General features: G+C 42.4%; 2 protein-coding genes across 3 annotated transcripts; both read left to right on the top strand.

Moving 5' to 3' along the window:
- The first annotated feature begins 42,337 nt into the window (after positions 1 to 42,337).
- Positions 42,338 to 45,499, top strand: LOC119325223. The gene is made up of 2 exons (XM_037598972.1): positions 42,338 to 42,446; positions 44,075 to 45,499. Exons 1-2 carry the CDS (start codon positions 42,444 to 42,446, stop codon positions 45,311 to 45,313), a joined length of 1,242 nt encoding a protein of 413 aa, XP_037454869.1. The 5' UTR covers positions 42,338 to 42,443; the 3' UTR covers positions 45,314 to 45,499.
- Positions 45,500 to 52,840: 7,341 nt separating this feature from the next.
- Positions 52,841 to 66,842, top strand: LOC119320242 (vacuolar protein sorting-associated protein 8 homolog). Of its 2 annotated transcripts, none has more exons than XM_037594372.1 (21): positions 52,841 to 54,339; positions 55,995 to 56,288; positions 56,383 to 56,625; positions 56,748 to 56,880; positions 56,975 to 57,114; positions 57,203 to 57,836; positions 58,342 to 58,406; positions 58,486 to 58,587; positions 58,788 to 58,930; positions 59,734 to 59,789; positions 60,147 to 60,793; positions 60,895 to 61,085; positions 61,203 to 61,494; positions 62,518 to 62,805; positions 62,893 to 63,002; positions 63,703 to 64,033; positions 64,576 to 64,980; positions 65,359 to 65,596; positions 65,701 to 65,741; positions 66,266 to 66,392; positions 66,476 to 66,842. In XM_037594372.1, the coding sequence occupies exons 1-19, from the start codon at positions 52,912 to 52,914 to the stop codon at positions 65,724 to 65,726; spliced, it is 5,766 nt and encodes a 1,921-aa protein (XP_037450269.1). In that variant the 5' UTR covers positions 52,841 to 52,911; the 3' UTR covers positions 65,727 to 65,741; positions 66,266 to 66,392; positions 66,476 to 66,842. The 2 variants fall into 2 exon arrangements, with proteins under 2 accessions (XP_037450269.1, XP_037450268.1); XM_037594371.1 differs by having other exon boundaries at positions 66,263 to 66,392.
- Positions 66,843 to 72,089: the final 5,247 nt, after the last annotated feature.

Below are 72,089 nucleotides of genomic sequence, written 5' to 3'. Positions count from 1 at the left end.
ACGGATTCTTTGGCTTTGGCAGAGGGGTGTCAGTGAGTTGCATCACCACCTCAGGAATTGCGAGCTCAGGTTCTTAGGGCTGAGGAATTTCTTGTTCCTCAACAGGTGCAGTCTGAGGATCAGCAGCAGCAGGTTCATCAGCACTAGTGGCTGGAATTTCTTCATGGACAGATGAAGTGGGATGAGTTTCTTCAGATCCCATTTGAACAGTTGGAGCAGGGGACTAAGGTATCTATTGGATTGGGGTGAAGAGTGGAGAATTTGGATGCTAACTGTCCCAAAAGTCATCGTTCATCACTGGCGTTGTGCTTCCAATATCCACATCTTCTTCAAGTTCCTCAACACCGGCCTCTTCAGCTGTGAACTGAGGCATAGGCGAGGAAATGATTAGGGTTGAAGGGATTGCTTCCACTTCAATTTCTTCATCAATCTGCTCTGACGAAGCAGCAGAATGATTTTCTTCATCAGATCCGCTTGGGATCTCATAGTCTTCTCCAAAAGGAACAAGGTCCTTTGATGGCATGGAGGAAATAGGAACAGCATCAATTGGATTTTCGAGTGAGCTGGGCATTGGCTTCATTTTCTTCGCAGCCGAAGAGTTTGACGCAGCTGATGCCTTCCTTTTCTTCACTGCAGCTCGCTCTGCAGCCTTGGTCTTCTTCACATCAGAAGCAGGTGGAAGAATTGGAGTTGGTGTGGGCGCGGGAGGAGCTAAGGAATCTGGTTCATTTTCTTCAGGCGCAACTGATGCAGTTGCTCCGATCTCTTCAGTTTCTTCAGGCGCACCACTAGTGGATGCCCTGGCAATTTCTTCAGCGGCTGGAATTTCTTCACCAGCCCTGGAACGAGCATGTTCTTCAGCAGGCTGAAAGTCAACAGTGGTGCTGGCATGTTCTTCAGCAGGCTGAGCAGAGTCTGCAGCCTGAAGATTTTCTTGTTGCGATGGGGCTGCAACATTTGTGAATTTCTTCATCAGATTGACGAATCTTACTTTAGCTCCTTGCCAATCAGCATAGTAGGCATCAAAGTCTTTGCTGAGGGCTTGAATTTCAGACTGAACCTGGAGAAGTTCCTCAGGTGTCATTCTGACAACATTTTTCTTTAGGAGCTTCTCCTTTCTGTATTGAGCTTTCCTGATCTCTCTTGCCTTTTCAAACTTCCATTTCTCTTCAGTGATGAAATGGGTCAGCATGTGACTTTGACCAGGGGTCAGATGAAAATTAGGCATAGGGGTGTTAGGATCCTTGTGCCAGAGATCAATGTAATCGAGGATTTTTCTCGGATCCAAAAGCAGTGGCACAGATGTTCCTTTGGCTCTAGCGGCCTTCACCTGTCTGTCTCTGATGATTTCCGCAAGTTCATCATCAGAAGCTTCATCATCAGAAGGCACATGGAATGCGACATGTTTCTTCTTTGGACTTGGCCGAGGACCTCGTCCAGCTGTTGCTTTGGTCTTCAACAGTGTGGGGCCTGATGAGGAAATTGGTGCAGCTGAGGAACTTGCTGAAACACCAGAGGCAATCGAGAAACCAGCAGTCCTTTGACATGTAGCCAGATGCACAGGAGCTGAGGACTTTGAAGGGTCCGATCACATTCACTTAGCAGAAAAAGCAACTTGAAGAAATAGCTATAAGTGAATGCGGACATAAACGCATATATATATATATATAGCCAATGTAGAAAAACGAAGGAAACAGTGAAGATTTTGAAAAGTTGAAGAATTTGAAAAACTGAAGAATTTCAAAACTGAGGAAAAACTCAAATTGAAGATTTTCAACTTTTTGTGGTGGCGTGACCCACCGTATAAGAATGATGATTTCAGACACCGCGTACAATTGTCGTAGGGTTCTGAGAATCAAATTCTTCATTAATTTCTTCACACTTAGAGTGTTATTCTTCATTGATTGAAGAAAAACGGTTCTTCATGTGTTGCACATCTAAGTCATCAATTTTGCATAAGTGTTAGGATGTGTGTCCTTTTCAAAGAACATTAGAATATTCTAAGATATTTAGCTCACACCGCAACTTGCTAAATCTCTTCTCATCCAAGGGCTTAGTGAAGATATCAGCTAGCTATTCTTCAGTCTTCACGTGCTCGATGGAGATGTCGCCCTTCAACACATGATCACGAAGAAAATGATGATGAATCTGAATGTGCTTTGTCTTCGAGTGCTGAACTGGGTTGTGAGCAATCTTGATGGCACTCTCATTGTCGCAGAGGAGAGGCACATTCTTCACGTTGACGCCATAGTCCTTGAGTGTTTGCTTCATCCAAAGCAATTGAGCACAGCAAGAGCCAGCAGCAATGTATTCAGCTTCCGCAGTGGACAGTGATACGCAGTTCTGTTTCTTCGAGGACCAACAGACCAAAGATCGTCCGACGAAATGACAAGTGCCAGAAGTTGACTTGCGGTCCACACGATCACCAGCATAGTCAGAGTCAGAATATCCAATGAGATCAAAAGCAGAGCCCTTGGGGTACCATAATCCTAGTGTTGGTGTGTGAGCTAGATATCAAAGAATATGCTTCACAGCCTTATGGTGTGATTCCTTCGGTGCAGCTTGAAATCGGGCACACATGCAAACACTAAGCATTATATCTGGCCTAGATGCACATAAGTACAATAAAGAACCAATCATGGAGCGGTATACCTTGTGATCGAAGTCAATACCATTTTCATCAGTGCATAGATGGCCATTTGTGGGCATAGGAATTTTGACGCCTTTGCAATCTTGCATGCCGAATTTCCTCAGTACATCTTTGAGGTATTTCTCCTGAGATATGAATATGCCATTGCGCTGTTGACAAATTTGAAGACCTAAGAAGAATTTCAACTCTCCCATCATAGACATTTGATATTCTTCACTCATCATATAGGCAAATTCATCACTATAACGTTGGTCAGTACAACCAAAGATAATATCATCAACATATATTTGGCACACAAACAGTTCACCATCATAAGATTTAGTAAAGAGAGTAGGGACGAGTGAACCGGGTGTGAAGCCATTCTTCACGAAGAATTCCTTCAATGTATCATACCACGCCCGAGGGGCTTGCTTGAGGCCATAGAGGGCCTTATTAAGTCTGAAGGCTTTGTCAGGATTCTTTGGATCTTCAAAACCTGGGGGTTGAGCAACATATACTTCTTCCTCAAGCTTACCATTGAGGAATGCACTTTTCACATCAATTTGATATAAGATGATATCATGATGGTTAGCATAAGCAAGTAATATGTGAATAGCCTCAAGTCTAGCAACAGGTGCAAAAGTTTCATCGAAATCAATTCCTTCAACCTGTGTGTAGTCTTGAGCTACCAGTTGTAAGTGCATCTAGTGCCCCTTAGTGATTTTGGTGTATTGAAGACTTATAGGTTAAGGGACTAATGCGTTTGTGAGTATACACAGGTCTATAAGTCTATGAGGAGTTTGATATTTACAGAGAAAGTCGACCCCTAAAAATGAAGTTCTTCAACTGAAGACTTTGATATTCTGAAGACTTTTTGAAGACTTTGAAAATGAAGAAATTGGTGTATCCGTGAAGACTTGATATTCATGCGAGGAATATGAAGCTTGAAGACTTTCGTTTTCATAGTTTTGTTTTTCTCTTTCTTGAGTCATAGGAAACACCGTACTGTTAAAGGGGGTCGAGGAAATACTAAGGAAAAATTTCCATGTGATGCTCAACTCAAAATCCTACACCTACCAATCCCTTAGAGTGAAGCCTTTGGAAATGTCACACAGTTCAGTCACTTTCTTCAGTGACAGAGACGAAGTTCTTCTGGTCGCTGATGAATTTGTTCTGACTGAGGAGTTAGGAAATCGCCAGTGCGGATTGCCTACACAGTGAGGAACATGATAGCCCTGAGGAATTTGAGAGTCAAATTTCCGACCGTTGTTGTGCTGCGTGCCAGCTGTCCCAAAATATATTATCCACCTAACGGTCATATCATTGAGGGGCATTTATGTCTTATCATGTCGGGCTGCTCTCAAGGCTATAAATAGCCGCCCCCTACAACCACTAGCTGGTTGGCTGCTCCGAGAGAACTTGACACTTGTCATTTGAGAGCAACCCATCCTCCGAGGACTTTGAACGAAAATCATCGAGTGAGGAAAATCCCAAAAACCAAAACACCTCCAAACCCAAAGTGATTGAGCATCACTGAAGAAATTGATCCTGCGTGGATCCGACGCTTGTTACCTTTGAAGACTGTGCTTCTTCCAGACGGTTAGGCGTCAAGGTCTAGAGCATCCAAGAGGAATTGTGGATCGCCGAGTGACCAAGTCTGTGAAGGTTTGGAAGTCGCCTGAAGACTTACCACGAGTGATTGGACAAGGACTACGTGGTCTTAGTTCAAGAGAATACGGTGAGGACTGGGTGTCCTGAGTTGCGGCTCAGTGACTGGGTGTCCGGGACTGCGTGTCCTCGAGTTTAAATAATCAGCCGCTCCAACCAGACATACAACTGAGACAGCAGTTGGAACTGGTCTACCAAATCATTGTCTTCACCAACCTAACTGGTTCTATTTCCTCAACCCTTTCATTTCCTCATTACTATGTTGAATGTTTGTTCATATTTGTGTTTGAAGACTTTGACTGAAGACTTTCTCAATTTCCTCAGTTCAATTTCTTCAGTCTGTTTGTCTTCATCTTGTGTTATCCTGTGATTACGCTTTCTGTACTCTGTGCTAGTCTTCATTTCATCATGATGACCATGCTTGTATTCTGTTATGCTTACTTCTGAGTACCTATTCTGCTGCTAATAGTTCTTCGCTAAGGAATTTCCTCACCGGCAAATTCCTCAGTGAAGAATTCATAAAAATCGCCTATTCACCCCCCCCCCCTCTAGTCGACATAACGCACTTTCAATTGGTATCAGAGCAAGGTACTCCCTTGTTCTGTGTGATTTTGGTTTAACCGCCTGGAGTTTTAGTTATGTCGACCGCAGGTATGATCAAGGTCTCGGCTGGGTGTCCTACCTTTGATGGAATGGACTACCCCTACTGGAAAAACAAGATGCGAATGCATCTCGAGGCAATTGACAACAATCTCTGGTATGTTGTGGAAAATGGTGTTCCCTCTGTCACACCCTCAATGAACGCTACCGATGTGAAGAGATTCAAGCAACTCGATTCTCAAGCGAAGAATATCATATGTGGCCATCTGAGTAAAGGACAGTATGGAAGAGTGAGTGCTTTGGAAACTGCTAAGCTTATCTGGGATAGGCTGTCCAAAGTGAATGAAGGAGTCTAAACTCAGCGTGACTCTCGAGTTGATGTTCTTCGCAATCTCTTCAACCGCTTCAAAAGACTCGACAACGAAAATGTTCAACAAACCTTCGATCGCCTCACTGACATCTCAAATGAGCTTCAAGCGCTTGGTGCCACTGACATCACCGACCATGAGGTGGTGAAGAAATTGTTGAGATCACTTGATTCCTCATTTGATGCTCTGGGTCTGATGATACAAGAACGGGCTGACTACAAGTCTCTTGATCCTGCTGATATCCTCGAAAGGCTAAATACTCACGAGTTCCAGCTTGCTGAAAAGAGAGATCTCTATGGTTCATGCTATGGCAAGGCTGTGTCTGAGTCTGAATGTGAGGATTCTGGTAGTAGCCTTGGTGATCCTGAAGAATTGAGCTAGGAGCTAGCACTGTTCGTGAAGAAATTCCAGAAGCTCTCAAGACGTGGTCGCTTTGGAAAATCCTCAAGAAGCAGTGATTCCTCATCAAGTGACTATAAGAGAAGGCTGTGCCACAAATGCAAGAAACCTGGTCATTATATTCAAGATTGTCCTCAGTGGGAAAAGGAGTTGAAGAAGAAGAAATACAAGGATTACAGTTCTGATGATGGGAAGAAAAAGAAGAAATCGTCAAAATCTTCGTCATCAAAATCCTCGAAGTCTTCATCTCACAAGAAGAGCAGCTCCAAGAAGGCTCGGGCATTCATTGGCAAGGAAATGGACTCTGAAGCTGAATCTGAGGAACATGAGGAAGAGGAGGAGTCTGAAGAATCTGAATCTGGTGTGGCTAGTCTGGCTTTTGCTACTGCTTTCGTTAGCAAGTCCATCCTCAACACTGAAGATACTGACCCTGCCGACATGCCTGATGAAGATGATGATGACTAAGCTCCAACCTATTGCTTCATGGCAAAAGGTGCCAAGGTACTCAAATACACCTCCTCTGAATCTAGTGAAAATGAATCTGATGAGGATCTCAAGCCCAGCTACTCTAAACTTGCTAATATTGCTATAAAACAACAAAGGGCTTTTGAAAAGGTTCAAAACATGCTAGACAAAAGTGATGATATGTTGGGTGAAGAAATGGATCGCACTCAATCCCTGACTGAAAATCTTCAGAGACTTCAGTCTAGGTTTGATAACGTTCAAAGTCATCATAACACTCTCTTATCTGATCATGAGAAACTTTCTTATGAATTTCTTCAAAGAAAGCAAGATCTTGAGAAGCTAAGAGTGAGTTATGAAGATCTTCAGAAGGAGCGCGATTCATTACTAGCTCAACAAATCAGCACTTCTCAGGAAGAATTTGTTCCTCCATGCTTAAAGTGCATTGAACATGAATCTGCTAATTCCTCACCTGAATGTTCAAATGCTTCAACTGTTACAAATTCTTCACCTGCCTCTGCTATCACTAATTCCTCATCTGAGGACATTGCTAGTATCACTGACGATGTAGGGCTGAAGGAATTGTACACAACAGGCATGTACAAAAGCCTCAAAGGGCATCAGATTCTTTGTGATGTACTCAAAAAGCAGATCCTCAACAGAAACCCTAGGAAGAGGGTATTGCTTTTGAGAGGAAACTCAATGCTGATGGAACATATTGGAAGCCTGAGCAGTACCCCAAAACCTCATGGGTTGCTGCAAAGGGACCTCCAGTTGATCCATCTAACTTATATGGCTTTACATGTGAATCTTCTCATTCTTCTGATGAGTCATTTGACTCCAACTATAAACTGTTCAAAAATCAGAATGGTGAAGTATTTGCTAGATATGTTGGGACTAACTGCAGGAACGGTTCCCCTATGAAGAAAATCTGGGTTCCCAAAAGTTATGTTGAAAGTCTTCAGGTGAATGTCCTCATGACACCACATGTGAAGAACAGGAACCCCAGATCAAACTCTTCATATGGACCTAATTCTTCATATGGATCCAAGTCCTCATATGGACCAAATTCCTCACGTGGATCAAATTCCTCAAATGGATCAAAGTCCTCATATGATTATCATCGTGCTAACAACTCTATTTCACAGGGTAGAGCTAAGGGCTATGAATATGCACATTATTCTTCAAATCATTATGTTCATAAGTCCTCGAAAAATTTCTCTACTTATTCATATGCTTACTCTAACCCCTCTTATGTGAAACGAAATGGTTTGGCCTCTATGCCACCATTCTCTTATGGTGCTCGCAGAGTGATGAACTCTTTGCCACCCCTTCAGATGTGGGTGGTGAAGAAAAAGAACTAATCTCTTTTGTAGGGTCAGGTCTCCAGACGTGCTTTAACGTCTGAAGAATTTGCTGGGGACCTGACAAATTTGCCTGAAAGGACGCAGGCTAATCATGATGAAATGAACTTTCATTTCACACGTCCTCATACTACTATATATGTTTACTGTTTGATGAAATTCATCTCATGAACTTGATATCATATTCTTCATTGATGAAGCATATGAGATTGTAAGTTACACTAATTCATCTGCAGGATGATCAACCCAAAACCACTGAGTGGGTCCTCGATAGTGGATGTACAAATCACATGACTGGTGACAAGAATCTTTTGATGGATGCTCCCTTATCACCGTCACATCTGAAGCACATCATCTTTGCTGACAAAGGAAAAAGTCAGGTATTGGGTCTTGGTAAGGTTGCGATCTCTAAGGATAAACACATGGACAAAGTCATGCTTGTTGAGTCCTTAGGATACAATCTCATGTCAGTCTCAATGCTTTGTGATCTTGATATGGTTGTTGTCTTTGGCAAGTATCGCTGTGTTGTGATTATGGAAGCTGACAATTCCAAAGTCTTCGAAGGCTTTAGGAGAGGAGACTTGTATATTGTTGATTTCTCTACAGGACCACAACCAGCCGTGTGTCTACTTGCTAAAGCTTCAGAAGGCTGGCTATGGCATCGACGACTTGGTCATGCAGGCATGAGGAATTTGCACACGCTTGCGAAGAAGAAGCATGTCATTGGCATTGAGAATGTCAAATTCCTCAAGGATCACTTATGCGGAGCCTGTGAAGCTCGAAAAATGACCAAGGCCAAGCATCCAGCGAAGACTATCATGACCACTACTCGTCCATTCGAATTGCTTCACATGGACCTCTTCGGACCTAATCATTACTCAGCAGTCACTAATGCTGCATCTCTATATGGTTTTGTCATTGTTGATGATTACTCTCGATATACATGGGTACACATTGTTACTTACAAACATGAAGTGCAGGAAGTCTTCAAATGATTTTCCTTGAGGGCTTCAACCAACTTTGGTGTGAAGATCAAGCACATCAGGAGTGACAATGGAACTGAGTTCAAGCATTCCGGTCTTGATGACTATCTTGATGAACTTGGTATTACTCAAGAGTTATCTGCTCCCTATACTCCACAGCAGAATGGCGTCGTGGAGCGCAAGAACAGAACTCTTGTTGAGATGGCTCGCACTATGCTTGATGAATACAAAATGCCTCATCATTTTTGGATTGATGCAATTGATACTGCGTGCCACATCATCAACAGAGTATATCTTCACAAATTCTTCAAGAAGACGGCCTATGAACTCCTCACTGACAAGAAACCCAATGTGAGTTATTTCAAAGTCTTCGGTGCAAAATGTTGGACTAGAGATCCTCACCACAACTCTAAATTTGCACCGAAAGCACATGAAGGTTTTATGCTTGGTTACGGAAAGGACTCGCACACCTACAAAGTCTTCAACAATGCTCTTCACAAGGTTGTTGAAACTGTAGATGTGCGGTTCGATGAAACTAATGGCTCGCAAAGAGAGCACCTACCTTCTGTGTTAGATGAACCAACACCTGAGGATTCTATCAAGTTCAAGGCAACTGAGGATGTCATTCCTACTGAAGAACTTGCTGAAGAATTCATTCCAGTACGTGAAGAACGTCGAGCTGATGCACCTGAAGATAATGCTGAAGAAAATGGTGCTGAAGAAAATGCTGATCAAATTCCTCAGCGACAGCCAGCTCATCCCCGTGTTGCAAAAGAAGTACAAGTTGACAAGATCATCGATGACATTGAAGCGCCAGGTCCTCTCACACGCTCAAAAGCTTCACATTTATCTAACTTTTGTGGGCACTATGCTTTTGTCTCTATCACAGAGCCCACTAAGGTAGATGAAGCATTTCTGGAGCCGGAGTGGATTCAGGCTATGCAAGAAGAATTACATCAGTTTGAGCTCAACAATGTCTGGGAACTGGTCAAACGTCCAGATCCTTGCAAGCATAATATCATTGGCACAAAGTGGATCTACCGCAACAAGCAAGATGAAAATGGCCTTGTGGTGAGGAATAAGGCATGACTGGTAGCTCAAGGCTACACACAGGTTGAAGGAATTGATTTCGATGAAACTTTTGCACCTGTTGCTAGACTTGAGGCAATTCGCATATTACTTGCTTATGCTAACCATCATGATATCATCTTATATCAAATGGATGTGAAAATTGCATTCCTCAATGGTAAGCTTGAGGAAGAAGTATATGTTGCTCAACCCCCAGGTTTTGAAGATCCAAAGAATCCTGACAAAGTCTTCAGACTTAATAAGGCCCTCTATGGCCTCAAGCAAGCCCCTCGGGCGTGGTATGATACATTGAAGGAATTCTTCGTGAAGAATGGCTTCACACCCGGTTCACTCGACCCTACTCTCTTTACTAAATCTTATGATGTTGAACTGTTTGTGTGCCAAATATATGTTGATGATATTATCTTTGGTTGTACTAACCAACGTTATAGTGATGAATTTGCATATATCATGAGTGAAGAATATCAAATGTCTATGATGGGAGAGTTGAAATTCTTCTTAGGTCTTCAAATTCGTCAACAGCGCAATGGCGTATTCATATCTTAGGAGAAATACCTCAAAGATGTACTGAGGAAATTCGGCATGCAAGATTGCAAAGGCGTCAAAATTCCTATGCCCACAAATGGCCATCTATGCACTGACGAAAATGGTATTGACTTCGATCACAAGGTATACCGCTCCATGATTGGTTCTTTACTGTACTTATGTACATCTAGGCCAGATATAATGCTTAGTGTTTGCATGTGTGCCCGATTTCAAGCTGCACCGAAGGAATCACACCATAAGGCTGTGAAGCATATTCTTCGATATCTAGCTCACACACCAACACTAGGATTATGGTACCCCAAGGGCTCTGTTTTTGATCTCATTGGATATTCTGACTCTGACTATGCTGGTGATCGTGTGGACCGCAAGTCAACTTCTGGCACTTGTCATTTCCTCGGACGATCTTTGGTCTGTTGGTCCTCGAAGAAACAGAACTGCGTATCACTGTCCACTGTGGAAGCTGAATACATTGCTGCTGGCTCTTGTTGTGCTCAACTGCTTTGGATGAAGCAAACACTCAAGGACTATGGCATCAACGTGAAGAATGTGCCTCTCCTCTGCGACAATGAGAGTGCCATCAAGATTGCTCACAACCCAGTTCAGCACTCGAAGACTAAGCACATTCAGATTCGTCATCATTTTCTTCATGATCATGTGTTGAAGGGTGACATCTCCATCGAGCACGTGAAGACTGAAGAACAGCTAGCTGATATCTTCACTAAGCCCTTGGATGAGAAGAGATTTAGCAAGTTGCGGTGTGAGCTAAATATCTTAGAATATTCTAATGTTCTTTGAAAAGGACACACATCCTAACACTTATGCAAAATTGATGACTTAGATGTGCAATACATGAAGAAACGTTTTTCTTCAATCAATGAAGAATAACACTCTAAGTGTGAAGAAATTAATGAAGAATTTGATTCTCAGAACCCTACGAAAATTGTACGCGGTGTCTAAAATCATCATTCTTATACGGTGGGTCACGCCACCACAAAAAGTTGAAAATCTTCAATTTGAGTTTTTCCTCAGTTTTGAAATTCGTTAGTTTTTCAAATTCTTCAACTTTTCAAAATCTTCACTGTTTCCTTCGTTTTTCTTCATTGGCTATATTTATATATAAGTTTATTTCCTCTACAGCATTCACTTATAGCTAATTCTTCAAGTTGCTTCTTCTGCTAAGTGAATGTGATCGGACCCTTCCCCCTCTATGCTATACTCAACCCAATCTATTCACAAATTCTTCATGTGCATTCTATTTGAAACTCGTTCAAAATCTTCACTATGTCCTTGTCAGCTGAAGAAATTGCGAACGAAACTTTAAAACAAATCTTATCCAGATTTTCGGTTTTACCGCTCAAACCGTTCCGCATCCCACGATGCATTATTATATTCACCCACGATCTTACACGATCTCATCTACACAGTGCGTGGGTGACACATGTCGTGTGAAGGAGAAAGGGCAGGGGCATGTTCGTCCCAAAATCTTCGGGCGAACAGTTTTTCACCGTGGCTATAAATACCCTTCTCCCCTTCCTCACTTCATTTACTCCGCTCGGTCACTGTCTCTCGCTCGAGCTCCTCAAACCCTAGCGTCGCCGCTACTCCATCGTCTCCGGTGAGGAAGAGCTTCGCTGCCTCAACCTCGTCGTCGTCGTACTCGCGCCGACCGCGGAAATCTTCACTCCGCCGCCGCCATAGCTGTCTTCCTCTGCCAAGTTAGGGCAAGGAAGATCTAACCTGACGAACTTCCTGTCTGTTCTTCTCAGTTCGTCGTGTTCTTCACTTCGAGTAATTAAAAGTTACTTTTATTACTCACTTTGATTCTCAAACTTTCCTGAAAATCTTCAAAGGTGTTTATTCTTCAAATCTTCATACACATAAACACCTCACACGTTATATGCTCTTGATTAGTTTTTCTAAGCATCATTTTTCTTCAAGATTCCTCAATTGTGTGGATTTTCAATCTGTACAACTCTGGAACCTAAGACAAAGAACGCTTAGTGAAATTCCTCAAGGCTCATCTGGTCAAAATTCCTCAAAACTTGTCATTTCGAAAAACCTTCTGAGAACGCATATGACCTCTTCAAATTCCTCGCACCTACACTCTGTTCACAGGTACTCATGTCCGCTGCTGAATCACTAGGTTCTCATCAACTTAACTCATTTGCAGCGTTCCTCAAAGAAAAACGGCATACTTCTTCAGAGTGTTCAATTGTTCAAAATCCTCATCTGAAGAATATGGCAGATGGTAAGAGACCGCAGAAAGGAGGAAAGAAGCCTGAGGTCATGACTACTTTCGAGATCCCTGATGAAATTTATGCTGACTATTGCACACCTGATGAAGCAAAATTTGGCAAAGAAAATAAAAATCAGCGCAAGGTGCGCATTCAGAAGATTGAATGGAGATGGGCAAAGGAATGGAGGGAATACAGATATGTGACTCCAAAGTACATGAAGAAATTCGCTTTAAATCCTCCATGCCCAAGAGCTCCATTGGCACCTGGCCAAGTCGCTGACCCCACAAGCATCAAACGTGGTGAGGACTTTCCTGAAGAATGGGCTAAGCGCCAAGCAAAATTGGCAAGACAGGCCAAGGAGGCAGTGAAGAAATTCAATGAGGATTCTGCCACTGCTGCTGCTACTGAGGCCTCGGTCAAACCGAGGAAATCCATGCCAAAGAAGCCTGCTCGTAAGCCAAGTGCTTCACCAACAGCGCCCTCACGGCCAAGTTCCTCAGCAATGCCCTCACGACAAATTCCTCACACTGCCACAGCTCCGACAAAGTCCTCAGCTCCTGTGCATCTGACTACATGTCAAAGGACTGCTGGTTTCTCGATTGCCTCTGGTGTCTCAGCAAGTTCCTCAGCTACACCACTTTCATCATCTGGCCCGACTCTGCTGAAGACCAAAGCAACAGCTGGACGAGGTCCTCGGCCAAGTCCAAAGAAGAAACAGGTCGCATTCCATGTGCCATCTGATGATGAAGCTTCTGATGATGAACTCGTAGAAATCATCAGAGACAGACAGGTGAAGGCCGCTACAGCCAAAGGCACATCTGTGCCACTGCTTTTGGATCCGAAGAAGATCCTCGACTACATTGATCTCTGGCATAAGGACCCAGACACCCCTATGCCTGATTTTCATTTGACTCCTGGATAAAGTCACATGCTGACCCATTTCATCACTGAAGAGAAATGGAAGTTTGAAAAGGCAAGAGAGATCAAGAAAGCTCAATACAGGAAGGAGAAGTTCCTGAAGAAAAACATTGTCAAAATGACACCTGAAGAACTTCTCAAGGTCCAGACTGAAATTCAAGACCTCAGCAAAAACTTTGATGCTTATTATGCTGATTGGCAAGGGGCCAAGGTCAGATTCGTCAACCTGACGAAGAAATTCACCAATGTTGCAGCCTCAACGCAAAATGAAATTCCTCAGGCTGAAGCCTTAACTCAGCCGACTGAAGAACATGCCAGCACCGCTGATGAAGTTCAGGCTGCTGATGAAAATGCTAGTTCCAGGGCTGATGATCCCATTCCAGCCGCTGAAGAAATTGCTAGGGCATCCACTAGTGGTGCGCCTGAAGAAACTGAAGTTGTCAGGGCAACTGCATCAGTTGCGCCTGAAGAAAATCAACCAGATTCCTCAACTCCATCTGCACCTACACCAACTACAATTCTTCCATGTGCATTCGATGTGAAGAAGACCAAGGCTGCAGAGCGAGCTACAGTGAAGAAAAGGAAGGCATCAGCTGCATCAAATTCTTCAGCTGTGAAGAAAATGAAGCCAATGACCAGCTCACTCAAAAATCCAATTGATGTTGTTCCGATTTCCTCCATGCCATCAAAGGACCTTGTTCCTTTTGGAGAAGACTATAAGATCCCAAGCGGATCTGATGAAGAAAATCATTCTGCTGCTTCGTCAGAGCAGATTGATGAAGAAATTGAAGTGGACGCAATCCCTTCAACACCAATCATTTCCTCACCTATGCCTCAGTTCACAGCTGAAGAGGCTGGTGTTGAGGAAATTGAAGATGAAGATGTGGATATTGGCTGCACCACACCTGTGATGAACGATGACTTTTGGGAAAGTCAGCATCCAAATTCTCCACTCTTCACCCCACTCCAACAGATACCTCAGTCCCCTGCACCAACAGTTCAAATGGGCTCTGAAGAAACTCATCCCACTCCATTTGTTCATGAAGATATTCCAGCCGCTAGTGCTGAAGAACCTGCTGCTGCTGATCCCCAAGCTGCACAAGAAGAGGAACCAGAAATTCCTCAGCCTGAAGAACCTGAACTCGCGATTCCTGAGGTTGTGCTACAAATCACTGACACTCCTCTGCCCAAGCCGAAGAATCCATTCTCAAGCAAGCAAAAGTTCAAGGCTGAAGCTTTCTTTGCCGAGCACGTATTCTTCACAGACTATAATCCATATGATTCTGCTCGCATAAGAAAGAGGCGTTTCTGGACTGCCAGCCAAGCCAATTTCTATTCCTCAATGCTTTTCGCCAAAGACAAAGTCTTCGATCATGCACATATTCCTCATGTGGATATGGAATCTCTGCCATGCTTCGAGCCAGTCCTCAGTGTTCTTCACGATGCAGGATTACTCAATTTCTGCACTGACATCTGTGACTGGAATGAAGAACTCATTCTTCAATTCTATGCAACTTTGCACATCACCGGAGACGCTGATGACGTGAACTCATGGGTGTTGGACTGGATGTCTGAAAACACTCACTACAAGGCACCAGCAACTGAATTGCTTCGTGTCCTTCCTCTCAGTCCTCCACTTGATGGTGCTCGTTGCATCTACAATGAACCAGAACCGTCAGATCACTATATGCAAGTACTGATGAAGCCTTTGAAGCCAAGGCAGGCCCCACGAACCAAATTCCTCGTCAAGGAATTACTCTATGTGCCTCGGACTGTCTATCGAATTCTAACAAAGACAATGAGTCCTATCAAAGGCCACGACTCAAATGATGAAGAAGTCATTGGCATCATGAAGAATATGCTCTTCAACATCATTCATGGCGTTCCAGTCAACTTCCATGATTTCTTCATGAGGACTCTGGCCAATATTGCTATGTCACCATTCGAGCTGAAGCCCTATGCTCCTTGGATTATGAGATTCATCAGGGCAAGATCTTCACTGAATTACAAAGCTGACACTCTAAACCACGGTAGCTACTTGCCTCCCATTGAAGTCCTCAAACGGACAGTTTCATCAGGATGGTCAATTTCGTCCATTGGATGGTCAATTTCGCAAGGCAGCATCTTACTCTACCAATGATGATTCTGCCACACATGACTCTGCCGCAAATACCTCAGCCAAGCAAAATCCTCAAGCCACAGCTCCCAGGGTGATGATTGATCGTGAGTTACTCCTCAGTCTTCATCAGAAGGTTGATCGCAATCATAACTGGGTAAAGCGTCAGTTTGGTTCAATTCTTCACAACATGACTTCAACACACAAAGTCGTGGAATTGTCACGTCAGATGTCCTTCGTGTCAGGACTTAGTCGCGAGGCCAACGCATCTATGTGGTAGTTTGAGAGGGGTTGAGCGGAATCGAGAGATGCAGGGCGGATCAACACGCAAGACAAGGGTTTAGACAGCTTCGGGCCCCGGGAAACATCATCCGGTAAAAACCCTACATGCTGTTTGAGGCTAGGTCTCATTATCATCACGAGGGAGTCACCGTCAACCGGCTCTCCTCTTTGTATCTAGCCCTAAGATTGTTTCTTCTTCCTTGTAGCTTGTCCCTCTTTGGGGAGCCCTGCCCCTCCTTATATATGTTGAAGGGGCGATTTACATGTGGAGTCCTATTATGATTAGGACTAGTCTATCTCTAATACAAACCGGATACAAGTGTGGGTCTTAACTCCTTGTAAGGCAAATATTCCTTTCCTCTTGAACCGGCCCACAATGGTTGAACCGGCCTTCATGAACCGCCAGACAGGCCGCCGGGTCTTGTTGCTCCTCTGGCCCGCCTGCCGGATTACCAATGAACTGTAAACCGTCTGGTCTGTGCAGGTCGCCGGTGAATCGCCAAGTCCGGCCGGATTATCCTTCCGGCCGGTTTACACTGCGGGGTATATCCCCGACATTAGCCCCCAGTTTAATTTGGATTCATCCATGTTAAACTGATCTGCAACATAAACACAAGAACAAATTCGTCGGGTTGTGCTCCGGTTTAAATACTCTTGTACACCGGCACTTGATCATCCTTAAATCCTTGTCACCTCCTTCTAGAAAATCCGGGTTAATAACCAGCTTCATATTCAAATTGCTGATGTTAGCTTCTTACAGAAAAAATAATGTGAAGAATAATCCACTTGAATCGGCTTCCAAGGCGCCGGTTTTAAGAAATATTGGTCTTGACATACTCATCTGATATTCAGCCGGTTTGAAGATGTAAAATTTGCCGGATTAATATTACCAAAATTGCCGGATTGTAAATATGGATGGCACCAAGTCATAATTGTCACCAACTCCAGGTCATAATTATTGCTCAAAATTGAGCATTTGAAGATTTTTTTCTCCCTTATATCCATGTTACCTGTAGCCCCCAAGTCTTGAATAGAACAAAGTGATGATTTGAGACTTGTTTTCATATAATTACTGCCACTTTGAAGAAATCCATGCTGTTCATCCCAGTCACTTAGTAAAACTGAACATTCCATATTATGTAGCCCCCAAGTGCCGGGTTGTTATGCTTGCAGCAACCTGGGACTTGTAATTTCCTGATGCTCATAAAAACTTCAACCAGTGTAGCCCCCAAGGGCCGGGTCGTTATGCAATAATGAGCATGGACTTTGATAGATACTTCAATGAAAATAACATCATATGATGTAACCCCCATCATGGGGCTTGAATTCACGTCCACAAGGTTAAGAGCCTTTTGCTTTACCAACTGAGCAGTGGACCCTTCAATATAATGAATAAAACGCTTTGTACCTTGAATTGTTTAACAGGAGCAATTGGTAGCCCCCAAGGGCCGGCTCATTATAATGTGATGAGTCGGGTCTTCAATAAGATGAACAAAGAATGACTTTGCATTAGCCCCCAAGTGTCATGGTGCATGCTTGCAGCGACATGAGACTTGCATATTTGATGTAATCTCAACTTCAATAATGTAGCCCCCAAGTGCCGGGTTGTAAGCCTGCAGCAACTCGGGACTATTCCTTCAATTGTAGAATATATCCATTGATAACATAATATCCATTGCGCTAAAGCGACTTTGAAAACCTCAATCATAATATTAATAACCATAAAAAAAATCCAGCCATGTTGGCTATCCAAGATAATATAATCCGGTATGAAACCTTATTCATCCAATATCATAATGAAAATTCAACCAAGTTTGGCTATTTGAATAATATGACCCAATCATTTATAAGCGCATGATTCCAATGGCGCAATCCAAATATATACTGGCGACGTATAGCCCAAAGCCAGGCCGGTTTAATAAACACCGGATAATTTATAATCATGCTTTATTCAACCTGTTTCTGTAACATTGAATCACCTCGTTGGTTTACCAACTTTTTATAGTAGGGGTAATAATCCAAATTTTGAGTACTGATAACTCCTTCCATATTGTGTCGGTTTATGATAAATCGTACCGGGTTGTGACAAACACCGGTTTAACCATATATAATACTGGTGATTCGTAGTCAAACCAGACTGGGTTAATAATCACCGGATCATAATTAGTCATGTACTGACAACTTGTAGTCGAAAGTCAAGCCGGGTTAATGAACACCGGTTTACTCCATAATAAGATGGTAACATAAAATCAAAAAAATCAAACCGGGCAAATAATCTCCGGAAACCGAGAAATAATATTTATTAAAGAAAATTTCAAGCAAAGGCAATGATAAAAACCGTTTGCAAAAATATGCTATACTGAGCTGATCAGATGGTATTACCATGGTCGGACAGGACCAAGCCCCCAATAGGAGTGACAATGATTCAAGTCAGCTAGGTCCCCAAATGATTCGTGGCATATATGCCAGATCAAGAGGCGTGGCAATGGTTCGGGTTCGACCAAGCCCCCAAGTGATTTTGTGGCCTTAGGCCGACCAAGAGGCGTGACTGGTTCAGACTTGACCATGTCCCCAAGTGATCTGGTGGTTGTCGCCTATCAAAAGGTGTCGCGTTGGTTCGGACACGACCAAGGCCCCAAGTGATATAACATGGTGCTTTGAAAAGCTAACCCAATAGGTAAACCGGAGGCCGCTTTAAGACAGAACCTCCGTGTAACCACGCATGATGTAAAAAAGAACAGAGACCCAGCTTTATGAAGTAGAAGCCCCCATGTGATCAATAATATGTTAGGCCAATAAGGCAGGATACCCATGTTTGAACCGCGCATCATGGCAGCAGGTCCTCTTCGGTAATTTTTAACTTTTTTGCAAGAGATAAATTCTTCTTGAACCGGGATCTTGAACCGGATATTGAGAGCTTCCAAGCTTTGTAAGGGACAAATTTACCTTGATCCGGATGTTGAACCGGTTTTGGAAACTTCAAAGCTTTGCGGGAGAAAGATGTCTCTTGAACCGGATTTTAAATCAGAATTTTCATCAGTATGGTAGTGTCCTCCGGAACCGGGTTATCATCTCCTCCCATGACCCGGAGTTCCCGAGTCATGTCACTGTAGCCCCCGAGTTTTAAGACTACTCGAGGAGTTGGCTTGAGACTCTCCATATTTGACCATGATATAAACCAGTATGAGTCATTTAACATCTCAGTGACATAATTTGTCCTGCACTGGGGAACTTGCAAGCCAGAGTAATTGCTCTTTTAAAGAAAGCAATATATAATGTGAAATATACTGGATGGATTTCACCTGATGTGTTGGAGCCAGAATTAATCCGTCGCAGAGTTGATGATCACCGCGGTAAGGTTGAAATCAACGACGGGTGAGTCGGCCACGGGAGCGGCCAGATGAGTCGGCCGTCACATTGTAAGCCGACACAGACGTGTGAATCGGCTGGCGCGTTGATGTAGATTGGACCGCAGGGGCAGCGGCTTGCACCCACCTGTTGAACAGTAAGCGGTCGCCGATGCCGTTGCATGATTATGCTACCGCACACTCCATGAATATGACATTACACCATCTTTATAATGAATCATTGTCCTGCACACAAAGGTGTACATACCAAAGTGATTGTTTTTTGACAAAAAACAATATGCGCTAATAAAATAATCTTAGATGGATATCACCTGATGTGCCAGGCCGGAAATAATCCACGATGAAATTGATGATCGCTAGGTGAGGTTGAAGTTGCTCACGGGTGAACCGGCCGCGGCGTGGTAAACCGGTGCGGACGGGCGTGCCAATCGCGACATTTGTAAACCGGCGTGGACGCTCGAGCCGGCCGCAGGCACGGACGGATGTAAACCGAACAACGAGGGCGGCGACTTGCACGTGTATTCGTCGAGCAGCACGGTACGGAAGAATGCCAGTGATAAAAACAATATTTGTTTAAAAAATAGACTCGGATGGATATCACCTGATCTATTCGGTTGACAGATGATCCGTTGAAAATGACAGAAACAACTTAAATAGACCGGCGACTTAATATGTCTCTGGCGGCTCAACACTGCAGGCTGGTCAACACGGCCCCGACGGCTCTCGCTCCACCGAGTCAGTAGCTCCACACATGTAGCAACATTGCCTTCATGGCTGATTTTTTTGTGTGTGGCTCGCAAAGGCTAGTGCCTGTCCTCATCCGTACTGACATTTTTCTGGAGGTACGTAACTGATGATTCCTTTGGCCTCACATCCTTGTGAAACCTTGGGACCGGTGCTAATTCTTTTGATGGATAGTACATGTACAAGACCTTCCGTCAGATGTACTAATAGTACTTTTCTTATTCTTCCTTTCCTTTTGGCTTTTGACTTCCGCAGATTGCCGCTGCATGTGTGTATATCATCAAACAGCGCTAACTGGCGCATGCCTCGAGCACGTCTTTGTGCGGGGCCTTGGGCGTCTGCTACTATAGTTTGTTTTTTGTCGTAGGCGACAACAATAACAGCAGATTCGCTGCTACCCTTCATTACTTTTTTGTTATTGTTGTCCACCCGCGGCCACTGGTCATCGCTGATATGATTGCTATTATCCAGAAGATCAGACTCTCCTGTCCGCTGCTAAATAAATCGGTTTAGACCGACCGCTCGTGATAAATCGCTTGTCTTTCGATCAATCCGGTATACATCATCCAGTTTGAATACGCAACACGAGCGTGGGACCGAATCCAACTCCAATATGGCTCGGTGTTATTGTTTCTGTTTTATACTCCCGAGTCGCCGAATCCTATTGTCCTCTGCTAGATCCGATCGACGTACGCGAGGGGGATATTGGTGTAAAGCCCTGCGCTGGCGTTGAAAAATTTCCGCTCCGTCTCGGTGCAATCGGCGACTGATGGACCCTTGACACTTCTCCTTATAAAAAAAATTCTTGTCTCGAATTTGGCGGATCTCCATGACGCTCACTGCAGCTGCTTTAGCACGCAACCCTAAAAACTTCCAAATCACAATTTCGTACGCGCTGTTTCGACTTGCTGGTCGATGTAGGTCTTTCTGGAACTAACTTTCTTCATCCGGAAAATTATGAACTTCTCGATCCCTGAAGAAATGCCTTCAAGGACTCAACACCACCATGCACCGGCCCCACGGTGGGTGCCAACTGTCGTGGAATTGTCACGTCAGATGTCCTTCGTGTCAGGACTTAGTCGCGAGGCCAACGCATCTATGTGGTAGCTTGAGAGGGGTTGAGCGGAATCGAGAGATGCAGGGCAGATCAACACGCAAGACAAGGGTTTAGACAGCTTCGGGCCTCGGGAAACATCATCCAGTAAAAACCCTACATGCTGTTTGAGGCTAGGTCTCATTATCATCATGAGGGAGTCACCGTCAACCGGCTCTCCTCTTTGTATCTAGCCCTAAGATTGTTTCTTCTTGCTTGTAGCTTGTCCCTCTTTGGGGAGCCCTGCCCCTCCTTATATATGTTGAAGGGGCGGTTTACATGTGGAGTCCTATTATGATTAGGACTAGTCTATCTCTAATACAAACCGGATACAAGTGTGGGTCTTAACTCCTTGTAAGGCAAATATTCCTTTCCTCTTGAACCGGCCCACAATGGTTGAACCGGCCTTCATGAACCTCCAGACAGGCCGCCGGGTCTTGTTGCTCCTCTGGCCCGCCTGCCGGATTACCAATGAACTGTAAACCGTCTGGTCTGTGCAGGTCGCCAGTGAATCGCCAAGTCCGGCCGGATTATCCTTCAGGCCGGTTTACACCGCGGGGTATATCCCCGACACACAATGCAGTGAAGAAAAACCAATACTACCTCCATGAAACCTTCAACCGTACCTGGACTGTTCTCTCTCATGTCTACAGCGCTGCAGATCTGAAGAAAATGGGTCTCAAGGAAGAATTTGACTGGTCAGCACCTCCACCGAAGAAATTCAAGAAGGTCAAAGTTCCTTCCTTGGTGGCCAGCTCCTATTCTTCATCACGCGAGACTGATGAGTATGAAGATTTGGACGACACTGCGGCAGGCCCTGCTACAACAAACAACCCCGACAATGCTGGCGCTCCTCCATCAACTTGAAATTCTTCAGGGGCGTTAGTCCTCAAATTCAATCCTTTTGGTCATTTGATGACAAAGGGGGAGAAATCTGAGTTAGTCTTCAAGCGGGTTTATATTAAGGGCATTTTTTTAAGTTACAACTCTCTTTCTTCAGAAACTTTTATTTGGATCGAGTTGTAATCTTAAACTCGATGGTGCGCTGATACTTTTGTTGCATTATGCTTTGCATGCTTATTCCTCGTTAATGACATTGCACGCATGCTGAATCTCATCAGGCACCATATTTCATCATGCATTTCAAATTCTTCATATTATATCAAATGCGTGTATGAATTACAAGATATAGGGGGAGATCTCCATGATTCAACTCTTCAAATGTGCATTGCCTCAAAAGCAAATTCCTCACTATGCACATCTTCAGGGGAGTTCTACTATATCTTGTAATCAAATTCCTCAATATCAGTGTATACACTTCATATGTTTATCCCCGTTGAAAACTTAACCTATGTTGTCATCAATCACCATAAAGGGGGAGATTGTAAGTGTATCTAGTGCCCCTTAGTGATTTTGGTGTATTGAAGACTTATAGGTTAAGGGACTAATGCGTTTGTGAGTATACACAGGTCTATAAGTCTATGAGGAGTTTGATATTTACAGAGAAAGTCGACCCCTAAAAATGAAGTTCTTCAACTGAAGACTTTGATATTCTGAAGACTTTCTGAAGACTTTGAAAATGAAGAAATTGGTGTATCCGTGAAGACTTGATATTCATGCGAGGAATATGAAGCTTGAAGACTTTCGTTTTCATAGTTTTGTTTTTCTCTTTCTTGAGTCATAGGAAACACCGTACTGTTAAAGGGGGTCGAGGAAATACTAAGGAAAAATTTCCATGTGATGCTCAACTCAAAATCCTACACCTACCAATCCCTTCGAGTGAAGCCTTTGGAAATGTCATACAGTTCAGTCACTTTCTTCAGTGATAGAGACGAAGTTCTTCTGGTCGCTGATGAATTTGTTCTGACTGAGGAGTTAGGAATTCGCCAGTGCGGATTGCCTACACAGTGAGGAACATGATAGCCCTGAGGAATTTGAGAGTCAAATTTCTGACCGTTGCTGTGCTGTGCGCCAGCTGTCCCAAAATATCTTATCCACCTAACGGTCATATCATTGAGGGGCATTTATGTCTTATCATGTCGGGCTGCTCCCAAGGCTATAAATAGCCGCCCCCTACAACCACTAGCTGGTTGGCTGCTCCGAGAGAACTTGACACTTGTCATTTGAGAGCAACCCATCCTCCGAGGACTTGAACGAAAATCATCGAGTGAGGAAAATCCCAAAAACCCAAACACCTCCAAACCCAAAGTGATTGAGCATCACTGAAGAAATTGATTCTGCGTGGATCCGACGCTTGTTACCTTTGAAGACTGTGCTTCTTCCAGACGGTTAGGCGTCAAGGTCTAGAGCATCCAAGAGGAATTGTGGATCACCGAGTGACCAAGTCTATGAAGGTTTGGAAGTCGCCTGAAGACTTACCACGAGTGATTGGACGAGGCCTGCGTGGTCTTAGTTCAAGGAGAATACGATGAGGACTGGGTGTCCTGAGTTGCGGCTCAGTGACTGGGTGTCCGGGACTGCGTGTCCTCGAGTTCAAATACTCAGCCGCTCCAACCAGACGTACAACTGAGACAGCAGTTGGAACTGGTCTACCAAATCATTGTCTTCACCAACCTAACTGGTTCTATTTCCTCAACCCTTTCATTTCCTCATTAATGTGTTGAATGTTTGTTCATATCTGTGTTTGACGACTTTGACTGAAGACTTTCTCAATTTCCTCAGTTCAATTTCTACAGTCTGTTTGTCTTCATCTTATGTTATCTTGTGATTACGCTTTTTGTACTCTGTGCTAGTCTTCATTTCATCATGATGACCATGCTTGTATTTTGGTATGCTTACTTTTGAGTACTTATTCCGCTGCTAATAGTTCTTCGCTAAGGAATTTCCTCGCCGGCAAATTCCTCAGTGAAGAATTCATAAAAATCGCCTATTCACCCCCCCCCCTCTAGTCGACATAACGCACTTTCAACAGTCGTGCCTTATTCCTCACCACAAGGCCATTTTCATCTTGCTTGTTGCGGTAGATCCACTTTGTGCCAATGATATTATGCTTGCGAGGATCTGGACGTTTGACCAGTTCCCAGACATTGTTGAGCTCGAACTGATGTAATTCTTCTTGCATAGCCTGAATCCACTCCGGCTCCAAAAATGCTTCATCTACCTTAGTGGGCTCTGTGATAGAGACAAAAGCATAGTGCCCACAAAAGTTAGATAAATGTGAAGCTTTTGAGCGTGTGAGAGGACCTGGTGCTCTAATGTCATCGATGATCTTCTCCACTTGCACTTCTTTTGCAACGCGAGGATGAGCTGGTTGTCGCTGAGGAGTTTGGTCAGCATTTTCTTCAGCACCATTTTCCTCAGCACTTTCTTCAGGTGTATCAGCTCGATGTTCTTCATGAACTGGAATGAATTCTTCAGCAAATTCTTCAGTAGGAATGACATCCTCAGTTGACTTGAACTTGATAGAATCCTCAGGTGCTGGTTCATCTAACACAGAAGGTAGGTGCTCTCTTTGCGAGCCATTAGTTTCATCGAACCGCACATCTACAGTGTCAACAATCTTGTGAAGAACAATGTTGAAGACTCTGTAGGTGTGCAAGTCCTTTCCGTAACCAAGCATAAAACCTTCATGTGCTTTTGGTGCAAATTTAGAATTGTGGTGAGGATCTCTAATCCAACATTTAGCACCGAAGACTTTGAACTAACTCACATTGGGTTTCTTGTCAGTGAGGAGTTCATAGGCCGTCTTCTTGAAGAATTTGTGAAGATATACTCTGTTGATGATGTGGCACAGTATCAATTGCATCAATCCAAAAATGATGAGGCATTTTGTATTCATCAAGCATAGTGCGATCCATCTCAACAAGAGTTCCGTTCTTGCGCTCCACGACGCCATTTTGCTGAGGAGTATAGGGAGCAGATAACTCATGAGTAATACCAAGTTCATCAAGATAGTCATCAAGACCAGAATTCTTGAACTCAGTTCCATTGTCAGTTCTGATGTGCTTGATCTTCACACCAAAGTTGGTTGAAGACCTCGAGGAAAAATGTTTGAAGACTTCCTGCACTTCATGTTTGTAAGTAACAATGTGTACCCATGTATATCGAGAGTAATCATCAACAATGACAAAACCATATAGAGATGCATCATTAGTGACTGCTGAGTAATGATTAGGTCCGAAGAGGTCCATGTGAAGCAATTCGAATGGACGAGTAGTGGTCATGATAGTCTTCACTGGATGCTTGGCCTTGGTCATTTTTCCAGCTTCACAGGCTCCGCATAAGTGATCCTTGAGGAATTTGACATTCTCAATGCCAATGACATGCTTCTTCTTCGCAAGCGTGTGCAAATTCCTCATGCCTGTGTGACCAAGTCGTCGATGCCATAGCCAGCCTTCTGAAGCTTTTGCAAGTAGACACACGGCTGGTTGTGGTCCTGTAGAGAAATCAACAATATACAAATCTCCTCTCCTAAAGCCTTCGAAGACTTTGGAATTGTCAGCTTCCATAATCACAACACAGCGATACTTGCCAAAGACAACAACCATATCAAGATCACAAAGCATTGAGACTGACATGAGGTTGTATCCTAAGGACTCAACAAGCATGACTTTGTCCATGTGTTTATCCTTAGAGATCGCAACCTTACCAAGACCCAATACCTGACTTTTGCTTTTGTCAGCAAAGATGATGTGCTTCAGATGTGACGGTGATAAGGGAGCATCCATCAAAAGATTCTTGTCACCAGTCATGTGATTTGTACATCCACTATCGAGGACCCATTCAGTGGCTTTGGGTTGATCATCCTGCAGATGAATTAGTGTAACTTACAATCTCATATGCTTCATCAATGAAGAATATGATATCAAGTTCATCAAATGAATTTTATCAAGCAGTAAACAGATATAGCAGTAGAAGGACGTGTGAAAGTTTATTTCATCACGATTTGCCTGCGTCCTTTCAGGCAATTTTGTCAGGTCCCCAGCAAATTCTTCAGACATTAAGGCACGTCTGGAGACCTGGCCCTGCAGAAGAGATTAGTTATTTTTCTTCACCACCCACATCTGAAGGGGTGGCAAAGAGTTCATCACTCTGCGAGCACCATACGAGAATGGTGGCATAGAAGCCAAACCATTTCGTTTCACATAAGAGGGGTTAGGGTAAGCATATGAATAAGCAGAGAAATTCTTCGAGGACTTATGAACATAATGGTTTGAAGAATAATGCACATATTCATAGCCCTTAGCTCTACCCTGCGAAACAGAGTTGTTAGCACGATGATAATCATATGAGGACTTTGATCCATTTGAGGAATTTGATCCATATGAAGAATTTGATCTGGGGTTCCTGTTCTTCACTGGTGGTGTCATGAGGACATTCACCTGAAGACTTTCAAGGCACTTCTTGGAAACCCAGATTTTCTTCATAGGAGAACCGTTCTTGCAGTTAGTGCCAACATATCTAGCAAATACTTCACCATTCTGATTTTTGAACAGTTTATAGTTGGAGTCAAATGACTCATCAGAAGGATGAGGAGATTCACATGTAAAGCCAGATAAGTTAGATGGATCAACTGGAGGTACCTTTGCAGCAACCCATGAAGTTTTGGGGTACTGCTCAGGCTTCCAATATGTTCCATCAGCATTAAGTTTCCTCTGAAAGGCGATACCCTCTTTCCTAGGGTTTCTGTTGAGGATCTGCTTTTTAAGCACGTCACAAAGAGTCTGATGCCCTTTGAGGCTTTTGTACATGCCTGTCATGTACAATTCCTTCAGCCCTGCATCGTTAGTGATACTAGCAATGTCCTCAGATGAGGAATTAGTGATAGCAGAGGTAGGTGAAGAATTTGTAATAGTTGAAGTATTTGAACATTCAGGTGAAGAATTAGCAGATTCACGTTCAATGCACTTTAAGCATGGAGGAACAAATTCTTCCTGAGAAGCACTGATTTGTTGAGCTAGTAATGAATCGCGCTCCTTCTGGAGATCTTCATAACTCACTCTTAGCTTCTCAAGATCTTGCTTTCTTTGAAGAAATTCATAAGAAAGTTTCTCATGATCAGATAAGAGAGTGTTATGATGACTTTGAAGGTTATCAAACCTACACTAAAGTCTCTGAAGATTTTCAGTCAGGGCTTTAGTGCGATCCATTTCTTCACCCAACATATCATCACTTTTGTCTAGCATGTTTTGAACCTTTTCAAAAGCCCTTTGTTGTTTTACAGCAATCTTAGCAAGTTTAGAGTAGATGGGCTTGAGATCCTCATCAGATTCATTTTCACTAGATTCAGAGGAGGTGTATTTGAGTACCTTTGCACCTTTTGCCATGAAGCAATAGGTGGGAGCGTAGTCATCATTATCTGCATCAGGCTTGTCGGTGGGGTCAGTTTCTTCGGTGTTGAAGATGGACTTGCTAACGAAAGCAGTAGCGAAGGCCAGACTCGCCACACCAGATTCGGATTCTTCAGACGCCTCCTCTTCCTCATGTTCCTCAGATTCAGCTTCAGAGTCCATTTCCTTGCCAATGAATGCCCGAGCCTTCTTGGAGCTGCTCTTCTTGTGAAATGAAGACTTCGAGGATTTTAATGACGAAGATTTTGACGATTTCTTCTTCTTCTTCGCATCATCAGAACTGTAATCCTTGTATTTATTCTTCTTCAATTCCTTTTCCCACTGAGGACAATCTTGAATATAATGACCAGGTTTCTTGCATTTGTGGCACATCCTTCTCTTATAGTCACTTGATGAGGAATCACTACTTCTTGAGGATTTTCCAAAGCGACCACGTCTTGAGAACTTCTGGAATTTCTTCACGAGCAGTGCTAGCTCTTGGCTCAATTCTTCAGGATCACCAAGGCTACTACCAGAATCCTCACATTCAGACTCAGACACAACCTTGGCCTTCAGGGCACGTGGTTTGCCATAGCTCGAACCATAGAGATCTCTCTTTTCAGCAAGCTGGAACTCGCGAGTATTTAGCCTTTCGAGGATATCGGCAGGATCAAGAGACTTGTAGTCAGCCCGTTCTTGTATCATCAGACCCAAAGTATCAAATGAGGAATCAAGCGATCTCAACAATTTCTTCACCACCTCATGGTCAGTGATGTCAGTGGCACCGAGGGCTTGAAGCTCATTTGAGATGTCAGTGAGGCGGTCAAAGGTTTGTTGGACATTTTCATTGTCGAGTCTTTTGAAGCGGTTGAAGAGATTCCGAAGAACATCAACTCGAGAGTCACGCTGAGTTGAGACTCCTTCATTCACTTTGGACAGCCTATCCCAGATAAGTTTAGCAGTTTCCAAAGCAGTCACTCTTCCATACTGTCCTTTACTCAGATGGCCACATATGATATTCTTCGCTTGAGAATCGAGTTGCTTGAATCTCTTCACATCGGTAGCGTTCAGTGAGGGTGAGACAGAGGGAACACCATTTTCCACAACATACCAGAGATCGTTGTCAATTGCCTCGAGATGCATTCGCATCTTGTTTTTCCAATAGGGGTAGTCTGTCCCATCAAAGGTAGGACACCCAGCCGAGACCTTGATCATACCTGCGGTCAACATAACTAAAACTCCATGCGGTTAAACCAAAATCACACAGAACAAGGGAGTACCTTGCTCTGATACCAATTGAAAGTGCGTTATGTTGACTAGAGGGGGGGTGGATAGGCAATTTTTATGAATTCTTCACTGAGGAATTTGCCGGTGAGGAAATTCCTTAGCGAAGAACTATTAGCAGCGGAATAAGTACTCAGAAGTAAGCATAACAGAATACAAGCATGGTCATCATGATGAAATGAAGACTAGCACAGAGTACAGAAAGCGTAATCATAGGATAACACAAGATGAAGACAAACAGACTGAAGAAATTGAACTGAGGAAATTGAGAAAGTCTTCAGTCAAAGTCTTCAAACACAGATATGAACAAACATTCAACACAGTAATGAGGAAATGAAAGGGTTGAGGAAATAGAACCAGTTAGGTTGGTGAAGACAATGATTTGGTAGACCAGTTCCAACTGCTGTCTCAGTTGTACGTCTGGTTGGAGCGGCTGAGTATTTAAACTCGAGGACACACAGTCCCGGACACCCAGTCGTTGAGCACGCAGCTTAGGACACCCAGTCCTCACCGTATTATCCTTGAACTAAGGTCACACAGACCTCGTCCAATCACTCGTGGTAAGTCTTCAGATGACTTCCAAACCTTCACAGACTTGGTCACTCGGCGATCCACAATTCCTCTTGGATGCTCTAGACCTTGATGCCTAACCGTCTGGAAGAAGCACAGTCTTCAAAGGTAACAAGTGTCGGATCCACGCAGGATCAATTTCTTCAGTGATGCTCAATTACTTTGGGTTTGTAGGGGTTTGGTTTTGGGTTTTCCTCACTCGATGATTTTCGCTCAAAGTCCTCGGAGGATGGGTTGCTCTCAAATGACAAGTGTCAAGTTCTCTCGGAGCAGCCAACCAACTAGTGGTTGTAGGGGGCGGCTATTTATAGCCTAGGGAGCAGCCTGACATGATAAGACATAAATGCCCTTGTCTGATATGACCGTTAGGTGGATAAGATATTTTGGGACAGCTGGCGCGTAGCACAACAACGGTCGGAAATTTGACTATCAAATTCCTTAGGGCTATCATGTTCCTCACTGTGTAGGCAATACGCACTGGCGAATTCCTAACTCCTCAGTCAGAACAAATTCCTCAGCGACCAGAAGAACTTCGTCTCTGTCACTGAAGAAATGACTGAACTGTATGAGATTTCCAAAGGCTTCACTCGAAGGGTTTGGTAGGTGTAGGATTTTGAGTTGAGCATCACATGGAAATTTTTCCTTAGTATTTCCTCGACCCCCTTTAACAGTACGGTGTTTCCTATGACTCAAGAAAGAGAAAATGAAACTACAAAAACAAAAGTCTTCACACTTCATGTTCCACAAATGAATACCAAGTCTTCAAGGTCACACCAATTTCTTCACTTTCAAAGTCTTCAGAAAGTCTTCAGAATATCAAAGTCTTCAGTTGAAGAACTTCATTTTTAGGGGTCGATTTTCTCTGTAAATATCAAACTCCTCATAGACTTATAGACCTGTGTACACTCACAAACGCATTAGTCCCTTAACCTATAAGTCTTCAATACACCAAAATCACTAAGGGGCACTAGATGCACTTACAACCAGAAACTAGTTGCAACTCCTGGATAGAGATCAAGTTGATTAATAAGTCGAGAGAGTCAATTAAGGATCCCAATGTGTGGTAGTAGCTGTTCATGGATCACAAACACAGAACTCAGTTCCTGAGGACGGCTGTAATGAGACAACCCACCATGTACTCTGATACGTCTCCAACGTATATATAATTTGATTGTTCCGTGCTATTTTATTATCTGTTTTGAATGATTATGGGCTTTATTATACACTTTTATATTATTTTTGGGACTAACCTACTAACCAGAGGCCCAGTCCATATTGTTGTTTTATTGCCTGTTTCAGTATTTCGAAGAAAAGGAGTATCAAACGGAGTCCAAACGGAATGAAACCTTCGGCAACGTGATTTTTTGGAAGATTATCATCCTGGAGACTTGGAGTCCACGTCAGAAAATACTCGAGGAGCCCAGGAGATAGGGGCACCCCCCTACTAGGCGTGCCCCCCTCTCTCGTGGACCCCTCGAGCACCTCCCGACTGACTTCTTTCGCCTATATAGTCCCACATACCCTAAAAACATCCACGGAGAAGATAGATCGGGAGTTCCGCTGCTGCAAGCCTCTGTAGCCACCAAAACCCGCTCGGGAGCCCTTCCCGGCACCCTGCCGGAGGGGGGATCCTTCACCGGTGGCCATCTTCATCATCCGGTGCTATCCATGACGAGGAGGGAGTAGTTCACCCTCGAGGCTGAGGGTATGTACTAGTAGCTATGTGTTTGATCTCTCTCTCTTGTGTTCTCTCTCGTATTCCCTCTATGGCATGATCTTGATGTATCCCGAGCTTTGCTATTGTAGTTGGATCTTATGATGTTTCTCCCCCTCTACTCTCTTGTGATGAATGGAGTTTTCCCCTTTGAAGTTATCTTATTGGATTGAGTATTTTATGAGAACACTTGATGTATGTCTTGCCGTGCTTATCTGTGGTGACAATGGGATATCATGTGCCTCTTGATGTATCATTTGGTGAACAACTTGCGGGTTCCGCCCATGAACCTATGCATAGGGGTTGGCACACGTTCTTGACTCTCCGGTAGAAACTTTGGGGCACTCTTTGAATTACTTTGTGTTGGTTGAATAGATGAATCTGAGATTGTGTGATGCATATCGTATAATCATGCCCACGGATACTTGAGGTGACAATGGAAAATCTAGGTGACATTAGGGTTTTGGTTGATTTGTGTCTTAAGGTGTTATTCTAGTACGAACTCTTGAATAGATTGATCCGAAAGAATAACTTTGAGGTGGTTTCGTACCCTACATAATCTCTTCGTTCGTTCTCCGCTATTAGTGTCTTTGGAGTGACTCTTTGTTGCATGTTGAGGGATTGTTATATGATCTATCTATGTTATTATTGTTGAGAGAACTTGCACTAGTGAAAGTATGAACTCTAGGCCTTGTTTCCTATCATTGCAATATCGTTTACGCTCACTTTTACCACTTGTTACCTTGCTGTTTTTATAATTTCAGATTACAAAAACCTTTATCTACTATCTATTTTGCACTTGTATCACCATCTCTTCGCCAAACTAGTGCACCTATACAATTTACCATTGTATTGGGTGTGCTGGGGACACAAGAGACTCTTTGTTATTTGGTTGCAGGGTTGTTTGAGAGAGACCATCTTCATCCTACGCCTCCTACAGATTGATAGACCTTAGGTCATCCACTTGAGGGAAATTTGCTACTGTCCTACAAACCTGTGCACTTGCAGGCCCAACAACGTCTACAAGAAGAAGGTTGTGTAGTAGACATCAAGCTCTTTTCTGTCACTGTTGCCGGGGAGGTGAGTTCTTGAAGGTATATCTTTATATCTTGCAATCGAATCTTTTTGTTTCTTGTTTTATCACTAGTTTAGTTTATAAAAGAAAACTAAAAAATGGAATTTAGTTTGTCTCATACGGTTCGTCTTTTTAATATCTTTCATGAGTATGATGGAAGGGAAAATTGTGCTCAAGTGCTAGAAGAAGAATGCATTAGAATGTTTGGTACTAGATCTTTGTATGATGATCATGATTGCAATCTTGTTAGTATGAATTCCTTGAATATCCATGATACTAATGATATGCAAAGCCACAAGCTTGGGGAAGCTATGTTTGATGAATATGATATTTTTTGTCCCCCAAGTTTTGATGAGAATATTTAGAGTGAATTCCACTTTTTACCCCATATTTATACATTTGTGACACTAATTACCCCTTTGAGTGAAAATTCGTCTAGAATACCCCTTTTGAAATCTTTGGACCCTTGTTTTGTGATGTGTGTCCATCAGGTAAGGTGTGAGGTGACGCCCTGTATCCAAAAACATGTGGACGGCCACAAGGAGTGGAACAGATAGACAAGAGAAGCTTGGACAAGATCGCCAATGATGCCCTCCGATCCTTACAGTTTTTTTTACGAATCAATGACGCAACATGCTGATCCTATCGACCATAAACAAACAAAATGTAAAACCGGGGTAAAACCGTGTTAAAAGTCTTCAAAATCTGACATTTCGATAAAAGTTCCGCTAAATAGGGTAATATGTGTCACAAATGTACAACTACAAGGTAAAAAATGGAATTTACTCGAATATTTATTATGATGAAAGCATGCCTCCTATTTATGATGATTATATTGATAAAAGTGGGTTTGGAAGAGTGTCAACTTTAGGAAGTAGTGATCCCACTATTTTGGAGGATGTTGAATCTTATTGTGATGAACATGGAAGTGGATTTGGGAGAGTGTCAACTTTTATTTAGTGATGATTCCACTATTTCGGAAGAGGTTCCAATTGATTATGAGAACAAAGTTGCTATCTGTGATGATTATTGTGATGACTTGTATGCTATTAAGAATAATGAAAACCATGAAACTTGTCATCGTGATTTTAGTTTTCAATTGGATTATGCCTCACATGATAGTTATTTTGTTGAGTTTGCTCCCACTATTATTCATGAGAAGAAATTTGCTTATGTGGAGAGTACAAAATTTTCTATGCTTGTAGATCATGAAAAGAATGATTTAGGTGCTGGTTATATTGTTGAATTCATTCATGATGCTACTGAAAACTATTATGAGAGAGGAACTTATGCTTGTAGGAATTACAATAATGTCAAGTTTCCTCTCTATGTGCTGAAAATATTGAAGTTATGCTTGTTTTACCTTCCTATGCTTGTTGATTATTGTTTCCTTAAGTTGTTTGCTCACAAAATCCCTATGCATAGGAATTGGGTTAGGCTTAAATGTGCTAGTCATATTCTTCATGATGCTCTCTTTATGTTTCAATTCTTATCTTTTATGTAGCTAGAAAGGCATTAAAGAAAAGCGCTTGTTGGGAGAAAACCCAATATTTACCCTTACTGTTTTTGTGTGTCCACATGATTATGCTACTGTATTAATCATGTTTTATAGCTTTTGTTTCAATAAAGTGCCAAGTAGAACCTTTGGAAAGACTTTGGTGAAGTTTATGTGAACTTGCTGTGAAAAACAGAAACTTTAGCGCTCACGAGATTAGCTGCCTTTTTTACTGGAGAGTTCTTTTAGGTTGATTATTTTTGCAGATGATTAATAGAAAAATTCCTCAGGTCCAGAAATTTATTTCATAATTTTTGGGGTTCCAGAAGTATACGTTTGATATAGATTACTACAGACTGTTCTATTTTTGACAGATTTTGTTTTCTGTGTGTTGTTTGCTTATTTGGATGAATCTATGAGTAGTATCGGAGGGTATGAACCATAGAGAAGTTAGAATACAGTAGATATTACACCAATATGAATTTAGAATGAGTTCATTACAGTACCTAAGTGGTGGTTTTATTTTCTTATACTAACGGAGCTTACGAGTTTTGTTTTTTGAGTTTTGTGTGGTTGAAGTTTCAAGTTTCGGGTAAAGATTCGATGGACTATGGAATAAGGATTGGAAAGAGCCTAAGCTTGGGGATGACCAAGGCACCCCAAGGTAATATTCAAGGACAACCAAGAGCCTAAGCTTGGGGATGCCCCAGAAGGCATCCCCACTTTCGTCTTTGTTCATCGGTAACTTTACTTGGAGCTATATTTTTATTCGCCACATGATATGTGTTTTGCTTGGAGCGTCATTTTATTTTATTAGTTTTTGCTTTCTGTTAGTTAGAATGATGTTTTGCATCTTTAGTTTCAATAAAAAAAGTCAAGGATAGCCTTTGCCATGCTTATTTTGCTAGTATACATGTTGCTGTTTGAAAACAGAAAGTTTACCGCTGTTGCAAAAATTCCCTAGAAAAGTCAGAGAATGGTATAACGTTGAATCTTTTTGCATATTAAGCTCTGATAAATTTAGTACAGTGGGAATTTTAGTTAATAATTTTTAGAGTCGGGGAAGTATTGATACTCTTGCATTCTTTACAGACTGTACTGTTTTGACAGATTGTTGTTATGTTTGCATTGTTTGCATATGTTTGCTTGTTTAGTGATTCTATTTGAGGATAGGAGTATTAAATATGCAGAGGCATTTAGTATGCAATGTTGAATAATAATTTTAGTGATTGGTTACAGTAGAAAATGATAAGGTTTTGCATTGGTTTATACTAACCTATCTCACGAGTTCTTGTTGAGTTTGTTATGAATGAAGCTTTTGATAAAAAAGAGAAACCATGATATGAGAGGAATTAAGGAGACACAAAAGTTCAAGCTTGGGGATGCCCAAGGCACCCAAAAATAATATTTCAAGAAGTCTCAAGCATCTAAGCTTGGGGATGCCCCGGTAGGCATCCCACCTTTCTTCTTCAGCAATCATCGGTTAGTATCGGTTGAGCCTAAGTTTTTGCTTCTTCACATGAGTTGTGCCATACTTGCATTGTCATTTTATTTTGCTTTGCTTGCTGTTTGAATAAGATACCAAGATCTGAAATTCTTAAATGGGAGAGAGTCTTCACATAGTTGCACAATTATTTGACTACTCATTGAACTTCACTTATATCTTTCGGAGTAGTTTGTCGTTTGCTCTAGTGCTTCACTTATATCTTTTAGAGCATGGCTGTGGTTATATTTTGAAGAAATTGCTAGTCTCTCATGCTTCACTTATATTATTTTGAGAGTCTTAAACAGCATGGTAATTTGAATGAAAACTTTTATAGGAAGTGAATTGGATGCTATGATCAATATGTTGCTTGATAATTGTTTTGAGATATAAAGGTAGTAATGTTAGGGTCATGCTAGTGGATAAGTATGAAATTGAGAAATACTTTTGTTGAAGTTGGCAAGTCCCTTAGCATATACGTATGGTAAAAGTTGTGTGACAAGTTTGTTGCATGAGGTGCTCTTTTGATTGTCTTCCTTATGAGTGGCAGTCGGGGACGAGCGATGGTCTTTTCCTACCAATCTATCCCTCTTGGGGCATGCGTAGTACTACTTTGCTTCGAGGGCTAAGTAGAATTTTGCAATAAGTATATGAGTTCTTTTTGACTAATGTGAGTCCATGGATATATGCCCACTCATCCTTCCACTTTGCTAGCCTCTCTTATTACCGCGCAACTTTCGCCGGTATTGAACCCATTATTTACCTTCCTCAAAACAGCCACCATACCTACCTATTATGTTATTTCCATAGCCATTCCGAGATATATTACCATGCAACTTTCCATACCCACCGTTTCATCATTGTCATATTGCTCTTTGCATGATCATGTAGTTGACATCATATTTGTGGCAAGGCCACCTTCATAATTTTCATACATGTCGCTCTTGATTCATTGCATATCCCGGTACACCACCGGAGGCATTCATATAGAGTCATATCTTGTTCTAGCTTTGAGTTGTAATTCTTGAGTTGTAAATCCATAAAAGTGTGATGATCTTCATTATTAGAGCATTGTCCCAGTGAGGAAAGAATGACGAAGACTATGATTCCCCCACAAGTCGGGATGAGACTTCGGACTTTACAAAAAGAAAAAAAAGAGGAAAAAAAAGAAAAAAAATAGAGAGGCCAAAAATAAAAAAAGGGAAAGGCCAAAGAAAAAAAAAGAGAAAAAGAAAAAGAAAAAGAGAGAAAAAGAGAGAAAAAGAGAGAAGGGACAATTGCTACTATCTCTTTTTCCACACTTGTGCTTCAAAGTAGCACCATGATCTTCATGATAGAGAGTCTCATATGTTGTCACTTTCATATACCAGTGGGAATTTTTCATTATAGAACTTGGCTTGTATATTCCAATGATGGGCTTCCTCAAAAATGCCCTAGGTCTTCGTGAGCAAGCGAGTTGGATGCACACCCACTTAGTTCTTTTTGTTGAGCTTTCATATATTTATAGCTCTAGTGCATCCGTTGCATGGCAATCCCTACTCACTCACATTGATATCTATTGATGGGCATCTCCATAGCCCGTCGATACGCCTAGTTGATGTGAGATTATCTTCTCCCTTTTTGTCCTTACAACCACCACCATTTACCACCATAGTGCTATGTCCATGGCTTGCGCTCATGTATTGCGTAAGAGTTGAAAAAGCTGAAGCACGTTAAAAGTATAAAACAATTGCTCGGCTCGTCATCGGGGTTGTACATGATGGGAGTATTTTGTGTAATGAAAATGAAGCATGGCCTAACTATATGATTTTGTAGGGATAAGTTTTCTTTGGCTATGCTATTTTGATAGGACATGATTATTTGTTAGTATGCTTTGAAGAATTATTATTTTTATGTTTTGTAAGCTTTTATCTTGAATCATTTGGATCTGAATATTCATGCCACATTAAATAAAATTACATTGAGAATCATGCTAGGTAGCATTCCACATCAAAAATTCTGTTTTTATCATTTACCTACTTGAGGACGAGCAGGAATTAAGCTTGGGGATGCTTGATACGTCTCCAACATATCTATAATTTTTTATTGTTCCATGCTATTTTATTATCTGTTTTGAATGATTATGGGCTTTATAATACACTTTTATATTATTTTTGGGACTAACCTACTAACCGGAGGCCCAACCCATATTTTTGTTTTATTGCCTATTTCAGTATTTCGAAGAAAAGGAATATCAAACGAAGTCCAAACGGAATGAAACCTTCGGCAACGTGATTTTTTGGAAGATTATCATCCTGGAGACATGGAGTCCACGTCAGAAGATACTTGAGGAGCCCAGGAGATAGGGGGCGCCCCCCCCCCTACTGGGCGCGCCCCCTGTCTCGTGGACCCCTCGAGCACCTCCCGACCGACTTCTTTCGCCTATATAGTCCCACATACCCTAAAAACATCCACGGAGAAGATAGATCGGGAGTTCCGCCATTGCAAGCCTCTATAGCCACCAAAAACCTCTCGGGGGCCCTTCCCGGCACCCTGGCGGAGGGGGGATCCTTCACCGATGGACTTCTTCATCATCCCGGTGCTATCCATGACGAGGAGGGAGTAGTTCACCCTCGAGGCTGAGGGTATGTCCCAGTAGCTATGTGTTTGATCTCTCTCTCTCTCTCTCGTGTGTTCTCTCTCGTGTTCCCTCTATGGCACGATCTTGATGTATCCCGAGCTTTGCTATTGTAGTTCGATTTTATGATGTTTCTCCCCCTCTACTCTCTTGTGATGAGTTGAGTTTTCCCCTTTGAAGTTATCTTATCGGATTGAGTCTTTTATGAGAACACTTGATGTATGTCTTGCCGTGCTTATCTGTGGTGACAATGGGATATCATGTGCCTCTTGAAGTATGTTTTGGTGACCAACTTGCGGGTTCCGCCCATGAACCTATGCATAGGGGTTGGCACACGTTCTTGACTCTCCGGTAGAAACTTTGGGGCACTCTTTGAAGTACTTTGTGTTGGTTGAATAGATGAATCTGAGATTGTGTGATGCATATCGTATAATCATTCCCACGGATACTTGAGGTGACAATGGAGTATCTAGGTGACATTAGGGTTTTGGTTGATTTGTGTCTTAAGGTGTTATTCTAGTACGAACTCTTGAATAGATTGATCCGAAAGAATAACTTTGAGGTGGTTTCGTACCCTACCATAATCTCTTCGTTCGTTCTCCGCTATTAGTGTCTTTGGAGTGACTCTTTGTTGCATGTTGAGGGATTGTTATATGATCTATCTATGTTATTATTGTTGAGAGAACTTGCACTAGTGAAAGTATGAACCCTAGGCCTTGTTTCCTATCATTGCAATATCGTTTACGCTCACTTTTACCACTTGTTACCTTGCTGTTTTTATAATTTCAGATTACAAAACCTTTATATACTATCTATTTTGCACTTGTATCACCATCTCTTCGCCGAACTAGTGCACCTATACAATTTACCATTGTATTGGGTGTGTTGGGGACACAAGAGACTCTTTGTTATTTGGTTGCAGGGTTGTTTGAGAGAGACCATCTTCATCCTACGCGTCCTACGAATTGATAAACCTTAGGTCATCCACTTGAGGGAAATTTCCTACTGTCCTACAAACATGTGCACTTGCAGGCCCAACAACGTCTACAAGAAGAAGGTTGTGTAGTAGACATCATACTCCTACATGGCCTCTCACCGCTACCTTTACCAAATCGTGTTCACACACTTAGCTCTCAATCAGTAGAGCATGTTCACAACTTTCCAATTCATCCCCGATGAACCAGACCTAACACAACTCTAAGCAATAGCAGGCATGACAAACAAGCATTAATGAGTAGGCACATCAGGGCTCAAACAACTCCTACTCATGCTAGTGGGTTTCACCTATTTACTGTGGCAATGACATGACATGCAGAGGAAAGGGGTTCAACTACCGCAGCATGTAATAGTTGAAACGTTGTTGTCCTAATGCAGTAAAAGAGAGCAGAGCGAGAGAGTGGGTTTGTGTTGGAATGAAGACGGTGGTTTTGCTTGTCTGGCACTTCTAAAGATAGTATAGTTCTGCATTGGTGTCATTGATCACATCGTCGAAACGCGTCTATCGAGAGGGGGCAAATACCGGCAACTAAGAAAGAAACACAATCAATGCAATGCACAATGTGATGCATGCTCATGACATGGCAATAAGAGTGTGTTGGCCTAGTGCAACTACAACCAGATGGATTTGGGTCATTTTGAACCTAATCCCAAACTCAAATTATGAATTTAAATAGTGCCTTATCATGTTTTGATATAAACAGCAGGTTTAAGTTGCTTTATCATGCATGAAACCAGTGCAGATGGATATATTGGATTTTTCTGATCATTTTCATATATAACTTGTTTCATTTGGAGCTACGGTTGAATTTCTATGAATTTTAGAAGTTTGGGATATTTTTTGAAATTTATAAATCACTTCTGATTTATTTTAAATTCCAGAAAATAACTACTGCATCAGCACCATGTTATGCTGACCTCATCAGGTCAACAGCACCGGTCCAGGTCAAACCTGATGCGTGGGTCCCGCATGTCAGTGATTCAGGGCTGGTTAGTGTCACAGACAGGTGGGCCCAGTCAACGATGACTAGGTCAAAGTCAAAGCCAGCACGTCGGGCCACAGGGTTATCACTAATCTAAACAGAAAATTAGTCTAACCTAATCAAGCGCATGGGCCCACGTGGTAGTGGCTCGAGTGGGTGATTAACAGGGGGTTTAGGCCCTAATGACGCGCCACGTCGGCTGTCGCCGGGGTTTGGCCGGCGGCGACCAAAACAACGGCGGAGGCTCGCCGGACTTGAGCTACAGGTGGCGGCTGGACACGCGGAGACCACCGGGACGTAGCCCGTGCTCTCCCGCATCCAGAGGAGCAGGTGGGTGGCCGCGGGGGCACCGAAGCTCGCCGGAACGGGGCTCGCGGCGGCGGCCGGAGTTCGGACAGGGTTGGGTTCGGCGATACGGTGCACGGGAGGAGGAGCTGGTGAGTGTGCTCGGCTCCTGGGAGCTCGATGAGCACGGCGGCACGCTCAAAAACGGGCGGGGGTGACTGTGGCCACGGCAACGACATGGCACGGCGGCGTGGAGCTCACGGCTCCGGTGACTAGGGCGGCTAGAGGGTGCGTACGGGTACAGGGAGCAGGGGAGAAGAAGGCGGAGCTCACAGCAGGGTCGGAGACGGTCTCAGCGAGCTCGGGAGGGAGAAGACGGCGGCATATCGACGACAGCGATCCTCAATGGCCGAGGAGGGGAACGGCGGAGCTGGCGGCATCCAGGGCTTCTGGCGCCTTCTATCTTGGTGAGGAGGAAGAGGGGGACGAGACGGGGCTTCTTGGCGCGTCGGCGAGGCGAGGGGAGCACGATGGCTGCGGCAATCGGTGTCGGCGGTGATGGTGGCGTGCCGGTGGTGCTACGGGAGAGAGAAGAGGAGAAAGAGGGATCCAGGGAGAGTGATAGAGGGTCGAGGGGCTGCGTGGCGCTCGTCTAGAGCCGTCCAAGAGAAAACAGGCAGGCAGGGAGGGAGGAGGTGACCGCAGTGCGTGCGGGCGCGCGGGGAACACACGCCCTCGTCCTCCTGGCAGAGGAGGAAGACGACAGGGGACGCCCAGGTGTGCTGGGCCAGTTGGCTGGGCCACCAAGTGGGCTGGAAGGCCAGGTAAGTTGGCCCAGGTAGTTCTCTCTCTCTCTCTCTCTCTCTGATTTCCATTTTGTTTATCTTTTCCTATTTTCTTTTGTCTGTTTTGATTTAGTACAAGCACTAAACCATTTTATTTGCTTCTGTAAATTATTGTATGGATTAGAGATATTAATCTAGAGCCCCACAATAATTTCCAAAATTATTGGGCATGTATTTCTTTTATATCAGAAATAAAGCCAATTCAATTACATTATGATTTAACTTACAAAGCCCAATTAAATACTAGTAATGCTCTAAAAATATTGGTTTTAATTTTACGTCTTACCAATTTTCAGGGATTAAAATGAAAATTTTCTTGGACATAATGGAAGAAATTTGTAACTTGATCATTTCAGAGAATGATTTCTGAGGGTTTGAGCTAACCTCATTTCAACTTTCAGAAATTTAAACATGATGCATGGCTACTTATGCAGAGTCAGGCAAGGGCTAAGCTAGGGCTGTGACAAAGAAGGGGCAGGGTTTGCATCCCAACATCACAAGAATTTCATGGAATGCGCCTTCACTTAGTTAAGGCAACACGAGTTCATATTTTTGTAGAAGCCCAAGAAGACAATGTACATTGTCTACAGTGCCATGGGCTTGGAAGACTACAACATTGGTGAAAATATAAGGGTGATGCATTATCGTCATATTAATTATGTCGTTCTCACATTTCATCATTAGTTTGTAAAAATGTTGGTCATGTCTTACTTTGGGATGGAGGAAATCTAATAATAGGTAAAGATAGCCATTGATGGCATATGTTTACTGGTGTTTGTGGAAAGTCGTTGTTGTCAGAAATTCAGAAATGAAATGGTTTTAGATCATATGAAGGTAATGGTTATCTTAGAAGATAGGAAAGAGCTGCTTTTTTCTTCTTGCTTTGATCTTTTGCTTCCCTTCTGCAATATACCTAACAATTATTATATTCATCTGTTTTTGTGTGTGTGTTCTTTCTTCTTCATTAGAATTTGACTTGGTGGGTTATCATAATAAGATTTATGTAAGGTTTGCTCATTGGTGGGATACATTTAGGTGTAATTTGCTTAATAAGTTTCATATGTATGGTTGATAAGGCCATCTCTAGATATTGGAGGCCCAAGAGTGAAATGCAAAATTGGGTCCTAGAATTGCAAGATTGTAATCAAAGAAATTTCCTTATTTTTAGAAATGGTTGCTAAAATTAAACTATTCCAGTATATAACCAAACAAAAGTAATGATTCATATGGAACATGGATATTTTATGCCTAGAAAAGATAAAGAAAAGAAATAATTTTGGTGGTTAAGGCTCATGTGAACTGAAAAATAGCAAGAGCAAGTTAATTGGGATAATAGTTATTGTTTATTACTTTCCAGTGGTACAATATCGAAGCCACAAAACAACATCACACATTGGAGCTATATGCTCAATGAAGGAAGGCAGCCACAAACCAAACATGTGCACGCTAAAAGGGCAAGAGGAAAGGAGAGAAAAATTGGTGTTCGTCGTGCTTTGGACTTTATTTCCATTCATGGTTTTGTCAAGGCCAAAAACACAACGGGTTTCTTTCATCTTGAAAAGAGAGGGGAATTGCCTGACACGTGACAGCCACTTCACTAGCCAATAATCATGTGTTGTGAAACACATCTCGTGACAACTGTGACTGACCCAAATTATTTTGGCATGAATAAAATAATATTATTGCCTTTTCGATATGTCAATAAACTTTACAACAGCTACTAGAAAATGTTAAGAAAATGCCAAAAGTGTGTGCAATACAAGTAACGTCATAATAAATTACCTACAACTATTGGCAATATAGTCCCTCAATTCCAAACGCCCCTGCTCTCCATGGCATCTCCCCTTCCCACCCATGGCCATGGTCCAATCCCCAGCGATACCCAAGCCGGTGACTTCTACACCTCCTCGCCTCTCGACAACCAGGGCACTAAGGAATTTATGGTAAGTTGTAACACCGCCTTACCCCTTCTATCTGATTATTCTTAATTGGGACTTCAGTTAGTTGGGGAAATCGATTCTTTACCTAATGGATCAATCCTTTTGGTAGATCTATATTTTCTATGTAAGAACATGCAAATATGTAAATGTTTCTGCATGTTCTTGGGGGTAGGGGTACTATTTGATCTTCTTCCAGATTGCAATTTTTCCTAGCCAGTTTTTTAGCTCTTTCTAGATTGGTTATTTATCAGTTGCCTGAAAATCACAATTGGGCCAGTCTATTTCATGTTGGATAGGTGGGGGATTTGCCCCATCGAGGCCGATCTAGGACCTCCATAGAGATGATGACGAGGGTTGATTGGTGTGGGTGGGGAGGGGAGGCATTTTGCTTCCACTTGGATTAGGCAAGTGCGGATCTCGAGAAGGGAGGGGTCGGATAGGACCTTGCTGGTTGTGCGACATGGGAGAGAAACCGGGGCGGTGGGAGGATTCGTGCACTCTGTTCGCCTGATCCATAAAACAACTAAATGTAGAGGAAACAATCTAGTTATTCATTTCGAATCTGATGCCTCAAATCTAATGGGCTCAAATGGTTTTTTAACTGAACCATAGGGAGGCCCGTTTTATATATATGAAGAAGGTTGTTTTGAACTTATTTCTCTAATTTATCAAATCTTTGTAATGTAGTTTATCCCCTGGATGCAAATTTGGGACCTTGGGAGTACCCTCTGACCCTCCTTAGTTCAACCAAATGAACTAAGTTTTCATATTCACATTACTTTTGATTTTTTTTAGTTCATTTGATTGGACTGAAGGTATTAAATTTGCGTGATTAGTTTCTTACGTGATCTAAAAACTACAAATGTTTGAAAACACTTGCCTCTGATGTTGACCTCTACATGTTTTTTATTCTTTAAAATCACCTTAGTATTTTCTTTAAAATTATTTTTGGCACTTCTTTCTTCGGCTTTACCTAACCATTGTTTTTTCTAGCTGAGCCAGTTTTCATACTAGAGTTCTAAGGTGTTCTGAAAAATACAAATCTTCGGTAATATGTACATACTTAATTCTGATTCCAACCTGCCATTGCTTGACCATGTACATGAAGAAATGTGACTTTGTCAACATATTTTATTTCACAGAACACTCACTGGCTTTCTCATCTAAAAGAAATAGGATATACTACAGTGAGTAGCTCATTCAAGTTAGGCAATTGCACAAGAAAATTATAAGACCATTATTCCTTACTAGTTATACATACTCATGATGTTGTTGGTGGTGTCAGGGGACATGATCGTATTTTCTCTCTTAGGGCATGCGCCTTCTTTTCAAAAACATGTTAGCTTAATTAGTTCTAGTTACAACAAATAGATGGTACTGACTTTACTGCATGGTTTTGCTGTTGTCACCAAGTTCAAGAAGCATAATATATATTTGATTAATATGAAGTGTGAGGCTAGATAATATTGTCTACTAGTTATTTTTGATATAATGTGTTGTTTTACTAGTTTCCTACTCAAATCTAATGCTTTGTGGTCGCCTTTGGTATAATAGTACTTCTGGGAGCATGTTCATTACAATTTTATATACTCTGCTAAACTATTAATCACATGTCTTGTCTTCTCTTATAGACTTGCATGATGGAGGTTGCACAGTTTGGACCTTGGTCAGATCTTCCACCAGAACTCTTGGGCCTTGTCCTTAAGCGCCTCCCTTCTTTAGCCGACCGTGTTCGCCTGAGAGCAGTTTGTCACCCATGGTGCTCCAATAGTATATTGCACACCCTTCCCCTCCCATTCCCCTGGCTCACCCTCCCTGATGGAACCTTCCTCAGTATCTCAGGGAACGAGGTTCACCGCTTGCCTCTACCACATGGTGCTCGATGGCACGGCTTAATTGACAAGAGATTATTACTCATGAGCAGTGATGGAGTATGTTCATTATTGGACCCTTTCTCAAAGATGACACTGGGTCTTCCTAATATGGTCACCATTTGGCAGAGCGAGATAGATGATCGTACTGAACGGACTCATGTAACAGTTTCCTATAAGTTGGTGGAGCCCTCAGACATGGAATCATCAGAGAAGTTTGTTGTTGCTGCACTAATCCCTAACAAAGGTTATTCCCCCAATCTTTGTATCATCCAACCGCCTGCTACATCTTACACATTCAAGGGTGTACGTAATTGGGACCGACATATCTTACTGGACTTTGGATTCTTCCATGGAAGGTTCTATGTGGTGTCTGAGTTTTACAAGCTTTTCACCATTGATTTTGGCGAGAACCTTTGTGGTGGTCCAAACATCAAATGCGTAATTGACACTATTGGCGATTATCTTCGATCACCTGCATACTTTTGTCAGCGTGGACTATTGCTGTATTTAGTTGAATGTGGTAATAAACTACTGATGGTTCAACGGTTTACACACTGCTCACATTCCTCACAGGGTTTCAGTAATGACTATACTGGTGGATTTACGGTCCTTGAGGCGGACTTGCAAACCAACCCTGCTCAGTGGAGAATGGTAAGTGATCTTGGTGGTCATGCACTCTTTCTTGGCAGGCAAAGCTCCAAGGCTGTGCCCGCAGGAGAATGCAGTGGATCCCAAGAGGATTGCATCTACTTCATCTGTGACTATCCTTGTCCAAAGTCTTCTACAAATCCTCTTCATGATGCTGGTATATACAACATGAGAAACGGGATGATCATGCCATTGCATTCAGGGAGTGCTGCAATACCGCAACGCCAAGCTGGCCAGTGGGGCTCACATGGTTTTTTCCTCCTAAAGTTGTATGATCAAGCCCAACATTGTTTGTTGATCTTTGTGATCAACCAACCTGCCTGGGTTCGTCTTCTATACCTTGCTTAGTACTTATGATGGTGTGCACTTTGAACTTTCAAGTCTTGTGATTGTCTTAATGGGATTGTGTCATCGAATGTTTAAGTCTTTCGTTGTAGAAACTTTGAAGTTTCCTCTTTGTGGCATGTACTTGTTTAAGTCTTACGTGGTGGAAACTTGATGTTTTATGACCAACCAAGGATGGTTTTTTAAGCTTTCTAATCAACCAACATGTATGGGTCCTGCCTATGTTTTATCGTACTGATATGTTGTTGTATGATTCTTAATTAGTATGTGTTTTGGGGGGTTTAATTAGTATTAATTGAATGCGCGTGTGTTACTACGAGAAAATTTAGTAAAGAGACAACTAAATAAAATGACTAAAATCATATTGTATGGTACATGTTATGACGATTGTGCTTATTTATTGGAGGGAGTAAAGTGCACAAACCCTGATTGACAAAGACTTGCTCCTTTCCGTATAAGTTCCACCCATATTTATTACGGCTTTGCCCAAGTTCATATTATGATCAGTGGAAAGCAACACCCATGTTTTCCTATTCACGGCTTGTGAAGCTCGTCCATCATTGTGTTATGATTCGTGCAAAGCAACATGCATGCTTTCATTTAGGGTTCTAGTTTCCGCTACTAATGTGCGTCTTAGGGTATCTTCAATACAGACCCTCAAACCACCCACATCCATCCGGACTGCATTGTTCGGGCATGTTTTGTCATCTTACGTGGCCGTGTATCTGCCCGCTGCCCAGCATATATGGACATCTTTTTTCGCGCAAACCGAAAGCATATCAGGGGCTTTGCAGCTGTCCGGACTACTACCGCACGCTTCCAACAACCCTGGCCCATCCCAAACCCTTTTCCTCACTCATGCCCTTTCTCGTCTGAAGTGGTTAGCGCCGCTCCAGAGCGACAACACCACATTCATGCCGGCGCACAATTGACTCAACCTCTCACTAGAACTGGCATTGAAGCGGCGCTTCGGCCAAGAGTGTCGCCCGCTGCACGCACCTTCGCTCCGCATTAAACGACATCCGCCCGCCTACCTCTGTTAAACCAGTGTGTCTGCCGAGAAACCGGGGCGCCACATGTCCGTCCGCATGTCGGACGACATTAAACACCTCGCCTCATGGCGCCTGGCATAAGCCCGATATTTGAACGTGGCCAGACACTGGGTAACAGACGCACCATACCTTCGCTCTCCATATCCTCTTTGTAGAACACGCCATGGCCTCGTGCTCCAAAGCCCTGTGGGTTGGCATCTCAAGGAGCTCTCCGGCATTGCAGCCACTAGGTGGCCTACCGAGCCAGCCTGGCTTGTCGGGAAGCTCTTCGGAGCAGACAACACCGCCCTTGCCGGTCCAGGCCGGCATCACCATGGATTGTGCTCTCCAGGATAAGTTGTCCTACGTCGCCGCCTGCCAAATCCACTTCAAGCGATGGCGGCACCGTGTCGACAGGCAGAGAAAAAAAAGCCATGTTCGTGGAGATTGATGCGGCGGCAGAGGAATTTGAATGGGGCACCAACGACGACGACGCCAAATCAGCGGCGCCCAAGCCCCGCCGCCACAACTACAAAGTTTACACGTCTGCGACTGCAGCCGACAATGAGGAAAGGTATACCTCTTGGAAATATGCCCTAGAGGCAATAATAAATGATTATTATCATATTTCCTTGTTCATGAAAAATGTTTATTACCCATGTTGGATTGTATTGACCAGAAACTTAAATATAGATGTGATACATAAACAACATTGTGTCCCTAGTGAGCCTCTACTAGACCAGCTTGTTGATCAAAGATGATTAAGATTTCCTAACCTTATACATGTGTTTTAATTTGATAAAGTGGTCACATCATTAGGAGAATGATGTGATTGATAGACCCAACCATATGCTTAGCATTACATCGCATCACCTAGTTTATTTGCTACAACTTCTTCACGTCAAGTATCTATTTCTTAGACCATGAGATCATGTGACTCCCGAATACCGAAAGAATACTTTGTGGGTTATCAAACGCCACTTCATAACTGGGTGATTATAAAGATGCTCTATATGTATCTCGAAAAGTGTTTGTTGGGTTGCATGGATCGAGACTGGAATTTGTTGCTCCGTATGACGGAGAGATATCTCTAGGCCCTCTCGGTAATACAACATCGTGAATAGCTTGCAAGCATGCGACTAATGAGTTTAGTCACAGGTATGTTGTACTCCACCCATCCCAAATTAAGTGGCTCAACTTTGTACTAACTTTAGTACAAAGTTGATTCACTTATTTTGGGACAGAGGGAGTATTACGGAACGAGTAAAGAGACTTGCCAGTAACGAGATTGAACTACGTATGGCGATGTCGACGATCGAATCTCCGGCAAGTAACATATCGTCGGACAAAGGGAATTGTATACGGGATTAACTGAATCCTCGAAATCGTGGTTCAACCAATAATGATCTTTGTTGAATATGTGTGAGTCAATATGGGAATCCAAGTCCCGCTATTGATTATTGATCGGAGAGGAGTCTCGGTCATGTCTGCATGTTCTCAAACCCGTATGGTCACACACTTAACGTTCGGTAACGCTACGGTGGTATTGGGATATTCATATGGTGAAGTCTGAAAGTAGTTCGGAGTCCCGTATGGGATCCAGTACATCACGAGGAGCTGCAGAATGGTTTGAAGGTCAATATTTATATATGGGAAGTCATATTTAGGGTTCTAGAAAATGTTTGGGATTTTTGGATATTGTACCGGGAAGGTTCTAGAAGGTTCCGAAATGGGCCACATGCATGGGGGGCCCACATGGACATGGGTAGTTGGGCAAGGCCCCACACCCCTATTCTAGGCGCACCAAGATCCCCCTAAAAGGAATAAGATCATACCTGGAAGGGATAAGATCAAGATCTCTAGAAAGGGGGATATTGATTAGTGGGGAAGGAAAGGAGGGGATTTCCTTCCCCCCGTTGACCAACGACCCTAGGGACTTGGAGGGAAAGCCACCAGCCCCCCTACCCCACGCATATATAAAGGTGGGGAGGCGCAGGGGGCAGCATCCCTTACAGCCTTGGTCGCCGCCTCTCCCTAACTCCTTCCATCTCCTCCGTGCAAACACTTGGCGAAGCCCTGCTGCAGTTCTGCTGCCACCACCACCACCATGCCATCATGATGGCCTAGAGCCCATCTACCTCTCCACCCTCCCTTGCTGCATCAAGAAGGCAGAGACGTCACTGAGTCGTAGGTGTGCACACCTCAGAGGTGTCGTTCATTCAGCGTTGGATCACACCTCAGAGGTGTCATTCATTCAGCGTTGGATCAGATTGGATCGCGAAGGGAGTACAACTACGCCAACCACGATCTCTAGATTGTTAACACTTTTGGTCTACAAGGCCACAAGGGTATGTAGACCCCCCCCCCTCTCGTTGTTAGCATCTCCATAGAATAGATCTTGGATGTTTCATACGATTTTTTTTGTTTTCCATGCAACCTTTCCCAATAAGACCATGGGAAGCCGCCGCCGCTTGGGTCCCAAGAAGGTCACCACCACCATATTGCCAGGTTACACAACCTGCCTCTTCGCGGGGGCATAGGCCACCGCGACCGTCTTCTCCCACCTAAAAGCTAACCACTAATTCGGTCTTTGCGGAGGGGAGGCTATTCTTCCCCTCCCGCTAAAGCATTTAGCTCTAGGGCTCACGACCGGCCAGTGATCTTGCTGTCGGACACGGGGAAGACATGTCATGGCAAACGGGCTCCACCTCGACCGCAATAGACTAGGTTAGAATATCCTATGCTAATCCGATATTGTTTTGTCGAAATATGTCTGAAATGTAAATGTTTTCGTTTAGTTTATATTGAAATCATCCAATTTGTTAAAATTCACTTTAATTTGTAATGTATGCGGTCAGGGTTTGATGGCGGCTTCCGCATCAGTGTCCATGGACTGGTCCCCACCGATCCGCAGATGAATATGGTGTCTAGTTTGGGAGGCCAACATTCGAGATGCCCTTATTAGCTTTACTTTTGGTTTGGAAGGATCCTTTCCGCTTTTTTCTCGTTTCTTGCCTTACATAGTTCCCCCCTACGAGACCTGGCCATGGTGGTTCCTGGGGCAGCTATGCATTATTTGCTTTTTCCCTTCATCTTTCTCTTATTATTTATGTTATACTTTTCATTTATTATTTCATGCTTCTTTATCAGCAACCACCATAAAAAAAGCCAAGTTTGCGGAGATTGATGCGGCGGCGGAGGAATGTTTTCTCAAGTTTGTGAACATTTTTGAAAATCATGCACAAGTTTTCAAAAATTGCAAACAATTTTTGAATTCTGATGTTTACTGAAATACAGTAACAGTTTGCAAATTGATAAAAAAAATCATATCCGTGAACATCCTCTACAAGTTTAACCGTGGCTACCTAGGCCATCGCTCAGGCTATCTGCAGATTTGCAGTGGCTGGCAAGTGGGCCATCTTACTGTGGTGTATCATGTATGTCAGATTCTGCGCAATGTACCACTGGATGTGGCCCCGGTTGTGTGGTAGAGCTGGCTGCATTTGGGCCTGCTGTGTGCGGTCTCATCAATGACCAACCCACGAGCTTCCATTCCAATAGAAAAAAATGGGTGGCGCACGGTTTCCATCAATTTTGTATGTTTTTTCGCGGCACAGTTTCCTTTGGTTCTTTTGACTGTTTCTTTTCTCTTTTTTATCTGGTTTTCTTTTTTTGGCATTCCTTGATTTTTATGGTTTTTTCTGATTCATTCATATTTTTCAAAGTTTTAGATATTGTTCAAAATTCATTAAAACCTTTATAAATTCACTATATTTTTACTTTATTAACATCTTTTAAAATCCATGAACACCTTTTTTAAATCTATGATTTAAAAAAACAAAGAGCATTTCAAAAATCTAAACTAGGTTTTCCAAGAGCTGGGAACATGGCTTTTTAAACTGGTTAGATATTTTTTATGTTGTAATGCGGTTTTCAACAGTCTTTTACTAGCCAGGTACACAATTTTGTCAACCAAGTTTTTCATAGCTAGGAGCATGGTTTTCTTCAATTGGTTTATTTTTCTTCGGACACAGCAACTTCAGATTTTTCTTTGAGTGGGAGCCGCCCATGTGGATGTTTCGGGGGCAACCCATCGCTAAAGGCGACGAATAGGATCTTCTATATACACGAGTGCTTCAATAAGACAATATAGGGCACAGGAAAGGGTTGGGCACATATGGCCACATGCGCCCATGGTTACTTCCATTTTTTTCTTTCATTTATCACAATTGCAAAAAAGGTATATACATTTTTTTCTCACATGAGCTATAGAGGAAATGTAAAGTGTATACTTCAAAAGATTGTTTATCTTGTTTTTAAAATGTGAATGTTTACAAAAAATATGCATGTGCTTTTAGAAAATGTTCATGTAAAAAAACATTAATGTGTTAAAGATGTTCGTGCGATTAAAAATGTTCATGTGTTTTTTAAAATGGTTATGTGTTCAAAAGATGACCGTGCATTTCTAAAATGTTCACATGTCGAGAGCAGCGATTAGGTGCCCAGGCTCATCTGCACCCGTGCTGAAGAACAAATTTAAAACAAATAGTAGAAAAATTCAAAAAATTCCGGTAGATAATTTGGTCCATGAGGTCCGCTCCAAAATTCAGATCATTTGGACATCTGGGTAGCTCTCGGCAAAAAAAAAAACAAATTTGGGGTCTGTAAAAAAGTTTTCTTTTCATGTACTATTTCGGACTCTTTTTTTTGCTAAGTGCGACTCATATGTCCAAATGATTTGAAATGGGGAGCGCACCTCACGCATCAAATTATCTACTATGCAAATATTGGATTTTTTATGAATTTTTTGAGAATTTTTTCTTGATAGGTACTGATGAGTCTGGGCTCAGAAACGGATATTGGTTACATGTCTAATTTGCATGTGCTTAAAAATGTCCACACATTAAAAATGTTTAGGTATTTTGTAAAGGTGGGAAATAAAACTACAAAATGGAAAACAAAGATTAAACTGAAAGAAATTTGGCAGAAATGGCAGAGAGCCAAAAGAAAACTATGCGTGTGTGGCGCTAATGTGAAAAGTCACCGAAATGTACGGTCATGCGCATGAATTCTTCGCATGTGCGATTAGGCTATTATTTTCCGCGTCAGGCGGAGAACATGATTTGCCCCCATCACAAAATATTCATAACCTAAGGGGACACATAGGCCATGAATAGGATCTTTCGGATAAACATAGACAAATGTTCAAATCCACCATCACCAACAATGCATAACCCAAACCTACATAAAATGTACATGGAGAACATGGTTATAGCTGGGCGGGGCAGAGCGCACCTTTTTGTCTAGTTTTTTGAAACCCGAGAACATTTTTCTAGTTCATGAGATTTTTCAGAAGTTTAAGAGCAATTTTTCAAATATGCGAATCTTTTATGATTTTGTGAACATTTTTTGAATCGACAAACAATTATTGAAATTGGGGAACAAGTTTTTAAATTTACCACCATTTTCTGAAGCATGGATATTTTCAACAAAAATCAGAATATTTTTCAAATTCATGAACATTTTTATTTCGTGATTTTTTTGAAATTAGGATCCGTTTTCAAACTCATGAATTTTTTATAATCTGTGAATATTTTTAAAAATGTGTATTTTTTGAAAAAAAATTCTCCATGAAATAAAAAAATAGTATTAAAAGGATGAAATGGAAAAACTAGGCGTGCAGGCACAAAAGGGCATGCGGGTAACCAGAGGGTGCGCGTTTGGGCAACTAGGACCGCACTATGTGCGAAATGGGGCGAGCTCCAAATCAAGCGCGGAGGATGAAGACGAGCAGCTCTCCCTCGGCGGCGGCGCAACGAGTAAATGGGGTAGGGATTTGACGAGAAAAATCCACGTTTCAACCCTCAACTAGCCTTCGATTTTATAACCCTTATCTTTGAAATCGGTCGAATTGCACCATCAAATTGGCACAACGTTCAAAAAATAACCCTTGACTTTATTCTGAGCTGGTCAACTGGTTTTGACCGAGTAAAAAGCTGACTAGGTAGCCAACTCAACAAACATGCTAGAAAAACTGACTAGGTAGCCAACTCAACACTAGTTAACCAACCCAAAACTGAGTCAAAGATTATTTTTTGAACTATGTGGTAACTTGAGGGTGCACTTCGCCCGGTTTCGAAGATGAGGGTGATAAATCAAACCGACTGGTTAATTCGGGATTGAAATGTGGAGTTTTCTCGGATTTGACACAGAGATGAGATGAGATGTATGCCGTCATCTTGTTCGTGGATAAGCCATTCTCAGCGAACGTTTTTTTCCCTGGCGTGGCAACAATCCCCTGCTTTAAGATTCACGCTCTCATCCAATGGTGGATGACGCGTTACGATTCCGGATAGCATTTCTCTTTTTCTTTTGAGGATATGTGATCTGGGCTTAGGACACGAGCCTTTCGAGCCCGCGCAGTGCGTATGGTCTCGGCCCGTGCAGGCCTACTTGGCACCTGACGGACTCTGAGTCTCTGATACAACCGAAGCAACATCGGAACCGAAAGCATCCCAACTCCCAAGCTCCGCACCACCGCACCTCGGCGAGACGGCGACCATCTCCTTCATGCCGTCGTCGTCGCCGGCGATGGCAACCCAGCCACCGCCGCGGCCACCGGCTCAGGAGCTCGACCTCGACGCCTTCCTCCCGTATTCTCCCGCCTCCTCCTCAGCCTCCGACGCCGACGCCGATCACCGCCGCGCCGTCGACGACCTGCTGCTCCTCCTCTCCTCCTCCGACTCCGAAGGAGACGACGAGCCAACCCGTACGCCCGCCACCAACCTCAAACCCCTAACCAGTATCAAAGCCCCACCGCCGCCCCCTAAACCTTCTCCCCCATCTCCTCTGCCATCGCCTTCCGCTTCGCCCGGGAGATCCACATCCGCATCGCCGTCGACGACGCTCTCCTCCCTCGTCTCGAGAACCTTCTCGAGCAACGCTGCTTCCTCGTCCACCTCCTCGGCGAGGCCGCTCCCCTCGCTCTTCCGGGGTGTCCGCCCCAGCCCCAAGCCCGGCGCCGCCCTGGCCGCGGCGGCAGCCGCGTCCCGCGCCGTTCTCACCCCGCACGCCGCTGCAATTAAGTCGCGGCGCACCGCCTCCGCGCCCATCGATAAGCTCCTCGACGAGGGCTCCGGCTCCGAAGCCTCCGAGGGGATCCTTTCCACTGGAAATCTCGAAGCAGAGGAAGTAGCTGAGAAGGTCAGTGAGGAAGTGGTTGCTAGGGTGACCGAGGAAGCTGTCGGTGGGAGTGGGGATGAAGAATTGGAAGAGGACAAGCACGGGGAAGTGGGGACTGAAGAGAATTCCGAGCCCTCCGAATTGGTGGACCTAGGCGATGTCGATTCTGTTGCTGTGGATAATGTCAATGAGCAGGAGCAACTTGGGGGCGAGAATTTGGCAGAAACATATCAAGCTGGGAGTCAAATTGGGCTTGTTGATGAAGAAAATAGTGATGAGCAACTTAGTGACGGAAATTTAGCGGAAGCTGGTGAGATTGTGGATCAAGATGGGTCAGTTTCCGAGGAAAAGACCGATGATGGTCTGGAAGTTGAACTTTCTGGCACTGATTTGGAAGAGCAACTGGAATCTGAGAGCATCATTGATAAGGTGATTGAAGAGAGGTTGGAGATCAGCAGGATGGCTGAAAAAAATGCGGAGAGAAGGCCGAAGGTACCGATGAAACCATTGGAGCGGGCTGAGGAGCTTGAGAAGAGACAGGCCTCATTTGGGCAGCACTGGGAGGAGGGAGCAGCAGCGCAACCCATGCACCTGGAGGGGATTGGGAAGGGGCAACCAGCTATTGGTTACATGCAGATTGAGGTGGACAACCCAATAACTCGTGCCATGTCATCTCCGTCTTTTAGACAGGACCATGGCTCTCCCCAGGTCTTAGCAGTACATAGGAGCTATATTGCCATGGGCATGTCCACTGGATCTGTTATCATCGTCCCAAGCAAATACTCCATCCATCAAGCTGATGATACAGATGCAAAGGTTAGTCATTGCCTCCTTGGTGCTGGCGTGCATATTGCTTGTTTTGGTCAATACACTATATGGTTTAGTGGCATGCTTCACATGTTGGACTTCAAGATGTTTCAGTATTATGTGGTATAGACTTGAAGATGATTCATTAGATAACACTGAGTCGTAGACACTACTTGGGGTCACAATTTTGCAAGAGTTTTAGGCATCACTTGGTGTTACGGTTTGCCGGACTTCACACCTTCCTTGACTTGAAGAGAAATTTGAGAGGAAAAAAGATGTGGTCATACCAATTTTACTGGGATGACCATACATTGTATTTGTGTACCATCATTCTGAAATAAGTCTTGTGATCAGGGTTGCACTTACATCTTGTATAATGAACTCAATCCAGATTCAGTGTGTTGCAAATAATGATATTGAACTTGACATGCAAACATGGCATTTAGGTAGAATTTCAAAATCATACAGAATCTTAGATTTGGAGCAGAAACTAAGGTCCCCACAAGGAATCTGCTCAAGTGGCTCATTTGTCATCTGAGCCCTATTAACATGACCGAAATTCCAGTTGCTGCTATGCTATGCATCAGTGGCAGTAACACATTGGAATAAATCTGCACAGTGGAGCTTTGTTATTTTCGGTAATCCATCTGGTTGTTTAATAGGGAACAAAGAAGAAAACACTACATGCAGCACAGAATATAAAAAATACTCATCTGTTGCTGTACATTGGGATTGTCAGCAGGACTATGCATCACCCTGTCAGATCTGTGTGTTTTATGGTGTTGCCAGAAGTTGACCATGTGGGGTTTATGTGCACACCAAGTTTTTTGTGAGGCCTATTCCCTGTTCTCATACTTATGTCCAAAGTTCACTAAGGCAAGGCTGTGGAAAATAGGCCAAACAGTACCACATCCTTCATAGTGGGGCCCACTTATAGTCTTTAGCAGTTCATGGCAACAAAAGAAGACAAGGGTTACCTTGGTATTTTTATTAGATGGCTCCGTACTCAAATATCCATACATTTAAAGCAACTATTCCTTTGTGCCAGAATCTAATCATGCCAACTTTGGTTGATTTGCCATAATTTCTATTTAAAAAGCTGATTGATTGTATGACATTGATTGCCATGCCATACATAAATGGTAGGAATAATTAGATGCATCCAGATGTTTCAGATGATTATGATACATCTCTATGTTCTTTTACGAACAAGGAACTGGAAGAAACTGTTTTTTTTAATGTTTAGCTCGCCCAAATCATCAAGGCACTTTTAACTTCTTGTTCCACAGTTCACCAGTTAATCTCTGCACAATTGACCCTTGTGTTCTCTTCTCTTGCTTGCTCGCTGAAAATTAATATTTTTCCAAGATAGTACATGAACTTGAAAAGTAATCTCCTGGATTGGGGTGTACTGCACATTTCATGTGTTTGTCAGTCATATAATAATTCAATGACTGCACATATAGCTATTAATCTTATAAGCCTGTAGCCATTTGCTATTCAAAAATCTTGTTGGACGAACTCAAATGTGGAAAATAATAAAACCGTAATGCTGGTTATGATTTGAAATGAGAACAGTTGTTGTAGATTAGTGGTTCTGATGTCCTGGGAATTGTATGTCACTTTGATTTTTCGGTCTGTAAAGATTGCTTTTATTATTTCAGATGCTGTTCTTTTGGAACCAAGGTGAGAAAACCCAATCACCAGTGACTGCCATGTGCTTTAACCCGCAAGGGGATCTTCTGCTAGTAGGATATGGTGATGGTCATATGACAATTTGGGATGTACAGAAGGCTACTGCAGCAAAAGTCATATATGGTGAACATACAGGAGCTGTAGTGCATGTTTGTTTTATCCGCCAATCTAAAGCCATCACTGGTGATTCAAAAGGGCTTGTTCTTCTGCACACATTCTCTATTATCCCTGTCATTAATCGCTTGACTGTTAAGGGAACTCAGGTGACATCATTCTTTCCATTGTACACATATTAACCCGCTTGATCCCCTTTTAAATATATGACTGCTCTGACAAAACATAGCTACACTTTGCCAGCGCCTTTTTGATGGAAACACTGGAATCGTGCTCTCAGCCTGTCCTCTTCTAGCGGATGAATCCTTTGGTTCTGGCAACTCATCTACGCAGGTCAACCTACCAACTTCCTCCAGTGGTGGTCTTGGGAGCATGATGGGTGGTGTAGTTGGAGTAGATTCTGGATGGAAGTTTTTCAATGAAGGCTCTTCTCCATTGGAGGATGGTGTTACAGTCATGTTCATTATGCATCAACATGCTCTTGTGGTACGGATGATATATTTAATAATGGAAACATTTTATAATTTTTTCACTATCTGTTATCTTGTGAACTCACAATTACCGTGACTCTTTTACTGATTTACGATGTTATGTGTTTCTCCTGTTAGGTTAGACTCCGTACCAACATTGACCATGTTGAACATATTGAGACCTTTTCTAGACCAGAAGGAGCACGCGAAGGGTCAATTGCTTATGCTGCATGGAAATACACATCGTCCTCCACTGATTCGTCGCCAATTGGTAAGATTAGACCTCCTTAGACATTGGCAATGATTGGTAGTTCCTTATATTGGTAAATTTTAGTTTGTTGGGCTAAAAATTGACAACACTATAGATGAAGAGCGAGTATCTTGGCTTGCGCTTGCATGGGACCGTCAAGTACAAGTTGCAAAATTTGTTAAATCAAAGATGATCAGACATAAGGACTGGAAGCTTGATAGTGCCGCTGTTGGCGTTGCCTGGTTAAATGATCAGGCATGCAAAAGTCTCCCCTTTTGGTTATTCTTTTAGTCTATGTCTTCTTCCCAGTTGTAAAATCAAATTACTTTTTTTTTCCATTCAGATGTTAGCTGTCCTTAACTTGAAAGGGCAGCTCTGTTTGTTCTCAAAAGATGGCAGTGAGCTTCGCAGGACTATCTTTACTCTTGATGGTTTTGTCTTCGATGACAGCATACTGTACCATACACATTTTTCTAACAGGTTTGGCAACCCTGAGAGGCATTTTAACAACTCAGTAGCAGTAAGAGGTGCTACAGTATATATTCTTGGCCCAAGCTTTCTTACAGTTTCGCGGCTTCTTCCATGGAAAGAGCGGATTGAAGCACTAAAGATGGCTGGTGATTGGATGGGTGCACTGGACATGGCAATGAAGCTTTATGACGGTCACACACAGGGTGTTGTTGATCTTCCGAGAACAGTTGATTCTATAAGGGGAGCCATAATGCCGTATTTAGTAGAGTTGCTGCTATCATATATAGGTTATGTCTTTGAATATATTTCAATTGCATTGTCAAATCATACTGGAAAGGGGGGAGCAGCAGATGGCCTGATAGACGCCGATAGATCCCTGCTGACACAGAGAGAAGAACAATATGCTCGTGTAGGAGGGGTTGCAGTCGAGTTTTGTGTTCACATTGGACGGAATGACATCTTGTTTGATACAGTCTTCTCTAAGTTTGTTGCTGCCCAAAGTGGAGGTAGGCTTGTTCTAATTAACTCATAAGAACTAGCAACCTTCTTATTTTGCTTAACTCTGATGTTTATTCTGTTCATGCTTGAAGTTGATGCTATCCTCCCTTCCGTGTTTAATACATCTTTCTTTAGATCATTTGTTGATACATCCTGTGGTCCTCCTATTTTTTTCTCTACAAGAACGCAAAGGAAGATACTTTCCTGCTTCCGTTCTAAGTTGCAGGCATTCTGTAAATCTCTTTTGATGGATGCTTTAATGGGCTCTAGTTGCATAGCCAGGCATTTTTTTCCTAATTTTATTGCTTTGACTCCATTTAATTTGGAATAATTTTATTTGCACTTTTGAAGATTCCAGTCTTTAAAGGAATATTCTGGAGGATTATATTAATTTTCATGCTGTATAGTATAAGAAATGTTTTGCGTATGTCGCTGATAAGGTTGTGCACGCACAAGTTTCTGTTATTAAATTACTGCTATAACTTGAAAAGGCTGACATGACATAAATAACAGGTATATTTCTGGAGGTACTAGAGCCATATATATTGAAAGATATGCTGGGTTCTTTACCCCCTGAGGTGAGTGCCACCGAGGATTTTCTAGTGTTAGCACATGAATTTGCAAATGATTATACATTTATGCCAATTTGATTTGTAGATCATGCAAGCTCTGGTGGAGCATTATAGTGGCAAAGGATGGTTGCAGCGAGTCGAACAATGCATTCTTCATATGGATATTTCATCACTGGATTTTAATCAGGTATACATAAAAGTTGCATCCAAGTAGTGTAAGAGGTACATTTGTAGACCTTTATCAGACATGTTTCATTGTCATTGTTTACATTCATTGACCAAGAAAAAACCCTTCTCAGTATCTTCTGGTACCGTTTTTGTAGTTTGGACTAATGTGTTGTACGATTATGCATCCACATGACATTGTTCTACTTGTTCCGTATGCAGGTAGTCAGACTGTGTCGTGAGCATGGGTTATATGGTGCTCTAATTTATTTATTTAACCAAGGGTTGAATGATTTCCGTACACCTCTAGAGGAACTTCTATCTGTCATCCAGAATGCTACTCGAAAAGATGCTACTTCTACTTGGTATGTCATACTCTTGCCAGTAAGAGTTGTATTAAACTCGCTCATAATCAATCACCTTGCTCGTATAGATGAGATAATATTACACATTATGTTCAAGTTATTGATATGTGATTTGAGCATACTTGTGTTATTCTGAAGTTCCTGATTGAATATCTGTTCTGGTAAATTGATCAATCAGAATTTGATAATTTTCTTAGCATTAGTTACTTGGTTATCATTGCAATTTACATGAATCTTTATCATTGCAATTTACATGTTCTGGTAAATTGATCAATCAGAATTTGATAATTTTCTTAGCATTAGTTACTTGGTTATCATTGCAATTTACATGAATCTTTATCATTGCAATCTACATGTTCTGGTAAATTGATTAATCAGAATTTGATAATTTTCTTAGCATTAGTTACTTGGTTATCATTGCAATTTACATGAATCTTTATCATTGCAATTTACATGTTCTGGTAAATTGATTAATCAGAATTTGATAATTTTCTTAGCATTAGTTTCTTGGTTATCATTGCAATTTACATGAATCTTTATCATTTGCAATTTACATGAATCTTCATTTGAAATGCATCTTTGTGTTTCCCCTGAGATTTCTCTATGACATGCATGAGTGTGAACAAAAATGTTGATACTAAGCAAAAAACATCCCATGCTTTCAAAGTGCTTGGTTAGACTTGCTTGATTTTGTTTGATACTGCTAGCGGCCTAGTTTTGTATATGCAATTGGTGTTTCTTTTAGAATATAATACTAGTGCTATGTGGAAGGCCAGTATCTTACCATATTTTCACTTTAACAGCTACAGAATGCTTGTTTATCTGAAGTATTGCTTCCAGGGCCTAGCATTTCCTCCAGGTTAGTAATGGAAGCCATTCACGGCATGTTTTTTACTATTTCATAAATTCTATGCTAGTTTAATGTTGACCTTAGACTGTTTTTCCTGTGCTGTTGGGCTTTTGGTGGGCCTTGAATCTGGTAGATTGTAAAATGTGTTAGTAAAACTATGTCCTTCAATTGTGATTTTCTAAAATTGGAAAGTTTAGATTTTACTATAAGGTGCGGGTGTTGTGTCATCTTCTCGGGAACATCTGCATACTTCCAACAGGATTATGTTCTGAACTAGGAATACATATGACATGCTAATGCTATGTAGGATCCTCTTATAAGATAATTCAACTCCATGATATGTTATCACATGATCTATTTTTGCAGGGCATGGAATAATTCCCCGAGCTCAGCTTCATGCAGTGAGAAAAGAACTTCTGCAATTCATGCTCGAGGACTCTAAAATGCTCACTTCTGAAGTATTTAAGGGTTTTAGTTCTTCTTCTGGAAAATGCCCAAACATATGCTATCTACTATGGATGGATACGGAAGCTACTTTGGAAGTTGTCAAGTGTGCTTTTGCACAAGAGAATTTGGAACCTACTTCTAGTACTCTTGATTCATCTGTATCTAAGGATGAAGAAGATACTGATATTGAAAGCCCAGATAGTCAAAATATTTTGTTACAAAGTGTAGTTGACACCATCATCCGTATTGCTGGTTTAGAAAATGAGGCGATCCATTCCGTTGTTGTGGGTACTGCTGAGTCAGAAGAATCGGAACTTTGGCCTTCAGTGAGTGACTTCGGTCATATCATTGAATTCGTGTCCTTTTTTGTTTCCCATAAAAGGGCAAATGCATCTCAAAGAGTTCTCAAGCACATTCTTAAATACCTCACGTCATCCACTACATCATATGATGATAAAAAGATGCCACCTCAGAAAGAAGTTCTTCAGCTCTTCAACGTGGTTTCTCAAACTGACTGGAATTCTGATTATGTGTTGAATCTTTGTTTAGATGCCCATTTTCATCAGGTTTGTCACTACTACCTTTGGAAAGTTCACCTCTATAATATAGCCCTGCTGCTCAAAAATATCTTTCAGCCTATGACTGTAAATGTATTGTTACTATACAGGCCTGTGGCATGATATATACAGCCAGAAATCAAAATTTGGCTGCTTTAGATAGTTACATGAAGGATACAATGGAACCATACCATGCATTTATCTTCATCAACAAAAAGTTACTTCAATTGGCAAGTGATGAAGCTTTGTCGTTTCGTTCCACAGTAATATCTCGTTTTGCTGAGCTAGTCAACCTAAGCAGGTGAGCTTGTTAATTAATGTTTTAACTAGTAATATTCTTCCCCTTTAAACTTTCACTTGCTGGCTTGTCTTTCTACCGAATGTGCTCAATTTCTCTCCTATTCTTTCATTTTCTTAGGGAGTGTGCATTTGTCTTGGTCATTGATCATTTTCACGATGAGATCCAGCAAATATTGGCAGAGCTTCATTCTGATCACCGCAGCCTCTTTCTTTTCTTGAAAACTGCAATCGAAGTACACTTGTCAGGAAAACTTGACTTCAGTGAACTTACTGCCATAAACTATGAAATTGTTGAAAGTCTGTACTCTGGCGAACTCGAAGATTATCTCCAGAGATTATCAAATCTCCCAAAGTTGTTTGACCGCAATCCTATTTCTATGACTGATAAGTTAGTTGAACTCTATCTGGAGGTACGTTTTTTGACAGATTTTTAACATCAGTATATTCGAAATGGAGCTTTTTGACCATAATGAAATACCTTTGGTTGGAGCCTTAAGCCATCAGTGTAGACTTTAGTAGAGCCTTTCACCACTATATTGTCACAAAAGTTGTACTGGGAGAACAATCTATGGGCAACTGGTAGTGCAGTGATTTGCCATAACCGTTATATTGAATCATTGAGCAGTATGTGCTTTGCAAATACAACACAGACATAGCTGCTTTTTACAGGCTTTGGTGTTAGTAGCACTCCCTTGTTAGACATATCAAGCAATATTCCAAAGTTGCTTAATGTTAACCATTATTAATGTTCCAAAAGGCGATGTTAAACATTGCCTACTCACTAGCCGGAGCCTGGTTATAGTTCACCTCTAGGCAGTGGTCTTCGGCGACCTTCGAGGAGCGCCAGTGTTGAATCAGCACTATTTTGAACCTTGGCCATTATACTGCACAAAATGTTCTAATCTGAACAAACTATCAGCAGTTGGTTGAACACTAAGTCAATATCATGACATGAAACCAAGAAGCAAAAATTTCCTTGCAACTAAGGTACGGCCATCAGGTACTTCACATGGACTTCGAAGTCTGATGGTATCATTGCATCCTTGTAGTTGTATTTGGCTGAACTTGGGCGCAGTTTGTACTTCAGGTCTAGAGTTGATTGTTTGGTTACAATGATTGAGTCCTGGTGAGATATCATGGTTGGAAAAACCAGAGGATTCCTCGAGAACATATTTGTGGGCAGTATTGCACTTTAGTTTTTTGGAGCTTTAGACTCCAATATTATATTTGAAGCTGTTGTTGTCAAACCAATATGTCAATTGCTATTTCTTCATTTTGTTACGGTGAATGGTACAAATTTTGCCACTTTTCTGAAGAGGTGCAAAGTTGATCTTACTGATGCAATTTGTTAGGTTGAAGTTTTTTTAGTGGCAGCACATGCTTTGCCAGATCATCATCCTTTTTTTGTTAATCAAATACGCCTTCTTGCGCAGCTTCTGTGTCAGTATGAACCAAGGTCAGTTCTGAAGTTTCTGGAGACTTTCGATAGCTACAGATTGGAGAGGTGTTTGCTCCTTTGTCTAGATTATGGAGTTACAGATGCTGCTGCATTTCTGCAAGAGAGGGTTGGTGATGTTGCGAGCGCGTTGGAACTTGTTCTAGCTGGACTAGATGAGAAAGTTAACCAGTTTATCGCTTCAGTGGAAAATGTGTTCTCTCGGACATCGTCTAAGAGTATCTCTGAAATTGAGCAACCAGACATTGTTCTAAACATGAGCGAGGTTCTTTTTCTTGTGCCCATTGAAATACTAACCTATATTTGTATCCTCTGTTGTATAGTTGGTAACATATTTGATATTCTCATTCAGGCTCGTCCTGTGCTTGATGTGTTACGTTCCTCCATTGGATTGTGCCAAAGGAATTCACAGCGTTTAGATCCAGAGGAGTCTCAGTTACTTTGGTTTCAACTTGTTGACTCGTAAGTTGTGCCAATATATAGTTATATACATAAATACTTTCTTTTAAAAACATTTCTCACTGCAATGTATTGGCATTTTGTCCTATTATTTGGATCTATAACTAGAAATTTGATAGTCGTTGCTGGTTTTTGTTAGTAGTGATATGTTATTTGGCAGATGTGAATCATGTGATATGGTTATCTTTTCACTAGTAATTTAGCATGTGCACTGTCCAAATATCCACCTTAAGGCATCATCTCTATTGGTCATTGGCCTGGGGCACTGCCACAGGAGCTGCGCATGGACAAGTGAGAGTATAACATAGGATTAATTAAATCTCACTTAAGTGATGATTAACTTTCCACTCTCTTGTAACTGATGCAATTCTGAGGTAATTTGCAGGGGTAGAATTTAATTTGTGAGTCTGATCTCATGGATGCTTAAAAACATTTGGATCACACCCTACTTGTACCTTGTATAGTTGTACAGATTGCTAGGAATATGATCCTAAAATACTGACTGCTGATCTTATGCCATTCCCGAAACTAATACTGTTCAATTATCTCAAGCAAGGCTTATTATTAAATACTGATAGATATCTGTCAAGCAGTGTAAAGTATTGTTGCACTTTTAGTTTGTTGAGGGGCCATCATATCAGAATATCCCTCTATCGTGCTGGTAGATTCAATTTCTGCTAATGCCATTATGTTGTTGGTGCAGTTTCTCAGATCCACTGAAAAAGTTGTATGGAAGCAAGGTTGTAAATGAAAAAGGTTGTTGGTCCGTGGGTGGTGAAACAACAAATGGACATCCAGCAGGCAAAGGATTCTCACAAAAAATGGTGAATTCAGCTTATCAAAGGTGTTTGAATACTCTGCGGAGAGTTTTCTCACAATTTGTTGGAGAAATAATTGAGGCAATGGCTGGGTATATACCCCTGCCAGCAATTATGGCAAAGCTATTATCTGACAATGGAAGTCAAGAGTTTGGTGATTTTAAACTTGTCATACATAGAATGTTGTCTATGTATCTCTACGAAAAAAGAATACTGGTACACACATACTGATTTTCCTTCCTTTGCCGTTTACTTAGTAAGTATAACATGCATGGCGTTTGATGCTTTGCAAAACACCAATCACTGGGCAATAGGCCATTATCTTTGACATAACAAATTACATACTCCATTGCAATAGAGCAGAGTTGTTACATTATGTCAAGTTGATTTGTATCCCTTGTCCTGAAGCTTCAGTGCTTAAAGTGATTGAAAATAACCCAAGGCTTTTAATATTACATTTTTTAGCTAAATTCATGAACCAAGTGCCGTAAAGTGCTTATACACTTTATGGATCAATTAACATATTCCTACTGATCTAACTAGTGTCAAGGCAATGATATCTTGAACTAATTTTTTAATTTGTTCAATTAAATGTTGTTTCTTCAGTATTTTCTTGCAATAGTTCCTATTCTATATGGAAGACCAGTTAAGTTAACTATGGTGAAACGAGTTCATCACCTTCTTTGGTTATTTTCTTCTGTATTTTATCCAGTAGTAAAAATTATAGCGCCTCTGATACCTTGCGCACCTGCTTGCAGGAAACAGCTAAGTCAGTTATCGAGGATGATTCGTTCTATACCTTGAGCTTATTAAAGAGAGGGGTTTGTCATGGATTTGCTCCACAGACTTTTGTCTGTTGTGTATGCAACTGCTCACTTTCTAAAGAAGGTGCTATTTCAGCAGTTCGAGTATTCAGTTGTGGACATGCAACACATCTTCACTGTGAGTCTGAACAAAGCAAATCATCCAATAAGGATTTTAAAGATGGATGTCCAGTTTGTCTCTCAATGAGTGACACACAAGCCCGGAACAAATCACCTATAATAGCTGAGAATGGGCTATCCAAGTATCCCGTGGTTGAACATGAAGTACCATATGGCGTCCATCATAATCACGAGACAGATCATGTTGAGAGATCTCGTGGGCTTCACCAGATGTCACGGGTAGGAATATCTTGAGATATTTCTTTTCTGCTAGTATAATAAATTTCTCTATTATTACCAGGCGCTTTCCAAAAACTTGACTTGTGATATTTGGAAGCCCTGGTCCAGTTATAACTTGTGATATCTCTCTTGTAATGATTATAATATTACATCCCTGTTTTAGTTATCTGTGTTAGATCTTATATCAGCTGTGTACTTGGTTATGCTTTGGTCAGTGATATAGAATTTAGTGTCCACTCTAATACTTTAAATTTTGTTAATAAAAAATCTAAGTTAATTTCTAGTTTCTCAATGGTGATAAAATGGATCTGGCCCTATACTCTGTACTTCTATAGTATTACTTGCTAAAGTTTTTTGCCATGATATTTCCTTTTGCAGTTTGAAATACTGAACAATCTCCAGAAAGGTCAGAAGTCTTTTCATATTGAGACTGTACCCCCGTTGAAACTTTCTCCGCCAGCCATATATCATGAAAAGATACAAAAGAAAGTAAGTTTGGTGGGAGAATCCAGCAGACAGTCAGTTAGAAGTGAAAAACCACAGAAAATATGGCACATGAAGGAGCCAAAATCAAAGAAATCAGGGAATTGGCTTCCACCAAAGTCAAGCATATTCAGTAAGTCTCTGATTCTCTCGGTTGACTGACCAAACATGATCATCACAGCATTGATCTTATCTTCGATTCTTATTTGTCTATTTACCTTTTAATATCTTCTGCAGGTTCTGACAAGAATCAAGTGTGGTAGACTACTGATTGTACGGTATGTAGCTCAGTGAGATTTATGTGCTGGTAATTTTGTTGAGAGTGTTTGTATGCTTCTATCATCTGTGAGATCATCATTGACATTTTTTCTAAATGTCGAGACTTAATAAGATCCCCTCACTAAGCAGATCCAGGCTTAATTTTTTTTCTTGGAGAAAATGATTTAGACTCAATTGACACTGGTGCCTTTTGAGGCACCATATCAATCATCTGCTCAACAACAAAAAAAAAAACTGGTCCCACAAGCACATCACAATGATGCCAAGTTGTGCCTTTGCATTATACAGTAAGATTTCGTTTGTTTTAAACTTGTACAATAAGTAGAAGTAGCTGACATGACACTTTGAAACTAACGGAGAATGTAAAAGAATGCATTTGTTTTAAGGTTTAAATCTGTTACCAAACATATAGATGTGTTTACTTCTATTTACATTCAGTTTCTGTAAATCACAAATGGATACTGAGGTTCTTGTCGTACTGCTCAATAGTGAAGCATTGGATCTTTCTTGTTCTGTGCAGCAGCCAGACTATTTGCCACTACGCCTGTCGAAGCGTCAACCAATCTGATGTGCTGGAGCTGCATAGGATTCTCCTGAGTGATGTGTCCTTGGACTAGCATGGTTCTTCTCTCCTGAGACAATATTCGAAGGTAGAGGATACTTCTTTTTTCATCTTGTAATGATTCGTCCAGGTTCGGTCATCTGGCAATTTATTGTCATCCATCTGTTTCAGATTATTTCTCAGTTAGAAGAAGAATCATATAGGAAGGTGAGACGATAGATGCGAGCGAACCCATGACCATGAGTCTGTAAATTAGAAGACTAACTGAGAAGGAAACTAATTTTGAGGCAGGACAGGGCCCACATTTGCTGAACATGACCCACACACCATTTCACTGTAAATGACTTGTTCATTAATTGTAAAAACCATGAAGGCGCTGAGATGTATAGCTGCAGGAGACACGACGACCAATGTTAGATAAACATAAACAAATATATATCTGATCCAAATGTTGTACAGAGTGACTTGTTCCTTCTTTTTCCCTATGTTTTCTAAAAGCATACATGGCTGCCTTCCTGGTTGAAAAGGCTGTTGTAAACTATTCAGATGTTCTTTTTTTTTTGCTGGTGAACATTCAGTAGGTACCAAAGACCTTGCCTTGGCAGAGGATCATTTTCAGTAGGGATGTAAACTGGGTCCCGTTTAAACCAACTAATGATCTAAAAGTTAAATAATTTTTTTTTTGGGAAAGTAAACTATGGAGCTTGCTAGAGGTAACTAAATGGGACTTGTGGACGCTGCTTATTTGCCATTTACATGCCAGATTTTCAGCTCTGCAAGATTATTCTAGGCTGGGCCAAAATCTCGATCGGCCAACTTTACTCTAGTTTGATTCCGAACGACCTCCGATTATATGGGAATCTGGATCGGCCGACCGATCTCATGCTTCGCCGAACGCTCCCATGTATGCCACGAGTTCTGTGGGGCCATGCAGGGCCTTCAGATTTTTTTTCTCGACCCTGCTCGTTCTATCTCCTCTTATCCCCATTTTCATTCTTCTCCGCGCCGCGAACAAATCAAAGCCCGTACTTCATGTTTGTGCAGTTTTTAATGAGATGCAACTAAAATGTCGGTCAGATGATTTGTTGTTGGCCCTACTTCATGTTTATTTTGCGGGACCCTACTTACTTTCGTTTTCTTGTTTTATAAGTCTCATTTGTATTGTATCCCATCACACGCTTAAATATCGAGGTACATTAAATCATTGCATGTGAAGATTAAAAGAAAACTCATTAATGCATGTAAAAGTTCTTAGTTATTTATTGGTCACACATGCATGCATTGCAATTAATGCATTGGTAAACACAATTGTTTGAGAAAAACGAGCGCATTAATTAAGTAATTTTGCATACTACAAAAATTATTCCACCAGTCATCATCTACCTATGTTGGTGAGATTTTAGAGTTCAGCCCTATAAATCAGAAAGGAGGGAGTAACTACTCCCTTCGTTTCAAAATATAGTGAGTCCTCGGTTTCCATGCTTCAACTTTGACCATAAATTTAACAAACAAGACCGACTGCGGTGGGAGCAAAAGTTCTACCAATGAATTCGTATTCAAAAGAAGTTTTCAATCGTATAATTTTTGCTCCCGCCGCAGTCGGTCTTGTTAGTTAAATTTATGGTCAAGTTAAACCTCGGGAAGCGCGAGCGCACTATATTTTGGAACGGAAGGAGTACTTTAAATCATCTCCAACAAAAGCCCTATAATAGGGCACCAAAAAATACTTATTGGGCACCAAAAGGTTGGTTTTATCAATTTGCAATTCATTTGCTTTTCGAGGATGTACTTGTCGAGTGCCTTGTTTGTTGTTGAGCATTTTCCTCAGCATCATTTCTTCAAGTTTAGGAATTTCTTCACAGCGACGAATGACCACTTCATCATCAGCTATTTCTTCAGTAGGTGTTATTTCACCAATGCCTATTAACTTTATGGATTCCTCATGAGGCATTTCATCTAGCACAGGAGGCATGTGCTCTCTTTGCGAGCCGTTAGTTTCATTGAACCGCACATCTATAGTTTCAACAACCTTGTTGTGATAGGTGTGTAAGACTTAGTAGGCGTGCTAGTCCTGTTGGAAATATGCCCTAGAGGCAATAATAAAGTGGTTATTATTATATTTCCTTGTTCATGATAATTGTCTATTGTTCATCTATAATTGTATTAACCGGAAACCGTAATACATGTGTGAATACATAGACCACAACATGTCCCTAGTGAGACTCTAGTTGACTAGCTTGTTGATCAATAGATGGTTGTGATTTCCTGACCATGGACATTGGATGTCGTTGATAACGGGATCACATCATTAGGAGAATGATGTGATGGATAAGACCCAATCCTAAGCATAGCACAAGATCGCGTAGTTCGTTTGCTAGAGCTTTTCTAATGTCAAGTATCATTTCCTTAGACCATGAGATTGTGCAACTCCCGGATACCGTAGGAATGCTTTAGGTGTATCAAACGTCACTGAGTGGCTATAAAGGTGCACTACATGTATCTCCGAAAGTGTCTGTTGGGTTAGCATGAATCGAGACTGGGATTTTTCACTCCGTATGACGGAGAGGTATCTCTGGGTCCCACTCGGTAATGCATCATCATAATGAGCTCAATGTGACTAAGGAGTTAGCCACGGGATCATGCGTTATGAAACGAGTAAAGAGACTTGCCGGTAACGAGATTGAACAAGGTATAGGGATACCGGCGATCAAATCTCGGGCAAGTAACATACCGATGGACAAAGGGAATTGTATACGGGATTGATTGAATCCCCGACATCATGGTTCATCCGATGAGATCATCGTGGAACATGTGGGAGCCAATATGGGTATCCAGATCCCGCTATTGGTTATTGGCCGGAGAGGTATCTTGGTCATGTCTGCACGGTTCCCGAACCCGTAGGGTCTACACACTTAAGGTTCGGTGACACTAGAGTTGTAATGAGAATAGTATGTGGTTACCAAAGGTTGTTCGGAGTCCCGGATGAGATCCCGACGTGACGAGGAACTCCGGAATGGTCCGGAGGTGAAGATTGATATATTGGATGAAGGGTATTGGAGTCCGGAATTGTTCCGAGGGTACCGTGTGACGACCAGCGTGTCCGAAAGGGGTTTCGGAGGCCCCGACAAGCGTTGGGGGGGGGGGCTTATGGGCCAAGGGGAGGGGGCACACTAGCCCACTAAGGGGTTGTGCGCCCCTCCCACCCCATCTCACGTAACTTGGAGAGGTGGGGCGCCTCCCCTAGGGCAGCCGCCCCCTCCCGTCTTGGGGGCCAAGTTTCCTAGGGGTGGAGGCGCCCAAACCCATCTAGGGTTTCCCCTGTGGCCACCGCCCCTCCCCTAGGGAAACCCTAGGGCGCCTCCTCCTCCCCCTTCCCCCTATATATAGTGAGGGAGAGAGAGAGAGAGAGAGGGCAGCCGCACCCTTACCCTGGCGCAACCCTCTCCCTCCTCCAACTCCTCCTCCTCTTCCGTAGTGCTTGGCAAAGCTCTGCCGGAGAACCACGAGCTCCACCAGCACGCCGTTGTGCTACCGGAGTTCTCCCTCAACTTCTCCTGTCCCCTTGCTGGATCAAGGAGGAGACGTCCCCGGGCTGTACATGTTGGAAATATGCCCTAGAGGCAATAATAAAATGGTTATTATTGTATTTCCTTGTTCATGATAATTGTCTGTTGTTCATGCTATAATTGTATTAGCTGGAAACCGTAATACATGTGTGAATACATAGACCACAACACGTCCCTAGTGAGCCTCTAGCTGACTAGCTCGTTGATCAATAGATGGTTATGGTTTCCTGACCATGGACATTGGATGTCATTGATAACGGGATCACATCATTAGGAGAATGATGTGATGGACAAGACCCAATCCTAAGAATAGCACAAGATCGTGTAGTTCGTTTGCTAAAAGGTTTTCTAATGTCAAGTATCATTTCCTTAGACCATGAGATTGTGCAACTCCCGGATATCGTAGGAATGCTTTGGGTCTACCAAACGTCACAACGTAACTGGGTGACTATAAAGGTGCACTACAGGTACCTCCGAAAGTGTTTGTTGGGTTGGCATGAATTGAGACTGGGATTTGTCACTCCATATGATGGAGAGGTATCTCTGGGCCCACTCGGTAATGCATCATCATAATGAGCTCAATGTGACTAAGTAGTTAGTCACGGTATCATGCATTACAGAATGAGTAAAGTGACTTGCCGGTAACGAGATTGAACGAGGTATTCAGATACCGACGATCGAATCTCGGGCAAGTAACATACCTATTGACAAAGGGAATTGTATACGGGATTGCTTGAATCCTTGACATCATGGTTCATCCAATGAGATCATCGTGGAACATGTGGGAGCCAACATCCAGATCCCGCTGTTGGTTATTGGCCAGAGAGCTGTATCGGTCATGTCTGCATGATTCCCGAACCCGTAGGGTCTACACACTTAAGGTTCGATGACGCTAGGGTTATAAGGGAAGTTCGTATGTGGTTACCGAATGTTGTTCGGAGTCCCGGATGAGATCCCGGACGTCACGAGGAGTTCCGGAATGGTCCGGAGGTAAAGATTTATATATGGGAAGTCCAGTTTGAGTCACCAGAATAGTTTCGAGGGTTATCGGTATTATACCGGGACCACCGAAAGGTGTCCGAAGGTCCATCGGGTGGGGCCACCTGCCCCGGGGGACTTGATGGGCTGAATATGGGAGGGAACCAGCCCCTAGTGGGCTGGTGCTCCCCTCACCAAGGGCCCAAGGCGCCTAGGGTTGAAAACCCTAGGGGAGGGGGGCGCCTCCACCTTGCTTGGGGGGCAAGCCTCCCCTCCTGGCCATTGACCCCCCTCTAGATGGGATCTAGAGGGGCCGGCCCCCTCTCCCCTTCCCATATATATAGTGGGGGTTTTGGGGCTGCTAAGAACATGAGTTTCCCTCTCTCCTGGTGCAGCCCTACCCCTCTCCCTCCTCGTCTCTCGCAGTGCTTGGTGAAGCCCTGCTAGAGTGCCACTCTCCTCCATCACCACCACGCCGTTGTGCTGCTGCTGGACAGAGTCTTCCCCAACCTCTCCCTCTCTCCTTGTTGGATCAACGCACGGGAGACGTCACCGGGTTGCACGTGTGTTGAACGCGGAGGCACCGTTGTTCGGTGCTTAGATCGGATTCGGCCGCGATCTGAATCGCTTCGTGAACGACTCCACCGACCGTGTTCTTGCAATGCTTCCGCATCGTGATCTTCAAGGGTATGAAGATTCGCTCATCTCTCTCTCATTGCTAGAATCTCCATAGATTGATCTTGGTGTTGCGTAGAAAATTTTGAATTTGTGCTACGTTCCCCAACAGTGGCATCATGAGCCAGGTCTATTGCATAGATTCTATGCACGAGTAGAACACAAGTTGTTGTGGGCGTTGATTTTGTTCAATATGCTTACCGTTACTAGTCTTATCTTGATTCGGCGTCATCATGGGATGAAGCGGCCCAGACCGACCTTACACGTACGCTTACGTGAGACATGTTCCACCGACTGACATGCACTAGTTGCATAAGGTGGCTAGCGGGTGTTTGTCTCTCCCACTTTAGTCGGATCGGATTCGATGAAAAGGGTGCTTATGAAGGGTAAATAGCAATTGGCATATCACGTTGTGGTTTTGGCGTAGGTAAGAAACGTTCTTTCTAGAAACCTATAGCAGCCACGTAAAAACTTGCAACAACAATTAGAGGACATCTAACTTGTTCTTGCAGCATATGCCGTGTGATGTGATATGGCCAAAAGGATGTGATGAATGATATATATGT

Source organism: Triticum dicoccoides, chromosome 6B, assembly GCF_002162155.2.
Source record: "Triticum dicoccoides isolate Atlit2015 ecotype Zavitan chromosome 6B, WEW_v2.0, whole genome shotgun sequence".
Taxonomy (NCBI): Eukaryota; Viridiplantae; Streptophyta; class Magnoliopsida; order Poales; family Poaceae; genus Triticum; species Triticum dicoccoides.
This window is presented reverse-complemented; position numbering and strand designations above follow the sequence as displayed.

Excerpts from the sequence above, each read along its gene's own strand:
- LOC119320242 (XM_037594372.1), top strand. The coding sequence starts at position 52,912 with ATGCCGTCGTCGTCGCCGGCGATGGCAACCCAGCCACCGCCGCGGCCA. Across the intron at positions 60,794-60,894 it reads TAGATGCCCATTTTCATCAG|GCCTGTGGCATGATATATAC; the intron begins GTTTGTCACTAC and ends GTTACTATACAG. Across the intron at positions 64,981-65,358 it reads GGCTTCACCAGATGTCACGG|TTTGAAATACTGAACAATCT; the intron begins GTAGGAATATCT and ends TTCCTTTTGCAG.